Here is a 72089-nt window from a genome sequence, read left to right as displayed (position 1 = left end):
TAAGTAGTACAACTTGTAAATGTTAAAGTCAGAAATCAAATTCAGGGCTTAAAGTGCGTGATAACTTCTACACACACACACAAAATTAGTGTATTTATGAATTCATTTTAAAATAACAAAAATGAATTCATTACATGTTAATATAAAAACACTTGTAAGAACAAAACAAAATTATGCTCTATATAACATAAAATACTGAGAAGCACATCATTATGCATTTTTTTTTAATTTATTACTTATTTGACAGAGACCACAAGTAGGCTGAGAGGCAGGCAGAGAGAGAGAGGAAGTGAAGCAGGCTCCCCGCTGAGCAGAGAGCCCAATGCGGGGCTCGATCCCAGCACCCTGGGATCATGACCTGAGCTGAAGGCAGAGGCTTTAACCCACGGAGCTACCCAGGTGCCCTATCATTATGCATTTTTGCAAATCTCTTTATGGCTCAGTAGAAGGCAGCTCAACACATTTTTGGCATTTGGTCAGCAAGCCCCTGAAAAGGCCCAACTGAAGACTCGCTTGACTGAAAGTAAGAAGGAAATAAAACCTTAAAATTATTAAGAAATTAGTTTTGACCTCTCAGTATCCCTGAAAGAATCTCAGGGATAACCAGAGTTTGATTATATCTCTACAGCTCTGGATTTAGAAGGTCTGTATGGGTCTTTTCAATTCTGTAGTCCCAAATCTTAACTGGTGATTTACATCTCTGAAACTAGGATTTTGCTATGGGGTATGATCAGTCATTACTATTATTTTTAAAGGCATCTTGAATCAGCATTGAAGAAGACAGCATGAAAGGAATATAAGGAGAATTCAAAAAAACTACAGTAATAAGATATACACAATAGTGATAACAGGAGTGCAGAGTAGAATAGATTCCAAAGCCAATCTAAATAGAATCAGGTCCATGGTTGAAGCTGAACTGAATACAGATGGCATAAATGCATGATTGGATATTGATTAGCTCAAAGTCACCAACAAGAGACTGACAGATGATTAAATATTTGCCAATGAAAGTCCAGTCCTACGACATCCAGCTAAATGAGACCACAGATATTTGCTACTGCCTTGCTGTTAGAATACTCTACCTAGTTTTCTTAGAAGATAAGCTAAAATAATTGGAAATCAAGGGAGAGCAATGATTTTAAAAATGATATACCTGCCAAACATTTTTCACCCAGGATGAAATAATATGTTGTAAAACAGAAGTCCTTGAACAGGGGACAGAAGTTCCATACCCTCTACTAACTACCTGAGAGAGATAGAGGTAAGTATCTTAATCTCTCTAGCCTCAGTAATTCTAAATGAAGGAGATAAATAGAATGATATCTAACATTTTTTTAAGTCCAATACGCAATGTAACAATGGAGAAGAAGACATTAGGAAACATCTGATTAATGTCAATAAAATTAAATCATAAGATATATTTGATACCTTGATTTTGTTGGAAGAAGCTCTCATTATTTTATCATTATTTTTGGTATTCTTTAAAATCTTTTCAGAATATATATCGAAACATGTTTAAACTACTGTAAAAACAGTTTGATTTCCTTTTAGAAAGTGAAAGTGAGTGGGAAGTATCTAGTTTAAAAATAGTAGTCTCCCCTTATCTGTGGGGGATAAGTTCCAAGATCCCCAGGGGATGCCTGAAACCCCAGATAGCACTGAAACTTCTACTATATTTTTTTCCTATAAGTACATACCTATGAGAAGTTAATTTATAAATTAGGCCCAGTAAGAGAGCAGCAACAATAATAACAAAAAAGGACAATTTTAACAATATACAGTAATTAAAGTTTTATGAATGTGGTCCCTCTTTCTCAATCTCTTACTGCACTATAATCACCCTTTTGCGATGATGTGAGGAGATAAAACCCCTACATGATGAAATGAAGTGAGGTGAATGATGTGGGCACTATGACATGGCATTAAGCTACTAGGGACCTTCCAATGATACATGAGAAGGAGGATCATCTGCTTTTGAACCAAGGATGACCTCAGATACTGAAACCATGGAAAGTGAAACCACAGATAAGGGGAGAACTGTATACCAGTGGGGAATTAGGGGAGAATAAGATGAAACATATGTTCTGGGTCAGGAAAAGCAAAGTAGAACCATCTCAAGGAGTCAAAATCAATCCCTGTAATGAGACAGCAAGCACAAATCGCCAAAGAAAAAGAAAATAGATCCTATGAGGAATTGAAAAATTAAGTAGAGAGAAAATCACACAAAAATTTGCATCTTCTGTGCCTGGAGCAAGGAAAAGGGATAGGGAACATGGAAGATGTTTCCAAGAAGGAAATGAAATAAACTGAAGCAGAAGCAATAATCTGCATCATTTAAGTTCATCATAAAAACTCTTTAGAGGCGCCTGGGTGGCTCAGTGGGTTAAAGCCTCTGCCTTTGGCTCAGGTCATGATCTTAGGAATCGATCCCCGCATCAGGCTCTCTGCTCAGCGGGGAGCCTGCTCCCCCCCCCCCACCTCTCTGCCTACTTGTGATGCCTGTCTGTTAAATAAATAAACTCTAAAAAAAAAAAAAAAAAAAAAAACAAAAAAAAAAACAACTCTTTAGATTAAAAAGAACTGAGAATGCAGATGCGAACTATTACTACATTCTAAGGAAAAAAGATCAATATAAAAAGAGACTTACACCATACAGAACCTCGTAAATTTTTTATTTATAAAGATAGATAAATTTGAAATTTATAAATAGAAAAAGAAATAAATAACAAGTTAATTTCAGATTCCTCCTTTGCAGAAAACAATGAAGTAATCTGACAGGAGTTAAAAGAAAATGTTAAAAATCAGAAATTTTATACACCTGCAAGTGATTTCCCATTGATACAGAAAACTAACAGACATTCTCAGATATATATGGGCTCAGAATAATGGCCCTAAAAGTCTTTTTAAATGCAAAATAAAAATGTATTGAATCTAACTCCAAAAAAATCAGGAGGTAACAATTCAAAATTTAAAAATAAAAAAATAATCATGATATTAACAAATTAACAGTACTTTTATTCTATTTAGATCCTAGGGTCAAAAATTAATTGTGCAGCTTAAACTGTAAGGTTTAATCCTGTAATATTACCTTAAATTGTTTCTTTTTGCTTCTTTCCCTGTACAAGGAAATACCTCTTGAGCACACATCCTTCATCAAGGCTGCCGATGGAATCTTTCTCCTGATAGAAGCCTAAAACATGAAATAGTGTTTTTTTCTTTCTTCAGGCACTTGCTAATAATATCCAAACTACACAGTTAAGCTTCTAGGCTCAGTGAATTATTAAACAAAGTTTTGTTTTGTTTTGTTTGCCTCATTCATGTTATTAGTTTGCTTAGAGCAACATAAAAGCAATTGTAATAGCCAACAAACTTAACTAATGATTTTTCTTGATAATTAAAACTTATATTGAATTATTTTATCCATTATGTTGACTTTATTTTGATTGAAAATAAAAATAAATCACTAGGATGTGATATTATCTGTTATTTAGCATTTAGTCCCCTTTTCATGTGCTCCTGAATCTCAGTGATGTTCCTTCAATAACTATGTAACATATAAATATATCAACATATAAATATGTGTGCATGTACAAGAACAGTACAAAAGAAGTATACCAAAAATATTATTTATGACTAGCAAAATTCTAGAGGCTTTTTCACATTTTTAATGTACACTTTTTTTTAAAGTGAAAATTTTGTTTTCATACATACAAAACTAAAGGTCAATATTTTAAAATTTTGCACAAAGAAAATAATCACAACTAAATAAGACTGAAAAACTATAGCTAAAATATTAACAGTAGTTTTCTCTAGATGTCACTGTGAATATTTTTGTTTGTAAAATTTTAAATTTTACACCTTCCCGTATTTGTCAAATATCCCACAAAAAACATTTTTATAATGTCAGAAATGCATTAATGAGCATGCATACATGGTCATTTTAATCTATTTTCTTGTCATGACCGGGCCTACCTGGCATTTTGGAATATGCTGTTAGAGTCCTTCATGGGTACTTGCTTACGTCAGTTTTGCGTATCTTTCTCCTCAACTAAACTGTAATCTCCTACAAGAACAAATCTGGTCTGTCCTTAACATCAACAGGATACATGAGTGCAAATGCAGGCACACACTCATACATCTTAATATGTAAAACCATAAATTAAACAAACTGCAAAATAATATATATTCTATCCTCTTACTTAAGCAGGAATATCTTCCTAATGACAACAGCAAAAAAAATACACATCAAGAAATCATTTTCAGAGGATTAAGTTAGTATCATAGCAAAGATAAATAACTGTAGTTAGCACTACCCATGTCAGGATGCTGTGTGGATAAGCTACTAAGCTACTAATGTTAGGATGTATAAATACATATGTACACTCACACATAATATGTTTAGTATATGCATATACTAAAAATATGTATGTGTATATATTATATATAGTGTTACTATTTCATGAATAATTACATATCTATTTCATAAAACATATTTTTCTTGCCTTCATTTTCAGCAAAATAACTTATTGGTGATAATAATAAAGATTTTAACACAATGATCTAAAAAAATAAAAAATGTAATTATTCCCAAGTATGTGAAAATTCAATATACTTAAATGAAATATGTAATTCAAATTTAATGAAAAAAATAAAAATATGTTCACATATTTATTATTCAAAAATTTGCAAGATCTATATGTCTGTTTTTGTGCCGGTACCATAATGTCTGGCACAAAAACAGACATATAGATCAATGGAACAGAATAGAGAGCCCAGAAATAGACCCTCAACTCTATGGTCAACTAATCTTTGACAAAGCAGGAAGGAATGTCCAATGGAAAAAAGACAGCCTCTTCAACAAATGGTGCTGGGAAAATTGGACAGCCACATGCAGAAAAATGAAATTGGACTATTTCCTTACACCACACACGAAAATAGACTCAAAATGGATGAAGGACCTCAATGTGAGAAAGGAATCCATCAAAATCCTTGAGGAGAATGCAGGCAGCAACCTCTTTGACCTCAACCGCAGCAACTTCTTCCTAGAAACATCGCCAAAGGCAACAGAAGCAAGGGCAAAAATGAACTATTGGGATTTCATCAAGATGAAAAGCTTTTGCACAGCAAAGGAAACAGTTAACAAAACCAAAAGACAACTGACAGAATGGGAGAAGATATTTGCAAACGACATATCAGATAAAGGGCTAGTATCCAAAATCTATAAAGAGCTTAGCAAACTCAACACCCAAAGAACAAATAATCCAATCAAGAAATGGACAGAGGACATGAACAGACATTTCTGCAAAGAAGACATCCAGATGGCCAACAGATACATGAAAAAGTGCTCCACATCACTCGGCATCAGGGAAATACAAATCAAAACCACAATGAGATACCACCTCACACCAGTCAGAATGGCTAAAATTAACAAGTCAGGAAATGACAGATGCTGGTGAGGATGCAGAGAGGGGAACCCTCCTACACTGCTGGTGGGAATGCAAGCTGGTGCAACCACTCTGGAAAACAGTGTGGAGGTTCCTCAAAAAACTGAAAATAGAACTACCCTATGACCCAGCAATTGCACTACTGGGTATATATCCTAAAGATACAAACGTGGTGCTCCGAAGGGGCACATGCACCCGAATGTTTATAGCAGCAATGTCCACAATAGCCAAACTATGGAAAGAACCTAGATGTCCATCAACAGATGAATGGATAAAGAAGAGGTGGTATATATACACAATGGAATACTATGCAGCCATCAAAAGAAATGAAATCTTGCCATTTGCGACGACGTGGATGGAACTAGAGGGTATCATGCTTAGCTAAATAAGTCAATCGGAGAAAGACAACTATCATATGATCTCTTTGATATGAGGAAGTGGAGATGCAATGCGGGGGGGGTTGGGAGGAGGTAGGAAAAGAAAAAAATGAAAAGATGGGATTGGGAGGGAGACAAACCATAAAAGACTCAATCTCCAAAAACAGACTGAGGGTTGCTGGGGGGAGGGGTACGGGAGAGGGTGGTGGGGATATGGACATTGGGGAGGGTATGTGCTATGATGAGTGCCGTGAAATGTGTAAACCTGGCAATTCACAGACCTGTACCCCTGGGGATAAAAATACATTATATGTTTATTAAAATAAATTTTAAAAAATTGCAAGATATTCTAGTAAAATAAAAAGAAATATGTTATCATTAGTGAATATCAGACATTTTAAAATTTTAGTGTTTTATTTATGAAAATATTACTTAAATAATTATTTTTGTAAAAGTAGAACTATTCACAAGTCTATCATTTAGTGTCCACCTACTTATCATGTAAAGAATTGGTATCACACTTTATGGATATTACCTCTAGATTTACATTACTCAAATTAAGATTTATATGAAATTGTTAAACATTGAAAATTTTTTCAGCCAGAAAGTGCAATACTTGTAAAAAACCTGCTTATTTCTGGGGCACCTGGGTGGGTCAGTCCCGTTAAGTCTCTAACTCTTGGTCTCAGCTCAGGTCTTGATCTCACGGTCATGAGTTCAAGCCCTGCACTAGGCTCCACACTGGGCATGGAGCCTAGTTAAAAAAATAATAATAGGGGCGCCTGGGTAGCTCAGTGGGTTGGGCCTCTGCCTTCGGCTCAGGTCATGATCTCAGGGTCCTGGGATCGAGACCCACATTGGGCTCTCCGCTCAGCAGGGAGCCTGTCTCCCTATCACCCACTCTCTGCCTGCCTCTCTGCCTACTTGTGTTCTCTCTCTCTCTCTCTGCCAAATAAATAAATAAAATCTTTAAAAAAAAATTTCTGAGTATTTCTGAGTACCTTAAGGATTACAAATTGAATAACAAAAGGATGCAAGAATGTGGACGCTCAACATTCCTGGGAAACAGTACTTCATTATGAAGAAGCTAACACATTCATATTAGCTGAAAAAATGATGTTTTAAATTATTGTTTCTAAATGCTTTTACTCCTCACATTTCCTCTGCATTCTGAAGAAGTATGTCACTCTTTAACACTGGAAATATTTCCTACCTTCTTTGAAGTATATAGAGTATGCATTTGAAAGTTCATAGTCTTAAAAATAATGTCATTAAAATGATATTACAAAAAATAAATACTGACAGTCTTTTTCAAAAGCAAGTCCAACTTTACTTCTGCAAGGGAATATTTACACTATATATTCAAAACATACATCCTTTCATGAATCCAGAGTTTATATCTTTCTGTACTATAAATATACATATATATATTTTTTTAAGTAAACTTTATACCCAAGGTAGGGCTTGAACTCACAACCCCTAGATCAAAAGTCACATGTTTTACCAACTCAGCCATCCAGGTGTCCCACTGTGCTAGAAATGTCTTCATTTTCATAATCATGGAACATTATTTAGCAGAATTGTGCAACTAAGAGAGATTATGAATGCTAAAAGCTACTGATTAAAGAAAAAAGTATTTTTTTTTACTGTCAATTTGTTGACGCAAATATCAGGCAATGTCACTCTATCATGGTCATGTCTCAAAATATCTTTATTTTTATTCCAGCATAAGAAAGACTCTGTAAAGTATTTGTGTATTTCAAGATGATTTCACTGAAATCAGCACAGGGTTTCAATAAGGTAATCAAATCCTTCAGAGACTCTTCTAAATATAATTTGTAACTTGTAAGGTATTTTACATTCTCTTTAAAATAATACCTGACAGAAATAAAAAAAATAAAAATAAAATAAAATAACACCTGACAGAAATAAAATATGAAAGGATTTCCTTCTTAGTTCCCAGAGACATACAGTAGACCTTATTCTATTTTGGCCTGAGTCAACAAAAGTATTAATGTAAATGCTACAACTCAGCATGTTCCAAAGCTGACAAATACCATCTAAGGGTTTAAAAAAAAAAAAAAAGCTAGAAAAGTTTAAATTTTAGTACCTCATTGTGAATCTTGGAAATTAAAGAGTCATTACGTTTGAGATATATATATATATATATATATATATATATATATATATATGTGTGTGTGTGTGTGTATATACAATTATATTATGTATGCCTAATATATAAGCATATAATACAATTTATAATATATACATGTATTTAAGTAAACTATTCTCAATATATCTATGTTTATATGCCTACTCAAATGGTTCCAAAAAATATTTTCTTTAAGAATAAGGTTTTATTTTATACTCATAATTTTTAGTATGTATGATAAAATACCATTTTTCCCCTGCTGTATATACTCACTTTAAATTCCAGTTAAATGAATTGAAAAATGCCATTGTTAGTTTTTCTCAATAACTAATATAATTTTGCTTTCCTAAAAAATCCAAAACTGACAGGAACTTACAGTTTTAGAACCAGGTCAGAGTTTTCAGCTAATTTTATTTGAGTTATGGCTTATTCTGAAAGAGTCTTTCTGCTACAATGTATATTTTCTATAGAGTGGATTAGTCACATACAATTACTAAATAGGAGAATAATGTCAATATAATGTGGAAATTGCATTGATTCATACATGATATTCCCTCGCACTTGAGTGCTTTGTGCCCAATAACTGCTGAGTCCAGTAAGCCATGAAAGAATACGTTATTTTATGTAGTACCCACTGAACCCACAATCAACCTATTAGATCATGTTGGAAAATTCTTCTGGTTTGAAAAATATTATTATATAGTATGCCACCATACTTGTGTACCGGGTGAAATGGTAGCTACAAAAAGATACGTCCATTTACTACTTCTTGGAACCTATGACTATTGTCTTGTTTGGAAAAAGGGTCTTTGCAGATGTAATAAAATCTTGAGGGGCCCCTCTGTGGCTCAGTCCTTTAAACATCCAACTCATGATTTAGGCTCAGGTCATGATCTCAGGGCTGTGAGATCAGCCAGTCCAGTGTTGGGCCCCACACTCAGCAGGGAGCCTACTTAAGATTCTCTCTCTCCCTCTCCCTCTGACCTTCCCCCTCCCCTGTCACACACAGGCACACGCACTCTCTCTGGAAAAAAAAAAGAAAAAAAAAGAATTTTGAGATAAAGATATCATCCTGGATGGTCCCTACCTCCAATGATGTCCCTTATAAGAGGAAAGCACAGTGAGATTTCAGACAGAAGAGGATAGAGGACAAGGCCATCCAAAAGCAAAGGCAGGGCTGGAGTACTGCAACCACAAACTGAAAGAGGCAAGCAGCAGAATTCCCCCCTAGAGGTTCCTGGGAGGCAGACTTGCCTTGCTGACACCTTGATTTAGATTTATGACCACCAAAATTGTGAGAAAATAAATGTTGTTTTAAGCCACTCAGTTTGTGGTAATCTGTTATGGCATCCTCAGGAAACTAATACATCTTATAATTTTTATTTTTGTTTTTATAACAAAGCAACCTAAGTGAAACCTTTCTTATTCTTCCTTTCAGAGCTGACTTTTTACTTTCTTTTTGTAAGTAAAATCCTATAATGTACTGCAATATTCATACTTACTAGGAATTTCATATATCTTTTTACTGCAGCAGTATATTTATAAGGACTGTCATTTGTTTTTATGTTCCAATTACAAAGTTTTACCGATTTTGAGTGGCCTTGCCTAGCCTTAATTTTACTACAAAGGCATGTCATTTTTAATATGAGATTTTGCAAAAGAGCTCAAATTTTCTTAAGGAATGATTACTTTGTGAGGTAACAGAAATGCCCATATTTTCTGTGAATAGATAGCCCCATCAAAAAATTTAATTCTACATAAAAACTGACAACTTAAAATGTTACTAATTATTTAAAACTTTTTCATAATTTCTGGTAGACACAATGTCATAGAAACAAAGAACTGGATGTGATCTTAATGAAAATTTTGTATAACTTCCAGATCAATGGAGGAAACCTCTTTATGATATTTATATTAGCTTATCATTCAATAACTGATTGATGATTTCTATTGACAGAACACTCACAACTTCACCATATAGCCCACTCAAACTAGGGTCTTGTAACCATCTATGGTTTCTAAATTATAACTTCTTGAAATATATTTAAATTTTACTTTTTCATTTTTACTTTTATTTATACTTATATTTTTTCTCTAAGTTTACATATTTAAATAGATTTAAACAGTCTTCCTTTAGGTAAAATAAAACTTGATAGGGTGACTGAGAATTTGCTACAGTGAAAATATAAATATAGAGAAGTAATAAAATTCCCTAAGTAGAATTCAATTTGGATAAAACCACCCAAACGTTCCGGAGGCCTGGGTGGCTCAGTCATTAAGCGTCTGCCTTCAGCTCAGGTCATGATCCCAGGATCCCGGACTCAATCCCTGCATCTGGTGAGCCTGCTTTTCCCTCTCCTTCTGCCTGTCGCTCCCCCTGCTTGTGCTCTCTCTCTGTCAAACAAATAAATAAAATCTTAAAAAACAAAACAAAGCAAAACAAAACCCAAATGTTCATCTGATGAATGGATAAACAAAATGTGGTATATTCACATGATAGAATATTATTCAGCAATGTAAAATGGTACGATATGGATGAGCCTTGAAAATATTATGCTAAGTGAAAGAAACCAGATACAAACATACACACTTTTTTTTAATTCCATTTTTATGAAATATCCAAAATAGGCAAATCTATGGATCAGATAGATTTGTGATTGTCAAGGCCTAGCAGTAACGGGGAATGTGAAATGACTGCTAATGGGTTTTTTTTTTGAGGTGACGATAATTTTCTAATATTAGGTAATTGTAGATTTACAACTCCATGAATAATACATTAAAAACTACTGAAATAAACATTTTAAAATATGAATTTTATGTTAAATGGATTATACCTCAATAAAGTTGTTATAAATCATACAAACATAACATAAAACCAAAAATAAATAAATAAATAAAACAAGATCTACAAGGTACCAGCAATTATGAGAATGGAAGCAGGGGGATGGCAAAGGGAATATGGATAGAGCTGAGAGCTTAAGCACTTTACATCACCTACGAATTGATGATACTTCTTAAAAACTTGTGCAGCTAATCAGTACGCAACAGCCAAAAGTAGGTAAGGGTTGTGCACCTTCCAACTCAAAGGCATATGGAAGGACACTGTCTAAAGTCTGTGGCAGAAGAGGCTGGGCCTTATGGACCCCTGCAACCCATTAACCAGATGTCCTTTCCAGAAAAATCCTACATTGTGAGAAACTACAGGATATAGAATCTATATTGAGAAGATTCAGATACAACTGGGAAAGAAAAAGAGAGCTAACAGATTTCAAAAATGCATGGCTATATAATTTTTTAACATCCATAAAAGTAACAGAAGTCCTAGAGCTATAAAGTTAGGAAGGCTATCTTGATGTATCTCTTCTTAAGAGTATATAAAGAAAAACTAATTTCATCTGTACCTAAGCAATAAAAGAGAACTATACTAACCCCCATGCAAATATGTTATAAATGAAATAAAAATAAGAGCAAAGTGACTTACTTATAGCAAATAAGACACATCCAAAAATTTTAACTTTGTATTTCAAAACAAACTATAGAAACTTAATAAAATGACAGAAAACAAACTTTAGAATTAAGAAAAAACATGATGTGATTGGAGAGACAAAATTGCAGATCTTACATAATTTAAGAAATAATTAGAAGAAAAAAGAGACATCATTTTAGAAATAGAAACTAAATTAGAAGTTTTACACCTCCTCTTAAGAGAAGTAGGAGATGGAAAGGAGGAAATTGTTTTAATCAAAAAGAAGAGAATAAATAAATACAAACTACTTAAAAGATATTCAGAAACAGAGGCAAATAAAATCAAAACAATGGAATGTAACAAACACCAAAACTATAATTTCAGAAACATTTTTCTGAAATAAAAGAAGACTTGAAACAATGTATTAAAATAGCAGACCACTTACTTGAGAAAGTTGACCCAGAAGAGCCAAAATAAGATATACACTGGTAAAGCCAAAGGACTCAAAGATAAGCACTTTTTTTTTCTTATAGACATAAATACCAAGTGATTGGGTGCCTGGGTGGCTCAGTGGGTTAAAGCCTCTGCCTTCAGCTCAGGTCATGATCTCAGGGTCCTGGGATCGAACCCCGCATCGGGCTCTCTGCTCAGCGGGGAGCCTGCTTCCTCCTCTCTCTCTGCCTACTTGTGATCTCTGTCTGTCAAATAAATAAATAAAAATCTTAAAAAAAAAAAAAAAACAAGTGATTTAAAGAGAATCCGGTTGCTATCAGATTTTTCAAATTTAACATGCCAGAAAACAATAGAATAATACATTTATGGAATTCAAGGAAAGAAAATGTGAGCTAAAAATTTTATTTGCAACCAAAGTGACTTTTAGGTCAATAAGCTACAAGCTGTTATGAATGGAATGCTGATCTTAATGAGCCCTTCCATGAGAGCAAGCTTCCTACAAGAAAAATGATTGAATAAACCTGCATATGATATTTGTAGTAAATATTAAGTATAAACTATACCTAAAATTAAATGATGGCATTTATTTTGAAATTACATGTGAATTCTGCCAACTCTGAATTTATCATTGAATAGACTGACGTTCTTCTATTAGGATAAATAATGATTCAGTTTGCATACTCACTTATTTTATAATCCCAATATAATTATGCCACATTAATTTTTAAAATATTTCATTTATCTGTTTATTTCAAGGAGAGAGAGTGAGAGGGAGAGTGCACAGGAGGATGTGGGAGGAGGGGAGAGGCACAGGGGAATGGAGACAGACAGACGGACTTGGCTGAGCATGGAGCCTGCCGGGGTCAGGATACCACCATCCTGAGATCACAACCTGGGCGGAAACCTAGAGTCCGATGCTTAACCAACGGAGCCACCCAAGTACCCCATGCCACACTGACATTAAATCAACATTTGCTGCTGTCATTATGAGTAGTTAAATATTGTTATTCTTCAGACAGTGCACTCTACTTAAATTTTGTTTTTCTTTTTGGACAAAGTCTCTTTTTCGTGGAGTTTGTAAGTATTATTTTTTTACATGCTTTAAGTTCTCATTAGTCCTTTATAAATTACCTTCTCACATCATGTAATAGTCCCTCAACTATATTTTCTCTCTATATCTTTCTTTAATTCAAATAAAATAGTGGATTCAGTAATCTGTGAAATCAAACATCATATATTCTATCATTTTCTCCTCTAGCTCCCAATGGACCTAGAGAGGCATATAGCTTTCAAAATCTTCACAGTCTAGCTGTGGCCTCAAACATCCCATCACCATAATTCTGAGAATTTTCTTCCAAAACTGCATAGAGAGAGGTTGCATATTGTAGGCTTTACAAACACCAACTTTGAAGTCAATTGTAACTGAGTTCAAATTCTACTTCTCAGGGGTATTTTGAGGATCAGGGATTTAATATGCATAAAATAGTGAGAGTTGTTAATTTATAAAGTTAAATGACATATAATATTTTTAAGTAAAACTTTGCTCCCTGCATCACATTTACAGCTTCCTCTTTTTGGCTTCATCTACTGTTTTGGTAGAACAGATGTTTCAGAAACTTCTTGAGGAAAGATGGAAAATAAATTGTTGAGATGTTGCATGTTGAAAATGCACTTCTTCTTCCTTTACACTTGCTCAAAATTCTAGTTTAAAAAATTAAATCATATGAATGGGACGCCTGGGTGGCTCAGTTGGTTAAGCAGCTGCCTTCGGCTCAGGTCATGATCCCAGCGTCATGGGATCGAGTCCCACATCGGGCTCCTTGCTCCGCAGGGAGCCTGCTTCTCCCTCTGCCTCTGCCTACCACTCTGTCTGCCTGTGCTCGCTCGCTCTCTCTCTAACAAATAAATAAATTAAAAAAAAAAAAAAAAAAAAAATTAAATCATATGATTAAGTCAACGGGGAAAAATTCAATCATGTGATTAAATCAATTTTAATGAGCAATTGAAATGCTTTTTAAAGTCTTAGAGAAAGCAGAATAAGGGTTTCCTGAATTACAAAGCCAAAGTTAAAATAATAAGTTCTGATGCTGAATATTTTCAGTGATTAATGAGGAGATACAGGACAGTGGCCCCAAGTATTCCAGGGGATGTGGACTCTTATTTATAGGAAATGAGCTACTTAGATTCCCTTAAACTTAACCTTTAGTTTAACTATTCCTCAACCACTGCAACTAAGTCTCTAGGAATCATAACCTATATTCATCCGTAGGGATTCTCCCTGTTCATAATAGTTTGTAGATTATATACTTGAAAGTCAGTCTGTTTGTAAATAAAGTTTTTGGTTTCCACTACGCTTAAAATATATGTATATATATATATATACTCTAGCTATCAGCTACCAATATGGTTCAAATTAAACCCTTATCTTTAAAAGGAATGGAAAATCTTGAGACATCAAACATTTCAGGAAAAAAACAAACAAGCACTTAAAACGAGTTTTTGCCAAAATAGAAACAAACATCACCATCAGCCATAAAAAGGAAGAATTATGGGGTGCCTGGGTAGCTCAGCTGTGTATGCTTTTCGGCTCAGGTCATGATCCCAGGGTCCTGAAATTGAGCCCTGCCTTGGGCTCCCTGCTCAGCGGAAAGCCTGCTTATCCCTCTCACACTCCCCTTACTTGTGTTCCCTCTCTTGCTGTCTCTCTCTCTCTCTCTCAAATAAATAAATAAAACATTAAAAAATAAGTAAATAAAAACATAAATAAATTAAAAAAAATAAAAAGGAAGAACTAACCAGGTCCAAGGAAATAAAGTTAATGAAAGAAATAAAGTTAATAGAAGAAAAAGACTAAAATATTAAAATAAGAAAATAAGTAAATACATTTAGAGTGAATAAATGAAATAAGTAAACAAGTAAAAATATTAAAAAGAATTTTTATTTTAGATTAACTTTGTATTTCAATATTAAAATAAGTTTAACATGAACATAAACTTTAATATAAAATAAATAAATCATTAAATGAATAAGATATTAAATGAGTAAAACTTAAGAAATATGATAAAACTTTATAATAGAAAATAAAAAAGAAAAGTGAGGTATTTTTAAAAATCCAGTGCTGGAACTCAAAATGGTTAATTGATCTTCCTGCATGCAAAACAAAACAAAACAAAACAAAATAACAAAACAAAATAACAAAACTTGATTCACAATATACACACTAAATAGAAAATGGGACAGAGTTATGCATAAAATAAATGGAGTGGAAGAACAAGCAAGAGTATTATTCTAAAAAAGAAATTAGGGATGCCTGGGTGGCTCAGGGTTAAGCGTCTACCTTTAGCTCAAGTCATGATCCCAGAATGCTGGGATCGAGTCCCACATCAGACTCTTTGCTCAGCGGGGAACCTGCTTCTCCCTCTGTCTGCTGTTTCCTCTGCTTGTGCTCTCTCTCTCTCTCTGACAAATGAATAAACAAAATCTTAAAAAAAAAAAAAGAATTACTAAATGATGTGATGTATATATCCAAATCTCCATAACATTCATTGATAAGGTACTCAAGAACATAAAAACAGATAGGATGGAGGGGGAAAATAATCACAAAAATAATGTAAAAAAAAACACCTATGAATTGAAGAAAGATAAGTCTTTAAATTGAAAAGTACCATCAAATGGCAAAAGAAAATAGAGAGAATGACCCAAAAAACACAAATGTGAAAATGCTGAATACTGAATTGAAAGATAAAAAAGAAAATTGCAAATTTTTAGGAAAAAATACATATAAATATAGAAGTAATAATCATACCAATGTTTGATTGCTTATCTGCAATCTTGACCTGTAATGTACTAAATGGGCTAGATTCTCAATTTTGTCTCTGTAATCTCACTTTAGGCCACTATTTCTCCTTGTTCCCCTATGCTGAAAAAATACAAGCTTTCTTTATGCACCTCAAACACACCAAGTTCATTCATGCATTAGGACTTTTGAATATGATGATTCCTGCACTTGGGATGCCCTTAAACCTTAGATATTTTCAAGCTGCCTCTTTATTCAAGTTTCAATCTTAAAGTCATTTCCTCAGTGTAACCTGATTTCTTTTTCTGACTTCCATTCCCAGTCAATTCCCAGTCACTTTCCATTACATGAATTATCACTTACTGAAAATATGCTTTCTAATCCAATTACCTTTTTTTATTAGTCTCCTCTCATCAGAATATAAAATATATAAGACAGAAAATGTATTTTTCACCTCCTATTTTTATTGTTGTAATTATTATTATCATCATAATTATTATTATCATTATCATTATTATTTACTATCTCCCCAGCAATAGGAATTATGTCTAATACATATTAGGTGTTCATTAAGTATCTGCTAAATGTATTAAATTAAAGAGCAACATGCTACTTTTCTATGGAAAATTCACTTAACTACTTAGACTCAATTTTCTTATAGGAAAAGAAAAAAGGCAGCTAAATTACATGGTTTCTGTAGTTACTTATAGCTTAAATTTTTATGAACCAATGTTGACTACTTAAACTCCTCAAAATCAACAGATCTTAACTCACCAATCCCTTTAATCTCTTCTGTACAATAGGGCATATTTGTCTTTTTCTTGTTATTATCCCTTTTGTTACCTTGAATATGAACTATCTATCTTTTTATATCACAACATAATTAACTCTGTGTTTTAGTTGCAGTAAAAGCCTGATCTCTAGCTCTAGAAGCCCAAGAGCCCAGATAAAGACAAAGAAATTCCTTCCAGGCTTTCTTTATTTTTAGGGCATGAGCAAGTGATCTAAGTACAAGACTCAGATGTTCTTATGCAGAGAGTGGAGGTTTCACTGTGGTGGCAAAAGATGGCAGTGGTTTCCAGGGACAGAAGTAGCAGTGACATCACAGGCCACATCCAGAGTCTAGTATAGCTAGTAGCAGTAGTGCAAGCTATAGCATCTGATGATGTATTGGCAGTAGGAAACACTTTGCTGAAATAATTTTGTTACAGGGCTAGGTACTACCTAACTTTCTTTATTTCTCCTCATTTTCTGTTAGGTGATTTCTTTCTTTCTTTCTTTCTTTCTTTTTTTTTTTTTTTGAGCTATTCCATACACTTTCAATAAATTTATTTTGTTTTAGAATACCTACATTCTGTTTTTATTTTTAATGCTTTCAGCCAAGATTGCTGACTAATAGCTAACAATATAGTTATAAGACATTCCTCAAACAGTTTCAGCAAATTCTTAGAAATATGTTTACTAAAATTATTATTCACAATTGTTAGAAATAGTGGCATCAAAATAATTTTTTTGTGAAGACATATGTGATGAATACTCTGCAAAAAAATTAAGAGTAGATTGCAAGCTTTTTCAGGTAGAAAGTCCTCTGTATTTCAAATATTTTGTGTATGTATATATGTGCATACATGTATTAGGAACTAATGTTTGTTGAACTGAAAAACATAAAGAATGGTGATTGGTGAGATACTGTATATAAGTATTTAAATTAGAGTGCTAAAAAAATACAATTACAAATATACTAAAAAAATAAAATTCAAAGTAAAACCATTCAATAGAAAGAATTAGCTTATTTTAATGAAAGGTAGACATTACCAAAAATATATAACAGGTAACATTCATACACTTTTGTCATAAGACACATCTGAAAATATATTTTCAATGTGTATAATTTTATGAAGGAAAAAATATCCTTAAATCAAATTTTATTTTTAAACTATATTGGAAGCTAATACATAGATGACTTTCAGAACAAAACAGTTATATAAAAATTTGAGTGTTAAAAAAAAGCTTGATTTGTGTGCATATTATATATTATACCTTAATATGAGGAAATATAGATGTTTTTCAAACAGTTATGCTAACTTTACCCAAAAAAGAGCATGTATTAAGCTGTAAAGATAATCTCAAACTATTCCACAGACAAAAAAACAGAAATGATACTGGAACTGTAACTGAACTAGAATAAAACACAACTCAAAATGAAGAAATGTATGATAGTGTATTAATAAATTTAACCAAACCCCCCCAAAGAATAATAAGCTTGCAAAATTTTAGAATATTTTTAATGGTTAAAGAAGAAATTGGAACATAAATTACAAACTATTTAGAACTAAAAGACAATAAAAATAATACAGCTCAAAAATCTATGAATCTAGTCAAGGATAGTCCTAAATATTTGTCATGAAAATATAGGTTGAAATCGATAAGATATAATTTTTACCTCAGAAAACTAGAGAGAAAAACAGCTTAGAGAAAGTGAAAAGAATAAATTAATAAAGACAAAGAACAGTGGCCTTAATTTGACAATAATAATAAATTCAAGCAATAAAATCAAATGTGGACTTTAAGAAATATCAGGAGGAAAGAACAATTTTTTTAGTTTTATTAAAATTAAAAAATACTACTATAAACTACACTAGGGATAAAGAAAGAATATAATTCTAAGTATGTATTTTTAAATGTTAGGAAAGGCTCTATATAACTTTAGTAATAATCTTGAAATTTTACATTATCAATTTCTTATTATATTTTAGGCACCAAATTTGACAAAAATGTAAAAACACCTGAATAAGATAAAAAGTTCAGATAAATTGAAAAAGCAGTCAAAGATCTCCTGCCTCCAAATAAGTACTTGATCAAATTTAGCACCTATTCCTGATATTACATGTAATATTATACTGTCATATTGTATCATCCACAGATGATAAATAAATAAAAATAATATGAAATTCTAGGATAATTGGCCAAGTTTAAAATAAACATGTTTCAACTGGCATATTGGCAATCTTTTTTTAAATTGAAATCCTAGAGAAATGGGACTAGTATTTTAGTATATATTGGAATACATTTTTTTTTTAAGATTTTATTTATTTATTTGACAGACAGAGATCACAAGTAGGCAGAGAGGCAGGCAGAGAAGGGGGGAAGCAGGGTCCCTGCTGAGCAGAGAGCCCGATGCGGGGCTCGATCTCAGGACCCTGAGATCATGACCTGAGCTGAAGGAGAGGCTTAACCCACTGAGCCACCCAGGCGCCCCAGAATACATTTTTTGAGGGACAATTTTAAATTTGCATGTTCTTTGTCCCTGAAGGGAATCTTAGAAAAATATTTCATATATATATTGACAATGTATGTCAGTCAAGGCATACTTGGTAATAACCAAAACTGAAATATACTAAATGTCCATCAATGAAAAATGGCGAAATAAAATATGGTGTGTTTATCATAAGGAACATTTAAGATTTTTTTTTAAAAAGTATGATCTCATTTATATAAAATGAAAACCACAAAATACATTTTAATTATAAATTTATGTGATGCTTATTTAAATTTTGGTGTATTACATGACATCTTGCTTTTTTCTTCTTGAATTCAAATTAAGTCTGATTCTGAGCCCACATGGTAAAAAAGCTGGAAGGATACAAATCAGACTATTAAATATAGGAATGGGAGAGATACATCAAATGGAGACGTCTACATTTTATTCTATAATTCTTTTATTTATGTACCCAAATTTGTTTATTTTTTTAATACTAAGTATATACTTGCTTTTTTACTTTAGTCTTAAAATCTTTTAAAAATGTGTCAGAAATATGGTAATTTTTTTCCATTACTATATGATAAATAGTTTTCAATTTCTTATCATTTTTGGTGCTTTTTCTTGTAGTAGTTATTACCCTGTTTTAGTGTCTATTAGCTGCACTACTACCAATTACTTTGTCACTGCCTTAGTAGGTATACAAAATGAAATAAAGTTCAGTAATGGTTAGTAAAATGATGCAAAAAATTTAGAAGTGATGAAATGAGCAATATCACTAAGCTGCTGAAAATGTGCTGAGATTCATGAAGTGCTTTACAAAAGAAAGCAAACAAACAAGACTTCATTACACAGTTGACTAAGCTCTGCAACTGATGGGCAATCCTCATTGCCTTATGACATTCAGGCTCTCATTAGTGATATCAGGCCATCAGAGGACACAATAAAATTGGATGCATGCTGCATCCAAGGTGAAGTTTTAAGAATTGTTTCTGAATTTATTGTTAAAGAATCATATAAGATTAACAGATGGCAAACATATATAGAAATGTCTTTACATATGAATTTAGGGGGCTCTACTCCTAAATCCAAAATATTTACATATTTAAAAAAGGGGGGCTAGGAAACACAGAAGAAGGGAATTATGAAAGCCAACTTACATTTTCAGTCTTTCATATAAAACAGAATGATAATGAATAAAGGCTATTACCATAGTTCTCCATTATTTTCTTATAAATCTGACTTTATGGAAATCATGTTAATGCTTCCTGAGGATGATAAACACAAACAGAACCTACACATTTACCTGCATGCAAGATCAAATTTTAGTAACATCTCTGACTGCCTGAAATGCAATTGAAACCCAAATCTGTATATTATTAAAGTAATAACACCCTTGGCCAGAAAGGCAAGTTGTAGGTTGTATTTCCCATCTTTTGGGAAAGGGAGCTTGGGTGCCTGGGTGGCTCAGTTGCTTAAGCATCTGCCTTCAGCTCAGGTCATGATCCCAGAGTCCTGGGATTGAGCCCCGCATCAGGCTCTCCGCTTGGTGGGGAGCCTGCTTCTCCCTCTCCCACTCCACCTGCTTGTGTTCCCTCTCTCGCTGTGTCTCTCTCTGTCAAATAAATAAATAAAATCTTTGGGAGAAAAAAAAAAAGAGAGAGAAAGAGAGAGAGCCTTGCAAAACCAAAGAGATTGCCTGCAAAGCCTTCTAAACTTGATTTTTTTTTTTAATCGCAGAGAAACAACAGCTATCAATAGAAAATCTCAACCAAAGGATTCATAAAGCTTAATCTACTAGATTAAACTGAAAAGCAATTCACAAGGCTCTCAATCTAAATAAGAGAGGTATAATAATACTTTAGAGGCATTAGTGGGATTTCTAAAACCCAGTATCAGCTTTGGTAATGGTTAATATTTCAGTTTCTATCCATATTTTAATCATGACCACATTTAAAGCTTTCACTCTGAAAAATGAAATTTATGACTATGTGATGCATAAAGTTCTTTGACAGCCTCTTGTATAAACCTAAACTGACTTTTCATTGACTTTTCTTTAACTTTTAAAAATTCTAACTAAACTGTATCTTTTCCTTGGGGATTTTAGTTTTTTTATGGATTGTAAATATTATAATAGTACACTATATGAAAATAAAGAGAAAAAAGTAATTTTAGCAACTAAACATTTTAATAAAAATAAAACTAATATCCTCCAATAACTAAATGATCAAAAATTATGTCAAAATATGTGTATTTAAACTATATAACATTAAATTTAGAATATTTTTCACATATACATGTGTTTATGAACCATGTGGTTTAAAATATGCTATTTTTCAATTTACTTTGGTATGCCAAGTGATCTAACTTTAAGTAAAAATCATTTGAAAAAATTAAAAATAAGGAAGCTAGAAGGGCATAGAAGTTGAACCTTATAATTTAAAATTATAAGACTGAAGCCCAGTGAGATTAATTTTTATAAATTCACAACTGCTAGAAGAAGAGAAGCCACCTCTAGAACCTAGGATCTCCTGACTACCAATCTATTTTTACTTTTCATTTTGGGGGCTGTCATTTTAATGAAAAGTTAACTATGTTAAAAGTTTATATAAGTTAGAGGAATTAGAAACTATTGAATATCTCATAAACTAAGTTGTGTATTAATAATTGTTAGTAATCTCATAAGTATTCAGTAAAGAGGAAACTTAAAATTACCAGTTATCTGATATTCTCAATTATCACGAACTATATCATCAACAGAAAAGCATAAATAAGGCATACATATACAGAAAACTCAACCTTTTGAGTTTAAAAGTAAATTTCATACTATGGAAGCATCACATTTTAATTTTTACCTACCATTGCTAAATATTCTTTTTTATTCACACACTTCGTCGTCTTCAGATTAGTGGCACTATTTATCAGTCCTAAAATCCAATACTATATTAAACCAATTTAAATCTACACATTTTAATAAAATAAGTAATTAACTCTGACATTCCAATGAAAATTTATCTTTATCTTTAAAGATAAATATACACTAAGGCAGAAGGACTATTTTTTACTTTTCTTATGAAACATAATTTATAGCTTATTTGAATTAGGACTGAGCACCCTCAAACTCATTTGATAAGGAACTGTTCACATCACTTAGCAAATCTCATCACATCGTACAGGTCATATCTTCTCAAGTCCAGCTCCTATCCACCTTCCACTTAGTCACAAAGGCCTTTGTGGGTACAGTCCTTTGTATTATGTGATTTTCTCTCCAAATTCAAAGCAACATAAGCAGTTCAGCTCAGTGAAAATACTAACTCAGAGCAATAAATGTTGAGCACTAGGCTTTTCACCAGCAGTAAACTTGTGCTTCTGTCTGCTACATACCAAAAAGGTCAGTGATTCTCAAGCAAACAGCTCCCTCCACTGGCCCAACCATCATTATATGCTCTGAAGTCTAAAGACACTTGAGTTCACCTACTACCAAGTTTGTATATGGACCACAGAATGCTAGGACTGCTTGAGAATTTAGAAACACTGCATTAAAAGGTGGGTCAGCCAGTAGCTAAGAGATGAAAACCCCTGTAGAGTACTAAGATCTCAATGAAAATATTAGAAGATGAAGAAATACATATTAATACATATAAATATGAGAGCTCCTTTCGTGAAAAGCAAGACCTGAAGTTGGGAAACTAAAAAGTAGCTGGCAGTTCTGAGAGGATATGATTGATAACAAAGGGAGGAACTATGATCTCTAAACTACCATCCAAGGGTAGTAGGTCTGGCTGGGCTTTTGTTTTACTGGCTAGGTATTAAAATTTAGGATTGACCTGAACTGCTTGGGTCAGAGTAAAGGTATAATATTCTGCTAGACTTCTTTGCCCTTTTCTCATAGACACTCATTCTCTTTTAAAGAATATTTTCAATTTGAAAGGATTCTCATCATTAGCCTATCTGCGGTGCCTGTATTTCTTTGTCATTGACTTTGTGCAGTCCAACTTTTTTATTTTACAAGTGGAGAGGTTCAAAAAGATGAAATTGTTTACTAAAAATGTCTTCACCTAAGCTCTGACCAGATCACCTGAAAATTTATTCTTTATAGGAAAACAGTGTTTTACAAAGTGTTTTCCCTGAATCCCTACCAGCAGCAGCATTACCTGGTTCTTGTTCAAAATGCAAATTATTGGGCCCACCCTAGACCTATCAAATCAGAAACGGAGTGAGGGGGCAGCAAATCTGTGTTTTAACAAGCCTTCCAGGTGATTATGATGTACATTAAAGTCTGAAAACTACTCTCACAAGTGTAACAAAAATTTTAAAATAAATTATTTGATAACATTAATGAAAACAAAAATCTCAACAGTGTTTATTGTACTAAATTTTAGTGAGTAAAATCAACCTTTGATTATGTTCAGACTAACAGTCTTCAATTGATCTAAGGTGGACAAATGGTTCTCACATGTTGACTCTATCCCTTCCAATATCCCACTCTATTTTGGCTGAAAATATCTATTCATTGTTCAGGTTCACTCTAGAGATAATTCCTGTGTAATATCTTTTTTTCTCCTAAAACTGAATCAAGTTCTAGATCAAGTTGGCTTTTTTCCTTTTACAAAGGCATATTTCTAGCAAAGCAATTTTAAACACTTCATTTACCCATTTAGGGTAACTTCCATGATTGGATGCCATATAGTTGAGGGGCAAAAAATGTTTCATTTATCTTTGCATATCACGCCTCGCCTCAAGCAAGGTATTTAGTACGTGTAAGCTCTTAATACATGTTTGTTAAATAAATGATTGGATTAATCAACCTTATCTGGTCCTCATGGTTTTTCAGATTCTTATAACCACTGCCTTAATGAAGAGTTCTAGTCAATATCATTTAGATAGTTCTCTCTAATCCACTAAAGAGCTAAAAAATTAATGATGTCTGTATCCTTCCCATACCACCCACCTTCACTGACCTAGAATGATCTCCAGTTTAGTATCAAGAATTATATTACAGTAATAGGAATCAAGCTGTACCACCAACTCTACAGCAAACCTATTATATAAATGTCCAGTTTAGGTCTATGGAATTGGCTTACTAACTGGTAAGTTTATCTGCCATCTCCATGCAAAAAGTAGAAAAATCCGTTTAGAAATTTAGAGAGTTCAGTACTCAGAAAATAGCAATGAAGGGCCAACATTTCTACATACTAATTGCCTCAAATATCTTACCTAAATCCTTCCCCAAGTCCGTAGCTGACATATTGAAATACAATTTCTATAGATTAAAAATCTCACAATTCTCTGCCTCAGTCTACAATACTATTTTGGGACTCTATGCAAGATTTCTTTGCTTGGCTTGACAGTTTCTTAGAACCACATTCCTGTTCTTTAGTAAAAATCCTATTTTGGGCATACAACCCAAGTACCAACTATTTAAATACATTTCTCATAGAGTTCTAATATAATGTTAATATATTCTTAGTACCCTTTTTGAGAAATATGGAATAGTTGACATCTGGGCCAGAAGTTTCTAACTGGTATTCCCTGATTTGTATGATGTACTATATTCAAAAAGAAAACAGGAAAAGAAAAGAACAAAAAAAGAGAGAGACAGACTGACAGAGACAGAGACGGAGAGAGAAGGAGAAAGAGAGAAAGAAAGATTTTAATTTGAGAGGTTTCATTTAAAATGTGAATTTCTTGGGGTCCCTGAATGGCTCAGTTGTTTAAGCATCTGACTCTTGATTTCAGCTCAGCTCATGATCTTAGGCTTGAAATGGAGCCCTATATCAGGGTCCAGGCTGAGCATGAAGTCTGCTTAAGATTCTCTCTCTCTCCACCTCTACCCCTAACCCTCCCCCAAGTCCACTTGTTCCCTCACTTGGTATCCCTCCAAAAAAATAAATAAATAATAAATAAATAATAAAGTAAAAAAAAAAAAAGAATAAAATGTGAGTTTCTTTTTATTTTCCTCCTCTCCTTCCCCTCTTCTTCTCCTCCTCCTCCTTCTTCTTCATAAAAACAGGAATATTTAGCAACAGTAGGAAGCAACCCTTCATGATACATGAGAATTAAAGCCAGAGTTACAAAATCCAATATTCATTCCTTATGGGTCTCAAACTTGAATTTTCCACAGTCCCCATAAAGATTTCTGTACTCGTTTATTAACTTACTAGGTCTGTAATTCTGTGTTTAGGTAGACCTCAGGTTTCACAGATGGGGTATTAATGCTAAGTGGGAAGATGGGTATAGAATGAAGTAGATTTAAAGTTAAATTTAGTGGGGAATGGTAAAGTGATTTCTCTTTATTAAGTCAATCTAATAACCTTATCTTTGTTAAAACCAGTTATACAAAAAGTTGAAGTCCCATGAAAGGATGAATCTTACAGTAACTGTACACCGTCCAAATATTTGTAAAAAGTGTTAAGCACAATATGGCTGGGAGGGGGAAAAAAGAAAAGAAAAAAAAAACAGAAATAAAAAAATATGTGGCGGAAGGAAATTTTAATTTAGAAAAAACTGCCTGGATGCAGAGATGCTCTATGAATTTCAAATGTCAATATGTCTTATAAATTATAATTCAGAAAGAACTAAATAAATCAACATGTATATATGCACACATAGTAGCAATTATTTCCTCATATTGTCATCTTTTCTCTTTGTTCTTGCTTAAGTCTCAGATAATTGACAACATCCAGTAGCTTTGCTTTGCTTGTTTTGTCTTTACAAATGCTCTGATGTGGGTGACTACAACTTTTGAAATTTCTCCTGCTATAATCCAAAATATGTCAGATATTGGAATCTAACCACTCTAATTTTTCTTTCAGCTGCCTCCAACTTCACTGACTACATTTTTTTTCACTTCCCTTCTTTGATCACTTCCTATGGTAGGTATTTAGTATCACCCCCATTCCCCGATTTATGTTGGAATGTTCCCTTCAGGTAGTTACATGTCTATGTCTATGAATCTCTAAGTTAAGAAAGAGAAGAAAAAACCCTCTCTCACTCAAATGTGCCAAGGGAAAAAATAATTCTGAGAAATATTTTAAAGACATAACTTTCAAAGTACATTTTTCTTTTCTTTGAGTCCTTCAAAACTGACAGAGGGTCAAAGACTCAAACGTAATAATGTTCTAGAATTTTAGGATTTAACTTTGTACTGTGTCATCTTTTTTCTATCATCACTTTTTGTTGTTATTTGGGACTGAGGATCCAAGAGCAGAATAAAAGTCATTTCTTTGTCTATTCTAGTTACAACTAGGGAATATTTACTTCATTAGAGAATAATTGGCAAACAATATGATAACTTTTTTAGCCAGTAAAAGGAAGGAAAGTAAAGAAAATTTTCCAGAGAATCACAAATAAACACATTGATACACACATCTAGGTATCTACACTCATGAGCACATATTCATTCCATCCATATAAAACTTAGTCCAAAGGTTCACAACCTTTGGACCAAATAACTATTTACTGATATATTGGACCAAATAACTATTTATGTTGAGAGGCTGCTCTGTATATTGCAAGATACTTAGCAGCATCTCTAGTCTCTACCCACTAGATGCCAGTAGCATCCCCAAGTTGTATAGGAACAATCAAGAATGTTTCCAGATATTGCCAAATGCCCCCTGGAGAGCAAAATTGCCCCCTGTTAAGAACCATTGATTTAGTCCTTTCTAAGTGCATATGTCTACCCATCCCTAAGAAAAAATTTCAGATATTAATTTGAAATGCAATTCGAAAGAATATAAATATCTAGTAATATTATTTGAGTTAAATTGTAAATCATTATAGTCACTATTCACAAATAGTTATGGAGCACCAACCGTATGCAAATGCTATTCTCCCTTTTGGTCCTATTTTTTTTTAAAGATTTTATTTATTTATTTGACAGAGAGATCACAAGGAGGCAGAAAGTCAGGCAGAGAGAGAGGGGGAAGCAGGCTCCCTGCTGAGCAGAGAGCCCGATGCGGGGCTTGATCCCAGGACCCTGAGATCATGACCCGAGCCGAAGGCAGAGGCTTTAACCCACTGAGCCACCCAGGCACCCCCCTTTTGGTCCTATTAAACACAATATCAGACACAGGGTCAGACTTACTTAATGCCTTAATTAGGCAAGGCTTGATTTCAGAGGATTGCAAGAGTTAATTTTGAATCAAAAAATGCTCACCATATTATTATAATTATTCACTGTTTTAAACTACCTAATAGCCTAAAATTAAAGACTTATTTTTGTTTAACAAGATTTTATATTCTAAAATATAAAGTCTCATAGTTACAGTAGATGTTTTGATTCATTCTCAACTTTATCTGGATTTGTGTATTCTGATTTGTCTTCCTAATAATGCTTTAACTGAAATGTGTATACCAGTAACATATATTTTGACAGAGTTGGAAAAAAAAATTAGGTTAAATCTTACTCATGTGGGTCCTTCAAAGAAAATAAAATTGTGGTGACAATGTTGACCTTTGCCTGAGACCTATGCTTGGAAAACAGAAAAGGTTAAGACATCCTCCCGAACATTTGTGTTCAGAGAAACTGCAAAAAACCACCCTTCCCACACATAACTCTAAGATAAACCCACCTCCACCCTTCCTCAGTCACATCATTGTTTTATGAAACCCCTAGTTGTCTTCTTCTTTGAGACCCTCCTCATTGAGAAGCATTCTCCCTTTTTTAAGAGCCAGAATAAAATCATATCCTTAATTGTTTGGTGAGATTTTTTTTTCTTTTACAGTGGCTTTTTAAGTTCATTTTTTGTTTGGTTGCATGGTTTTTTGCTTGTTTGTTCATTTTGGTTTATCTATATTCAGGTGGGGTGAGTGGAAGAGTCCAGGAATCTCCAAAGATCATGAAACAATCTCACAAACTATGCTTGAGCAATCTCTTACCATTTAACAAAATTCCCAGATTACTTATATGCACATTCAATTTTGAGTTTCATTATCTAAAATGTTTCCAAGAACGTCCTTCTAGTAATGTGTAAGTTGGTGCATTTTCTTATCTTTCCAGGCTGTATTTACTACCAGAGATCTTCTTCTGTTATTAGAATAAGTCAAAGTGGGTAAAGCCATGCTTAAAACACATTGAATGTCATCATTTCTACAACAAAACAGGTTCTTTCATACCAGCTGTTGTACATGTTTCTCAGTCTATGATGGCCTCCTCTCCTATAAAAATCTATTCATGTTATAATATGTAATTATACATGTCTTTCTTCTCTAGATCATGAATGTCTTGGAAGCTGAGACTGAATTTCATCTTTATAACTAGCACTTATGTAAATGATTCAAACACAATATGTGCTTAGTATATGTTTAGTTAATTACTGACTGAATAAAAAGAACATATAGAAATGGGATTTATTCATTTATTTATTTAGCAAATGATTACAAAGGACTTAATTCCATAACAAATACTATTTGGGGTGATGGAAATCAGAGGTGAGATATTAGCTATGAATTTGATAAAGTTGATACTTAAAGAGTTCCTAGTTTACATAGAAGGACACTGATAGTGCAGGGTATTAGAGCTGAGATAGGACAAGGGCTTGATTTGACACATGCAGAGGCAGGTGACAAGGTATTCTAAGCAGAGAGAAGAGGACAGCCAAAGGCCCAGAGACAAGAAAATCTGGTGTTTTTAACTGTGAAAAGGAGGCCAGTATGACTGAACCATTGCAAGTAATGAGGAGTAAGATGTACTGAGACTGGGAATTTTAAATATCATGCTAGTATGGAGAAAGGGTGGGGAACAAGAGTAAAAACAATAAAAACACAAACTATACCTAATTTGAAATTTTGCCTGAATCGGTAGTGCTTAAAGGATGAAATGATATTCTAAACACAGAAGAAATTCACTGGACATAAGTGGAAAAGGAGAAAGTCACAAGAAAGTGTAACATCTTACATGTCACTGAAGGAATTTGTTTCCCAGAGACTAAGGTTATGGCTTTTAAACTAGGGCTTCTCACACTTTAATGTGCACAGGAATCATCTGGTGATTTTGTTAAAATGCAGATTTTAATTCAAGAATTCTGAAGTAGGGCCCAAGATTCTACATTCTTTTTTTGAGTAGTCCCTGTGCCCGAAGTAAGGTGTGAACTCACAACCCCAAGATGAAGAGTTGTATGCTGTGCTGACTGAGCCAGCCGGGGACTTGAGATTCTCCCCCTCCACCGTACCACCCCCCAAGCCCAATTCTACATTTTAAACAAGCTCTCTGTTGTTACTAATGCTGGTGGTTTGCAGGTACATTTTGAATAGCAAGTCTTTAGATGATGGCCTAACCAAGGTAAAGGTAGAGCATGTTAAGAAAAGGAGCAGAACAATTAAGGTAATTTGGAAAAAAATAAAATAAAATCAAGGGCTGCTATTCATTTCAAGAATTCTCTACTGAAATATCAAGTTAGACAAAAGGCATGAATAAGCTCGATTCTGTTTTATGTCGGCTACTGTTAGAAACTGGCCATTTTTTCCCCTACAATTGTTATGATCAGTAAGTCTGAAAACTTTTGAGACAAAGAGTCTCAAAACCACATTGAAGACCCATTGGTGGCTCAGTTCCTTCAGGTAGCCTAATTTGATGTAATCACCTTATAAAACATTACTGCTGGCATTTCTTTTCAACTCTTATGTGAGTCAAAGTCACATGTATTATGTTGTCTAGCACATTGTGGTGGGGTTCCTGGAGCATGCTGTAGGATTCCTTGACTCATAAGATCACTTCTTATTTTAGAAAAAAAAAAAAATTGATTTACCAACATTTTTGTTGTTGTTAGAACACTGACAAAATTAGGAAAATATTCTGGAACAAGTAAAAGATAGACACTAATTTTTTTTTTAATCTCAGTTTTATTTGACATATTTTTGCAATGAGTAAAGTGATAAAATGAATCCCAGAAGAATTAAAAATCGATATTCTGACTTTACAATTTAATTTGCTGATTTGGACCTTCATAAGGTATCTCAATATTAAAGTATGGACAGTCAGGTCAAGGGAGTAATCACATGAAATTTTACCTTTTACTTCCCAGTAGTTGAAGATAATTGTTAAATGAATGGCTTCTAATTTTCTCCTACAGTGTTTTGAGTTTTATGATATACATTTCAGAGATCACCTTAATATGAATATTATTTTTATCATTAACATACTTTCATACTACAGATATTATTTGAATGTTTTAAACATTACACACTCCTGGGTTTCTGTGGGTAAAAAATTCTAAACAGTATTTTGGAAATACACAGATTAACAGATTTTCTATGTTTTTCTAAGACATTTGAGAAAGAATGCATTTAAAAATAACAACCCCTATTTTTAGTATTACACAGGCATGCTATTACAAAAATCACAATTCAGAACAAATTGCAATGAATACCATGATGATTTAGGGATATACAACTCTGACAACACTGTTACCAGCTACACCCCAAGACCTAACCTTTACTGTCCACCTGCTTGTACTGACAGAATTTGTCCTATATTTTCTCTTAAGCTCTTCTTTTTGACATTTTTTTAATTTTAAATTTTAATTTTTTTAAAGATTCTATTTATTTATTTGACAGAGAGACGGAGAGATCACAAGTAGGCAGAGAGGTAGGCAGAGAGAGAGGGGGAAGCAGACTCCCTGCTGAGCAGAGAGTCCAATGAGGGGCTTGATCCCAGGACCCTGAGATCATGTCGGGGCTGAAGGCAGAGGCTTAACCCACTGAGCCACCCAGACACCCCTGACTTACTTCTTAATGCAGGCAAATGAAACCTGAAGTCACCCCTCACAGAATAGCGACTCCCCTGACTTCCAGCCATCCCAGACCACCCAGACCAGCTTTTTTTTTTTTTTTAAGACTTTTTATTTGTTCATTTGAGATAAAGGGTAGGAGAGCACAAAGGGAGAAGGAGAAGGAGAAGCAGACTTCCCGCTGAGCAGAGAGCATGACATGGGGCTCTATCCCAGGACCCCGAGGTCATGACCTAAGCCCAAGGCAGATGCTTAACTGACTGAGCCGCCCAGGTGCCCCAACCCATCCAGACAGTTTAGCTTAAACCCTAACTGGCCCCTGCACAGACAGTGGAATGACCTCTGGAATGACCAACAATTACCTTTACCTCATTATAATACTAAAATCTCCCCCCAAGGAGGAGCACCAGCCTCATTTATATGACAATGTACATAGGCATGTTTTCTTAAGGCACATGCATGACTTATGCCCACCTCTATATAGGATGACAAGGCTTCCCTATCTAAATATTCATCCTAACCCTAAACAAAAGGTACTCATTCACCCTTCCATGGGAAGTCAAGACTTTGAAAGTTATTCTCCGTGATCTCCTTATTTGCCCCAAAGAAAATTTATATAGTGGGACAACTCTAGAAACATATTTTCCAGGGCACAATACTTTGCATGCTAAATTTCAACTCAGAACTTTCATTCAATTTAGTATGTAGGTAAACCAGAAAGACCTCCAGTTGACCTGAAAACTTTTCAGAGACTGTCAAATGATTAAAAAAAGAGAGAGAGAGAAAGTTGATTTTAAGTACAATAATGTGGACTATCCCATGATATCAGTGCCCTACACTAACATACACTCATCAAATTCATCTCAGGCCCTATGAACCAAGGGGATCTAGCCTCTCACTTTTCTCATAATTTGTTGATGAGTTGAATGAATAAAAGTAGGTTAATCTTATGACTGACAGGGATAAAGTGGATTTCTTTCAAAATGGTCTCTTTAGAAATAGATGTAAATCTTGGATTTGAATATGGGGGAAATCAACAAAGTGTGAAGAAGACTCAACAAATGAAAAGAAATGGCTTGAGAAGTAGGAGAAATTCAGGACGAATAGGCAGTCTTATAACAAATTGAAATTTGGAAATGCCATTTGAAATCAGCAATTGGATGTTTATCATTATATATTTTCAAAGGAGTAAATGTCAATATTTTCAAAAAAGTAAATATTAGAACATGTTTCCAGTTTCCCCAGTGTTGGCATGAGTAGCTAGAAGAATTCTTGAGACAAAGAGGGATTTTTAAGATTTCCACTACTTATGAGAATCATGATGGGAAACATCTCCTTATTTTCAAGTATTAATTAATCATTACCTCAAGTATCAACAGGTTGTAAAAGTATGTAAACAATAAGTGATCTAGTTTTAAATATTACATTACTCCTACACGTAACACAGAGGATTGAGGGCACATATTTACATCATCTTCCACTACCTCATTAAATTTCTTTAGTGGGATGTTCCTTCTCCTATCTTTGAATGAAAACTCTTGCAGGTTCTCAAAGTTTTCAGCTCACTTTTAAATACAGAAAGTCACCCTAAGTCACAAAATGCAGTTTATGTTCATTAACTAAAAGTGAACTTCATGACAGTTGCTTCTGGCCAAGATGGAGTTAATAGAATAAAAATTTACCTTTCTACTTGAAACAAACAAACAACTGGGAAAAATATATAAAATGATGGCTTTTAAGATACTGAGCATCAGGCAATGAAGGACAGTAATATCTGAGAGATAGGAACAAATGAGATGAGAGAAAAAATCAGCTTCAATTCATATTAATACCATATACAAAGATTAACTCAAAGTGGATCATGATTTAAATGTAAAAGTAAGACTGTAGAACTTTTAGAAAAAAAAAACAAAAATCATTGTGACTTTGAGTTAGGCAAAGATTTCTTAGATATAATATGAAAACCAGGATCAATGAAATATCAAAATGATAATTTGAACTCTATCACAATTAAAAAATGGCTGCTCTCCAAGAGACACTGTTAAAAGAGTGAAAAGATGAGCTATAGAGAGAGACAATATTTTTAAATCATATATCTGAAAAAGGTTTAGTGTCTAGAAAACATAAAGAACTCTCAAAACCCAGAAAGAAAACAAGTAACTCAATTCAAAAAGAAATGGGCAAGAGATTGCACAGATATCTTACCAAAACAAGATATGCTGATGGCTAATAAAGTCATGAAAAACACTATGACAAAGAAGATATATGAATAGAGGCTACATTCATGAGAAGATGCTCAAGAACATTTGTCATTAGGGAAATGAAAGCTAAAACAATAAGATACTACTATAAGCTTATTAGAATAACATATACTTATTTATATATTTATTTTAAAATTTATTTCCTTATTTAAGATTTTATTTATTTATTTGAGAGAGACACACACAGAGAAAGAGAGAGAGAGAGAGCACAAGCAAGGGGAGGGACAGAGGGTCAAGGAGACTCCCTGATAAGTGCAGAGCCCTACGCAGGGTTCTATGTGGGGCTCCATCCCAGGACCCTGAGATCAGGACCTAAACCAAAGTCAGGTGCTTAACCTAATGAGCCACCAAGGTGCCCCTATAATAGATAACATTTTAAAGACTGATAATGGGAAGGGCACATGTTGTGATGAGCACTGGATGTTATACACAAATAATGAATCATTAAATACTACATTAAAAACTAATGATGTATTCAGTGGCTAACTGAACATTAAAAAAAAGAAAAAGAAAAAGATCAATAATAACTGGTGTTATGAAAGAGGTGGAGCAACTAGAATTTGCACACTCTATTGGTGGGAATGTAAATTGGCACAAATACTTTAGAAAAGAGTTTGGTGATTTCCTAAAATGTCAAACATGCAATTTCCATATGATTGAGCCCTTCCATTCTTAGATATTTTCCCAAGAGAAAGTAAATATGTTAAGGCAGTGCTTTGTATATGGATGTTCAGAGCATCTTTATTTGTAATAGCCCTAAAATGGAAACAATCCAAATATCTCTGAATAGGTGAATGAGTAAACAAAATGTGGTATATCCCCACAATGGAATACTTACTTATCAATAAAAAGGAATAAATTGTTAATAAATGCAACATGGAAAAATTTCAAAATGGTCATATTAATTGAAAAAGACTAGTCTAAAACAGTGTGTGACACTATTTATATAAAACTCTAGAAAATGCAAACTAATTTAAAGTGACAAAAAGCAAAAGAGTAGTTACCTGGGACCAATAAGGAAGGGAGAGGTAGAAAAGAGAGACACCAAAGAAACATGAGACAACTTTTAAGAGTGATGGATATTTTTATCATTTTGATTGCAGTGATAGTTTCATGGGTATGTGCTTATGTTAAAACTTAATGAATTGTATACTTTACATAAGTGTGTAGTTGATTGAAAGTTTCTGGTTTCAATTCACAATGTTCTAAACATTCCATTTCTTTCAGCCATTTTGACCACCTTTTTTTTTTTTTTAAGATTTATTTTTATTGACAGAGAGGGAGCACAAGCAGGCAGAGCAGCAGACAGAGGGTGAGGGAGAAGCAGGCTCCTATATATATATATATATATATATATATATATATATGATAACATGAAATAAATATATGTTTCATATATATATATTTTTATTTAAACCCCAGTTAATTAACATTTGATGTAATATTAGTTTCAGGTGTAGAATTTAGTGATTCATCACTTACATACAACATAATGCTCATCACAAATGCCCTCATCCATTTAACCCATTCCCCTGTCACCTACCCGCCAGAAAACCTCAGTTTGTTATCTATAGTTAGAAGTCTCTCTTACGGTTTGCCTCTCTCTTTTTTGTCCGCTATGCTCATTTGTTTTGTTTATTAAATTCTACATATGAATGAAATCACATGGTATTTATCTTTCTCTGACTGAGTTAATTTGCTTGGCATAATACTCTCTAGCGCTGTCCATGCCATTGCAAATGGCAAGATTTCATTCTTTTTAATGGCTAAGTAATATTCCATTACATATATACCACATCTTCTTATCTATTCATCAGTCAATGGACATCTGGGCTATTTTCATAATTAGGCTGTCATTGATAAAGCTGCTATAAACACTGGGATACAACATGTTCCTTTGAATCAGTATTTTTGTACCCTTTAAGTAAATATACAGTAGTCCAATTGCTGGTATGTAGGGTATTTAGTTCTATTTTTAACTTTTTGAAGATCCTTCATACTGTTTTTCAGATTGTCTGTAACCAGTTTGCATTCCCACTAACAGTTTCAGAGGGGTCCCCTTTCTCTGCATCCTCACCAACATCTGCTGTTTCCTGTGTTGTTAATTTTAGCCATTCTGACAGGCATCAGGTGGCATCTCATTGTAGTTTTGATTTATATCTCCTTGATGGTGTTGAACATCTTCTCATGTGTCTGCTAGCCATGTTTATGTCTTCCTTAGAAAAATGTCTATTCAAGTCTTCTGTCCATTTATTCACTAGACTATTTGTTTTTTGGGTGTTGAGTTTGATAAGTTCTTTATAGATTTAGAATACTAATCTTTTATCAGATATGTAATTTGCAAATACCTTTTCCCATTCCACTGGTTGGCTTTTAGTTTTGCTGACTGTTTCCTTTGCTGTGCAGAAGCTTTTTATTTCAATGAAGTCCCAATAGTTCATTTTTATTTTTGTTTCCCTTGCCTCTGGAGATGTCTCTAGTAAGAGCTGCTACCACCGACGTCAAAGAGGTTACTACTTATGCTCTTCTCTAGGATTTTGATGGTTTCCTTTATCACATATAGGTCTTTCATCCATTTTGAAATTATTTTTGTGTATGGTGTAAGAGAGTAGCCAAATTTCATTCTTTTGCATGTTGCTGTCCAGTATTCCCAACACCATTTGTTGAAGAGACTGTCTCTTTTCCATTGGGTATTCTTTCTTGCTTTGTTGAAGATTAGTTGACTGTAGAGTTGAGGGTCCATTCCTGGGTTTTCTCTTTTGTTTCACTGATCTATGTGTCTGCTTTTATGTCAGTACCAAACTGTCTTGATGATTACAGCTTTGTAATACAGCTTGAAGTCCAGAATTGTAATGCCTCCAGCTTTGCTTTTCTTCTTCAAGATTCCTTTGGCTATTTGGGGTCTTTTGTTATTGCATACAAATTTTAGGTTTGTGCTAGCTCTGTGAAAAACACTACTGGTTTATTAATAGGGATTGCATTAAATGTGTAGATTGCTTTGGGTGGTACAGACATTTTAACAATATTTATTCTTCCAACCCATAAGCATGGAACATTTTTCCATTTCCTTGTGTCATCTTCAATTCCTTTCATAAGTGGTTTATGGTTTTTAGAGTACAGATATTTTACCTTTTTGGTTTGGTTTATTCCTAGGTATCTTATGGGTTTTTGTGCAGTTGTAAATGGAATCAGTTCCTTGATTTCTCTTTCTGCTGCTTCATTATTGGTATATAGAAATGCAACAGATTTCCATATGTTGATTTGGTATCCTGTGACTTTACTGAATTTGTGTAAAAGTTTTAGCAATTTTTTGGTGGAATCCTCTAAGTTTCCTACATAGAGTATTATGTTGTCTTCAAATTGTGAAGGTTTAAACTTTTCCTTGATGATTTAGATGCCTTTTACTTCTTTTTGTTGTTGACTGCTGAAGCTAAGACTTCAGTACTATGTTAAATAACAGTGGTGAGAGTGGTCATCCCTATCTTGTTCCTGACCCTAATTAGAGGAAAAGCTCTCAGTTTTTCCCCATTGAGGATGATATTAGTTGTGGAATTTTCTTATATGGCCTTTATGATGTTGATATATGTCCCCTCTATCCCTACCTTGTTGAGGGTTTTTAATCAAGAATGGATGTGTACTGCTTCTTCTGCATATACTGAGAGGATCATATGGTTCTTATCCTTTCTTTTATTAATGTGGTTTATCACTTTGATTGATTTGTGAATATTAAACCACCCTTGCAACCCAGGAATAAATCCCACTTGATCATAGTGAATGATTCTTTTAATGTACTGTTTAATGAATGTATTATGAATTAATAAATATATTAAATAATACATTAAATAAGTACATGTGTACATTTATTATCACATAATCATATGAAAGCATTTATAAGTGATATGATGGGAGAAGCAAAAATAAAACCAACTTAAAATCTATCTCTTCATTAATTTAATAAACACATTTTACATTGTAAGTGCACAAGATCTATATCTTATCAAGATATTTTGGTCTCTGTCCTCATGAAGATTATAATCTATATGGCAAGTTGGCAAATAAAAAACTATAACATAAAATATTATAAGCACACTTGGTTATTGAATCTAGCTTGTCCTATAGGCTCAGAAATTACATTTTCATACAAAGGAAATGCCTTATTGGAAAGCAAAAGAAAACACAGATGTTGATAGTATATTAACTATATGGGGAAATAGCACATGTGAAAAGCTGATATTGTAAAAGGGAGTGGAGTGCATTTGAGGAAATGAAAGAAAATTATCATGGCTGGCATATATGGACAAAAGGAAAGTTTGATTCATGATAAACCTGGAGACATAGATGGCAATGAGAATATTCAGGGTTATGATGTTTTTGTTTTTGTTTTTTTTAATTTAAGGATTTTTGAATTTAAGGGATAATCACATTGAACTTAAGGGACAATCACATGGTATTAAGCTAAGAATCTAAGTTTTCCACTTTATTTATGTATTTATTTAGAGAGCCCACACATGTGCAAGTAGGGGGAGGGGCAGAGGGAGAGGAAGAGAATCTTAAGTAGGCTCCACACTCAGCGCTAAGTGTGGAGTCTGAAGTGGAGATTGATCTCAGGGCCTGGAGATCATGACCTGAGCTGAAATTGAGTCAAATACCCAACTCACTGAGTCACCTAGGCACTCCTTAAGTTTTCTGCTTCAAAACATTTTTTCTTAATTTAAAAAATAAATTTAAAGGAGGCAAAATGGATGTGGGGTCTCTGATTAAGTCACTTTTGTGACAGACTGGACTAGAGAGAATAATAAGGGACTGGTTTTTCAGTGTCAATGTTTGGTCTCTGCATTCAAATAAGAAAATATGTATTATTTATATTATAGTATATATTCAAACATATCTTATTTTATTTTATTTTATTTTATTTTATTTTTAATTTGACACAGAGAGAGAGAGAGCACAAAGAGGGGGAGCTTCAGAGAGAGAGGGAGAAGCAGGCTCCCTACTGAGAAGGAGGGAGCCTGACGTAGAGCTCGATCCCAGGATCCTGGGTTGATGACCTAAGCTGAAGGTAAACACTTAAACATCTGAGCTACCCAGGTGCCCCAGATATATTTTACATAGTGAGGTAGATTGATGAGATATAATACCAAATATATATAGGTGAATATTTAATATATCAAAACACATTTATGTAGAAAGTATATTTAAAAATATTTTCACATATATTTTTACTTAAAAAATAGATATATATTTATTTATTTAAAGATTTTATTCATCTATTTGTCAAAGAGAGTACACAGCCAGGGGGAAAGACAGGTAGAGGGAGAAGCAGGCTCCCTGCTGAGTAAGAAGCCTGATGTGGGACTGGATCCCAGGACCCTGGTAATAACATGACCTGAGCCCAAAGCAGATGCTTAACTGACTGAGCCACCCAGGCGTCCCTTTTACTTGAATATATATAACAAAATATACTGTTGGATTCAATTTGCTAGTACTTTGTTGAGAATTTTTCCATTCATATTCATCAGGGATATTGGCCTTTAGTTCTCATTTTTTAGTGGGGTCTTTGTCTGGTTTTGGAATCAAGGTAATGCTGGTTTCATAGAAAGAGTTTGGAAGTTTCCCTTCCATTTCTATTTTTTGGACCATTTTAAGAAGAATAGGTATCAACTATTCTTTAAATGGCTGGTAGAAATCCCCTAGGAAGCCATCTGGCCCTGGACTTTTCATTGTTGGGAGATTTTTGATTACTGATTCAATTTCTTTACTGGTTATCCACCTGTTCAAGTTTTCTATTTCTTCCTGTTTCAGTCTTCGTAATTTATATGTATCTAGGAATTTATCCATCTATTTCAAGTTTTGCAATTTGTTGGCATATAATGTTTCATAATATTCTATTACAACTGTTTGTATTTCTGTGTTGTTGGTTGTGATCCCTCCTCTCTCATTCATGATTTTATTTATCTGGGTCCTTTTTCTTTTCTTTTAGATAAGTTGGGGTAGGGGTTTCTCAGTTTTATTAATTCTTTCAAAGACCAGCTCCTGGTTTCATTGATCTGTTCTATGGTTTTTTGTTTGTTTGTTTTATAACATCTATTTCTGCTCTAATCTTCATTATTTCCCTTCTTCTGCTATCTTTAGTTTCCGTTCGTTGTTCTTTTTCTAGCTTCTTTAGGTGTAAGGTTAGGCTGTGTATTTGGGATTGTTCTTGCTTCTTGAGGTAGGCCTCTTAGGACTGCCCTTGCCTCATTCCAAAGGTTTTGGACCATAGTCTTTTCATTTTAATTTGCTTCTATGTACTTTTATTTCTCTTCTAATTTCCTGATTGACCTATTCATTCTTTAGTAGGATGTTCTTTATCTCTATGTATTTGTGGTCTTTCCAATTTTTTTCTTATGGTTGACTTTAAGTTTCATGGTGTTGTGGTCCAAAGGTATGAATAGTATGATCTCAGTACTTTTGTACTTGTTGAGCCTGATTTATGACCTAGTATGTGATCTATTGTGGAGAATGTCCCATGTGCTCATGAAAAGAATGTGTATTCTGCCGCTTGTGGATGACATATTCTGAATATATCTGTTAAGTCTATCTGGTTCAGTGTATCATTCAAAGTCATTGTTTGCTTTTTGCTTTTCTGCTTAGATGATCTATGAAGTAAGTAGGATGTTAAAGTCCTGTACTATTATTAATTAGTTCCTTTATGTTTGTTATTAATTCTTAATATATGGGTGTTCCCATGTTGGGGGTGCTAATTTTCTGATACTTTCAGCATAGGAGTGGGGAGAGGTAAGAGATATAAAATCATTCTGATTTGATTGTCACTATCATGTAATGGATTGGCAATCTCTAGGTCTGGCAGAAATTTAAAACTGATTTTTTCTTTCAAGGGGTATTTCTGTAGGTTCTCTAGAGTTGAACTGTCCAATATGGTATTGGTGCAATTTGAAGCTACTGAGCACTTGGAATGTGGTTAATATAAGAGTAAAATACACTCTGATTTCTGAGGCTTGGTATAAAAAAGAATGCAAAGAATCTCATTGGGGTGCCTGGTGGGCTGAGTTGGTAGAGTATGCAACTCCTGATCTCTAGGTTGTTAATCAAGCACCACATTGGGTGTGGAACCTACTAAAAAAGAAGAATCTCATTGACTTTTTTTTTCCCCATTTTGACTATGATGCTGAATAAAAATATATTAAATATCACATTATATCTTATATTAGGAAAATGGGAAATAATTTAAATTATTAAATGTTAAAAATAATTTCCCTTCTTTCTTTTCCATTTCCTAAAATATGGCTATAGAAAGTTTAAAATTACATATGTGGTTCATATGGTATTTCTTTTTTTTTTTTTAAGATTTTATTGATTTATTTGACAGAGAGAGATCAGTAGGCAGAGAAGCAGGCAGAGAGAGATGGAGAAGCAGGCTCCCTGCTTGCGGAGCAGAGAGCCCGATGCGGGGCTTGATCCCAGGACCCTGAGATCATGACCTGAGCCGAAGGCAGAGGCTTAACCCACTGAGCCACCCAGGCACCCCTCATATTGTATTTCTAATATACAGTGTTGCTTAAGAAAATCCCTTTTTATAATTTCCTTGGCCGAGGCAGTGCTCTTCCTTCAGCTGGTTACTTCAAATACAATCTTGGCTTGTGCCCCAGTGACACACCCCACTACACTTACTGCCAGAGTCTCTTTACATTGGAAGACAGAAGATTCTGGGCTTAAATTCACTCTGTGGGTTCCTCATGTGGAACTTGGGATTTGTAATGGACGCTGTGATGCACTGACCAGATTCTCCCTGAGGAAAGAAGGGCTTAATCTCCCACTTAGGAGGAGGGCTAATCTCAGCTATCATCCCTCTTTGGGAATATCTCACTTGTGGTCACACTTACTTCCTTGGGCATTTAGTGTCCACAGGCTGAATAACATATGGATATAAAAGACCTCCCTATTTGTACCAACTCAGGTAAACTCTAAAGAGCCATTCAGCTTTGCAGCTCAACTTCTCACTTAGCCCTCCCTTCCACAGTGATGATCCCCACTGTAGTCACTAAAACATTTCTCATAAACTAGTTAATCCGTGTCCCAGAGGCTGCTTCCCGGGAGGACATTGTACAACATTACAGCACATTAACTCATGAAAAACAAGTACAGGTTCTTTCCACACAAAATAAATAGATAAATAAAATAAGACAAAATGGTTTATTCCATTGACACTAGTATATTTCTTGGTCCTGCATAAAATACCAGACCACTAAGCCAACTTCTCAATTACCAAGGACACACATCAAGCTCTCAAAGAAATCTCACTGAAATCCTTATCATTTCGCTTATGGTTAAACAGGATTTTTTTCTCTTTCCAACTTAATAAGAAGGTGAATTCATAACCCCAATTCTCTCCAAAGGAATCGTCTTCAAAAGTTCTCTCCTTATATCACTTTCTTGTCTCTTCCTTATCCTTCTCAAGAGTTTGTCACAAGTTTTTGGCCATAACATTGCAGCACTATTTTTGTTTGTTTGTTTGTTTCTTTATGCCTCAACATGAACTGAGGCAAGAAAGAAAGAGTGGAGTGTTTAATTGAGCATTCAGTTGCTTATATAAGGTCTGAAATCCCCATGTCTCCCCTGCTTTAAAAACACTAGAATAGGCCAGGGTCAAGATGGTGGACAAGTAGCAGGCTGAGACTACATCAGGTAGCAGGAGATCAGCTAGATAGCTTATCAAACCATTGCAAACACCTACAAATCCAACAGGAGATTGAAGAGAAGAAGAACAGCAATTCTAGAAACAGAAAATCTACCTCTTTCTGAAAGGCAGGACCAGCAGAGAAGTGAATCCAAGGCAACAGGAAGATAGACCGCAGGGGGAGGGGCCGGCTCCCAGCAAGCGGTGGAGCAATGGAGCACTAAATCAGGACTTTTAAAATCTGCTCCGCTGAGGGACATCGCTCCAGAGGCTAAACCAGGGTGAAGCCCACGCAGGACCAGCGTGGCCCTAGGTCCCGCAGGGTCACAAAAGGATCGGGGGTGTCTGAGTGTCGCAGAGCTCACAGGTATTAGACAGGGGAAGCCAACTACAGAGACAGAGCCAAGGAGTGAGCTCTCAGCTCGGGGTTACCTTGAACCCGTTGCAGCCTGGGTGAGCTTGGAGTGTGTCCAGAGGCCAGGGAGATGGGAATGATTGGGCTCTTTTCTCTAAGGGCGCACTGAGGAGTAGGGCCCCAAGCTCTCTGCTCATCCGGGCCGGAGACTGGGAGGCCGCCATTTTCATTCCCATCCCCCAGAACTCTACGGAAAGTGTTCAGGGGACAAAAGCTCCCAAAAGCGAATCCGAGCAGATTACTTAGTCTGGCCCCTGGTAAGGGTGATGCAATTCTGCCTCAGGCAAAGACACTTGAGAATCACTACAACAGGCCCCTCCCCCAGAAGATCAACAAGATATCCAGCCAAGACCAAGTTCACCTATAAGGAGAGAAGCAGAATTCCAGAGGAGGAGAAAGCAAAGCACAGAACTCATGGCTTTCTCCCCATGATTCTTTAGTCTTGCAGTTAATTTAATTTTTTTAATTTAATTTTTTTTTTCTGCTAATTTTTTTTAACTTTTACCCTTTTCTTTTTTAACCTTTTTTAACTACTTTATCTAATATATATATATTTTTTTCTTTTTTATATTTTTTCTTAATTTGTTTTCTTTTTTTAATTTTTTCTTTTTCTGAACTTCTTTTTATCCCCTTTCTCCCCCCCCCCCCACGATTTGGGGTCTCTTCTGATTTGGTTAACACACATTTTCCTGGGGTCTTTACCACCCTTTCAGTATTTTATTTGCTCCTTCATATACTCTTATCTGGACAAAATGACAAGGCAGAAAAACTCACCACAAAAAAAAAGAACAAGAGGCAGTACCGAAGGCTAGGGACCTAATCAATACAGACATTGGTAATATGTCAGATCTAGAGTTCAGAATGACAATTCTCAAGGTTCTAGCTGGGCTTGAAAAAGGCATGGAAGATATTAGAAAAACCCTCTCTGGAGAGATAAAAGCCCTTTCTGGAGAAATAAAAGAACTAAAATCTAACCAAGTTGAAATCAAAAAAGCTATTAATGAGGTAGAATAAAAAATGGAAGCTCTTACTGCTAGGATAAATGAAGCAGAAGAAATAATTAGTGATATAGAAAACCAAATGACAGAGAATAAAGAAGCTGAGCAAAAGAGGGACAAACAGCTACTGGACCACGAGGGGAGAATTCGAGAGATAAGTGACACCATAAGACAAAACAACATTAGAATTGGGATTCCAGAAGAAGAAGAAACAGAGAGGGGAGCAGAAGGTATATTGGAGAGAATTATTGGAGAGAATTTCCCTAATATGGCAAAGGGAACAAACATCAAAATCCAGGAGGTGCAGAGAACCCCCCTCAAAATCAACAAGAATAGGTCCACACCCCGTCACCTAATAGTAAAATTTACAAGTCTTAGCGACAAAGAGAAAATCCTGAAAGCAGCCCGGGAAAAGAAGTCTGTAACATACAATGGTAAAAATATTAGATTGGCAGCAGACTTATCCACAGAGACCTGGCAGGCCAGAAAGAACTGGCATGATATATTCAGAGCACTAAATGAGAAAAACATGCAGCCAAGAATACTATATCCAGCTAGGCTATTATTGAAAATAGAAGGAGAGATAAAGAGCTTCCAGGACAAACAAAAGCTGAAAGAATTTGCAAACACCAAACCAGCTCTACAGGAAATATTGAAAGGGGTCCTCTGAGAGAGAGAGTATAAAAGTAGTAGATCAGAAAGGAACAGAGACAATATACAGTAACAGTCACCTTACAGGCAATACAATGGCACTAAATTCATATCTCTCAATAGTTACCCTGAATGTTAATGGGCTAAATGCCCCAATCAAAAGACACAGGGTATCAGAATGGATAAAAAAAACAAAACCCATCAATATGCTGCCTACAAGAAACTCATTTTAGACCCGAAGACACCTCCAGATTTAAAGTGAGGGTGTGGAAAACAGTATACCATGCTAATGAACATCAGAAGAAAGCTGGGGTGGCAATCCTTATATCAGATCAATTAGATTTTAAGGTAAGACTATAATAAGAGATGACGAAGGACACTATATCATACTCAAAGGGTCTGTCCAACAAGACCTAACAATCTTAAATATTTATGCCCCTAACGTGGGAGCAGCCAACTATATAAGCCAATTAATAACAAAATCAAAGAAAAACATCAACAAGAATACAATAATAGTAGGGGACTTTAATACTCCCCTCACTGAAATGGACAGATCATCCAAGCAAAAGATCAACAAGGAAATAAAGGCCTTAAATGACACACTGGACCAGATGGACATCACAGATATATTCAGAACACTTCATCCCTAAGCAACATAATACACATTCTTCTCTAGTGCACATGGAACATTCTCCAGAATAGATCATATTCTAGGTCATAAATCAGGTCTCAACAGGTATCAAAAGATTGGGATCATTCCCTGCATATTTTCAGACCACAACGCTCTGAAGCTAGAACTCAATCACAAGAGGAAATTTGGAAAGAACGGAAATACATGGAGACTAAACAGCATCCTTCTAAAGAATGAATGGGTCAACAAGGAAATTAAAGAAGAATTGAAAAAAATTCATGGAAACAAATGATAATGAAAACTCAACTGTTCAAAATCTGTGGGACACAGCAAAGGCAGTCCTGAGAGGAAAATATAGATCAGTACAAGCCTTTCTCAAGAAACAAGAAAGGTCTCAAAAACACAACCTAACCCTACACCTAAAGGAGCTGGAGAAAGAACAACAAAGAAAGCCTAAACCCAGCAGGAGAAGAGAAATCATAAAGATCAGAGCAGAAATCAATGAAATATAAACAAACAAACAAACAAACAAAAAAATAGAACAAATCAATGAAACTAGGAGCTGGTTCTTTGAAAGAATTAATGAGATTGATAAACCCCTGACCAGACTTATCAAAAAGAAAAGAGAAAGGACCCAAATAAATAAAATCATGAATGAAAGAGGAGAAATCACAACTAACACCAAAGAAATACAAACAACTATAAGAACATACTATGAGCAACTCTACACCAACAAATTTGACAATCTGGAAGAAATGGATGCATTCTTAGACACATATAAACTACCACAACTGAACCAGGAAGAAATAGAAAGCCTGAGCAGACCCATAACCAGTAAGGAGATTGAAACAGTCATCAAAAATCTCCAAACAAACAAAAGCCCAGGGCCAGATGGCTTCCCAGGGGAATTCTGCCAAACACTTAAAGAAGAACTAATTCCTATTCTCCTGAAACTGTTCCAAAAAATAGAAATGGGAGGAAAACTTCCTAACTCATTTTATGAGGCCAACATCACCTTGATCCCAAAACCAGACAAGGATCCCATCAAAACAGAGAATTACAGACCAATATCCTTGATGAACACAGATGCCAAAATTCTCACCAAAATACTAGCCAATAGGATCCAACGGTACATGAAAAGGATTATTCACCACGACCAGTGGGATTTATTCCAGGGCTGCAAGGTTGGTTCAACATCCACAAATCAATCGATGTGATACAACACATTAAAAAAAGAAAGAACAAGAACCATATGATACTCTCAGTAGATGCTGAAAAAGCATTTGACAAAGTACAGCATCCCTTCCTGATCAAAACTCTTCAAAGTGTCGGGATAGAGGGCACATACTTCAATATTATCAAAGCCATCTATGAAAAACCCACTACAAATATCATTCTCAATGGAGAAAAACTGAAAGCTTTTCTGCTAAGGTCAGGAACATGGCAGGGATGTCCGTTATCACCACTGCTGTTCAACATAGTACTAGAAGTCCTAGCCTCAGCAATCAGACAACAAAAAGAAATTAAAGGAATCCAAATTGGCAAAGAAGAAGTCAAACTATCACTCTTTGCAGATGATATGATACTATATGTGGAAAACCCAAAAGACTCCACCCCAAAACGGCTAGAACTTGTACAGGAATTTAGTAAAGTGTCAGGATATAAAATCAATGCACAGAAATCAGTTGCATTTCTGTACACCAACAACAAGACAGAAGAAAGAGACATTAAGGAGTCAATCCTATTTACAATTGCACCCAAAACTATAAGATACCTAGGAATAGGGGCACCTGGGTGGCTCAGTGGGTTAAGCCGCTGCCTTCGGCTCAGGTCATGATCTCAGGGTCCTGGGATCGAGCCCCGCATCGGGCTCTCTGCTCAGCAGGGAGCCTGCTTTCCCTCTCTCTCTGCCTGCCCCTCTGCCGAGGTGTCATCTCTCTCTCTCTGTCAGATAAATTAATAAATAAAATCTTTAAAAAAAAAAGATACTTAGGAATAAACCTAACCAAAGAGGCCAAGAATCTATACTCAGAAAACTATAAAGTACATGAAAGAAATTGAGGAAGACACAAAGAAATGGAAAAATGTTCCAGGCTCCTGGATTGGAAGAACAAATATTGTGAAAATGTCTATGGTACCTAAAGCAATCTACACATTTAATGCAATCCCTATCAAAATCCCACCCATTTTTTCAAAGAAATGAAACAAATCTTCCTAAAATTTATATGGAACCAGAAAAGACCTCGAATAGCCAAAGGAAATTGAAAAAGAAAGCCAAATTTGGTGGCAGCACAATTCCGGACTTCAAGCTCCATTACAAAGCTGTCATCATCAAGACAGCATGGTACTGGCACAAAAACAGACACATAGGTCAATGGAACAGAATAGAGAGTCCAGAAATAGACCCTCAACTCTTTGGTCAACTAATCTTCGACAAAGCAGGAAGGAATGTCCAATGGAAAAAAGACAGCCTCTTCAACAAATGGTGTTGGGAAAATTGGACAGCCACATGCAGAAAAATGAAATTGAACCATTTCCTTACACCACACATGAAAATAGACTCAAAATGGATGATGGTCCTCAATGTGAAAGAGGAATCCATCAAAATCCTTGAGGAGAACACAGGCAGCAACGTCTTCGACCTCAGTCACAGCAATTTCTTCCTAGGAACATTGCCAAAGGCAAGGGAAGCAAGGACAAAAATGAACTATTGGGATTTCATCAAGATGAAAAGCTTTTGCACAGCAAAGGAAACAGTTAACAAAACCAAAAGACAACTGACAGAATGGGAGAAGATACTTGCAAACGACATATCAGATAAAGGGTTAGTGTCCAAAATCTATAAAGAACTTATCAAACTCAACACCCAAAGAACAAATAATCCATTCAAGAAATGGGCAGAAGACATGAACAGACATTTCTGCAAAGAAGACATCCAGTTGGCCAACAGACACATGAAAAAGTGCTCCACATCACTCGGCATCAGGGAAATACAAATCAAAACCACAATGAGATACCACCTCACACCAATCAGAATGGCTAAAATTAACAAGTCAGGAAATGACAGATGCTGGCAAGGATGTGGAGAAAGGGGAACCCTCCTACACTGTTGGTGGGAATGCAAACTGGTGCAACCACTCTGGAAAACAGCATGGAGGTTCCTCAAAAAACTGAAAATAGAACTACCCTATGACCCAGCAATTGAACTACTGGGTATTTACCCTAAAGATACAAACGTAGTGATCTGAAGGGGCACGTGCACCTGAGTGTTTATAGCAGCAATGTCTACAATAGCCAAACTATGGAAAGAACCTAGATGTCCATCAACAGATGAATGGATAAAGAAGAGGTGGTATATATACACAATGGAATACTATGCAGCCATCAAAAGAAATGAAATCTTGCCATTTGCGATGACGTGGATGGAACTAGAGGGTATCATGCTTAGTGAAATAAGTCAGTCGGAGAAAGACAACTATCATATGATCTCCCTGATATGAGGAAGTGGAGATACAACATGGGGGGTTAAGGGGGTAGGATAAGAATAAATGAAACAGGATGGGATCGGGAGGGAGACAAACCTAAGTGACTCTGAATCTCACAAAACAAACTGAAGGTTGCTGGGGGGAGGGGGGTCGGGAGAGGGGAGTGGGGTTATAGACATTGGGGAGGGTATGTGCTATGGTGAGTGCTGTGAAGTGTGTAAACCAGGCGATTCACAGACCTGTACCCCTGGGGATAAAAATACATTATATGTTTATAAAAAAATTTAAAAATTAAAAAAAAAAAACACCAGAATAAAACAAATTCAATAAAAATATCACAAGACTCTAAGAGCTAGTCGAAGTCAACAAAATTTATGCTAATTCAAATGACCATTTCAAATGATTTTTCAATATCACAAATAAACATACTTTTCAAAAATATTTCAAAATTTCTCTTTATGATTGAAGTATCCCTATATTTCTAAATTTATAACATTGATATTGAGACAAATTATAAATAACTCCTTATAAGATTAGAAAACAAGACAAATATGAATTCTAAATCTTTTTTTTTTATATGGGAGTAAAGTGTTAATGTGACAAATTAACCTACAGATTTTTCTGAAATTCAAGTAAAAAGAGTAGTTATAATTAATTATAAGCAAATTCTAAATGTCAATGTAGTATAAAAGTTAAAAGTACTCCCTTCCATTTTCATACCATATTCTATTTGCAAATAAGCCTTTTATATTATTTCTATTATAATTTTTTCACAAAATTATGCAAAGTATATAGAATAAGTGTTATCTCCATTAGTGGCCTAAGAAAGTTAAGTAATTTGTTCAAGGTCACATAACATGTTAAGTAGAGGATGAACTTAGAATTCAGGTCTTCTCATTTATATGTTATCATCCATTTCATCCCTTATCTGTGAGTAAGCCAATTTTTCCTATAAGCATTATCTCTCCCTCTCTCAATTTTGGCCACAAGTAATTTTTATCACACCATTTAGTATTTGATTTTATATATATATAAACAGTAATTATTTTCTAATCATTTAATATTGTTTAAATTCCTATCCTAAACAGGTTTGCTATCTATTTTCTTTATTGTGAGAAAGCTTAGCAAATTTCATAACATCTTTAGAATATTTTGTATACTCTCTATTTCTACATAATTATACACCACAATAATAAGTGTTAAAGAGCTAATCTGCATGTCCCATTGTTCAATACCTACTCTATAAAATTAGTATTATAAGTCATTATAAGGAATAGAATGTACTTATTAAAACATATCTTGTATCTACATTAAAATGGAAAATACTTTTAGAAATTGAGATTTTATACTGAATGACATTTTCAAAATTAGGATTAAGCCTGGTCCTTCAATTCTAATACTACTACACAATTTTTGTGGCATATTATTGGTACATCTCTCTGGTCTTTCCCCAGTATACCAAAACACAAGTCTAGTTTTTATGTTTGGATTTTTTTATTTTGGCTTGAAATCACTTGAAAGACCATAGTAATTAAAATTTTCCTCATGTTCTATATAAATAAATCACTGTATATAAAATAACGGGTTCCTTGTCTAGTGTTTCAAGGTAAAAAGCAGAAGATAAGCCTTACTGCTAGTAAGAAGATTTAAAACAAAGAAACCTTCTTAATATTCCTTGGTATATGTTTTGGTATTTATATCATTATTTCTTTTTAAAAGATTTTATTTATTTATTTGACAGACAGAGATCACAAGAAGGCAGAGGAGGCAGGCAGAGAGAGGGGGGAGCAGGCTCCCTGCTGAGCAGAGAGCCCAATGCAGGGCCCAGTGCAGGGCTCAGTCCCATGACCCTGGGATCATGACCTGAGCCAAAGGCAGAGGCTTTAACCCACTGAGCCACCCAGGCGCCCCTTTGTATTTATATTAAAAGCTATTTCCTTATACGGTAGGACAAGAAAGAATAATAAAGTTACAACAAAAGTTGAATTTATATGTAACATAATTTGTGAGGTCAACCATAAAAATACTGCTGACTTTCCAATGCAAAGATGACACTTTCTGAACCCCTACCAGGAAAGCATGTACTTTATTTTCTTTTAAGAATGTTGATGGATTTGCAGTAACTGATCCATTTTCTTTCATAGGGTCCTTGTTGAAAGTGTAAAAATGGTTTGGGTCAATGTCTGTATCCATGAAAGAAAGAAAAAGCTGACAAGATTAAATCCCCACTATTGGCCTCATTAGCATATTTCAAAGGAGTAAATCATCAGTCTCAGAAACCATATTAGCATTTTTATAATAGTAGTAGTAGTAATATTATTTTTATTATTTGGTGGACAGCTAGATCAAACAATTTCTTAGTTCTATAATCCAGTCAACTTTTTTATTTAATAAATCTTTACTAGGTTATTATACTAAAACCCATGATAGAAATAAATAACTTGGACTTTGTTTTCCAAAAACTTATAGTTCCATTATGAAACAATGTATGCACACATAATTTCCAATAATATTACAGAATGGTGATTTTTTTTCAATAAGAATATATAACTATTATAAATATTCAGGCACCAATATAGGATCATTCGAATACATAGAGCAAAAATTAATAGCCATAAAGAATGAAATTGATAGTAACAGAGTAACAATAGGGGGCTTTAATACTCTACCTGCATCAATGGATAGATCCTCCAGACAGAAAATCAATAAGGAAACAGTGGATTTGAATGATACATGAGACCAGGTGGATCTAACAGATATATTCAGAACATTCCATTCCAAAATAGAAAATTATGCACTTTTTAAGTATTACACATAGAATATTCTCTAGAAAAATCATATCGGGCATCTTTTCTGACCACAGTGGCATGAAACTAGAGATCAACCACAAGAAAAAATCTGGAAAGAACACTTTTAACATGGAGGTTAAATAAATAATGCTACTAAACAATGAATGGGTCAACCAAGAAATCAAAAAAGAAATAAAAAATACATGGATACAAATGAAAATGAAAATATAATGGTCCAAAATCTTTTGGATGCAGCAAAAGCTATTCTAAGAGAAAAAGTATAGCAATACAGGGCTACCTCAGAAACAAGAAAAACCTCAAATAGCACCTAATCTCACACCTAAAGGAGCTAGGGAAAGAAGAAAAAACAAAGGTCAAAACCAGTAAAGGGAAGGAAATAATAAAAGGTAGAAATTAGTGAAATAGACATTAAAATGACAGTAGAACAGATCAATAATACCAGGAGCTGGTTCTTTTAAAAGAGCAACAAAACTGGTTAACATCTAGCCAAACTCATCAAAGAGAAAGAGAAAAAGAGAGACACAGAGGGAGAGAGAAATAAAAAGGAGAAATAACAATCCTCACCATAGTTATACAAAGATTATGAGAAAATTATATGCCAACAAATTGGACAACCTAGAGGAAATACATAAATTGCTAGAAACATATAACCTCCCAAAACTAATTCAGGAAGAAACAGCAAATTTGAACAGATCAATTACTAACAATGAAACTGAATCAGTAATTTAAACAACAACAACAAAAACAACACTGAACTAACAAAAGTCCAGAACCAGACAGTTTCACAGGTGAATTAAACCAAGCATTAAAAGACAATTAGTATCTATCCTTCTCAAGCTCTTCCAAAAAAAAAAAAAGAAGAAGAAGAGTAAAGAAAGCTTTCAAATTCAATCTATGAGGCCAGCATTACCCTGATATCAAAACCAGGTAAAGACACCAAAAACAACAACAAAAAAGAAAACTACAGTTCAAAATTTCTGATGAACATAGATGCAGAAATTCTCAACAAAATATTGGTAAACCAAATCCAACAATGTATTAACAAAATCATTCACTATAATCAAGTGAGATTTATTCCAGGGGTGTATGCGTGGTTCAACATTTACAAATCAATTAACGTCACACATCACTTTAACAAAAGAAAGGGTAAAAACCATATAATCATTTCAGTAGAGGCAAAAAAAAATTTTTTTTTGAGAAAGTACAACATCCATTCATGATAAAAACTCTCAACAAAGTAAGTTTAAAGGGGACATACCTCAACATAGTAAAGGCCATATATAAAAAACCCATAGCTAACATCACATTCAATGGTGAAAAACTGAGAGCTTTCCCTCTGAGATCAGAAACAAGACAAAAATGTCCACTTTCACCACTTGTATTCAATTTGGTACTGGAAGCCCTAACCATAGCAATCAGACAAGTAAAAGAAATAAGAGGCATCCAAATAGGAAAGGAAGAATTAAAACTATCGCTATTTGTAGATGACATAATACTATGTATAGAAAACCCTAAAGACTCAACCAAAAAGAAAATACTAGAACAGACAAATGAATTAAGTAAAATCACATTATATAAAGTCAATGTGCAGAAATCTGTTGCATTTCTATACAGAAATAATGAAGTAATAGAGAAATTACAAAAGCAATGTCATTTACAATTACACCAAAAATCATTAAAAAAACCTAGAAATAAACTTAACCAAGAAGATGAAAGACCTGCACTCTGAAGGATATAAGATATTGTTGAAAGCAATAGAAGATGACACAAACAAATGGAAAGATACTCCATGCTCATGGAGCAGGAAAACAAATAATGTTAAAATATTTGTATTACCTAAAACAATCTACAGATTTAATTCAATCTCCATCAAAATGCCAACACCATTTTTCACAAAACTAGAACAAATAATTCTAATACTTGTATGGAACCACCAAAGATCCCAAGTAGCTAAGGCTACCTTGAAGAAAGAAGAACAAAACTGAAGGTATCACAATTCCAGATTTCAATATGTACTACAAAGCTGTAGTAATCAAAATAGTATGGTGCTGGCACAAAATAGACACATAGATCATATGTCACATAGATTGGAAGAGCACAGAAATAAACCCATGATTATATGGTCAACTACAACATTATATGGTCAATATGGTCAATATGACAAAGGAGGAAAGACTATACAATGGGAAGACCATCTCTTCAACAAATAGTATTGTGAAAACGGGACAGCTACATGCAAAAGAATGAAACTAAACTACTGTCTTACACCATACACAAAAAATAAACTCAAAATGTTTTAAAGACCTAAATGTGAGACCTGACACCATAAAATTTCTAGAAGAAAACAGGCAGTAATCTCTTTGACATCAGCCATAAAAACATTTTTCTATATTTGTCTCCTTTGGCAAGGATCACAAAAGCAAATTTAAAAAAATTAACTATTGGGATTACACCAAAATAAGAACTTTTGCACAGTGAAAGAAACCATCAACAAAACAAAAAGACATCCCACCAAATAGGAGAAGATATTTGCAAATGACATATCTGATAAGGGGTGAAGTGTCCAAAATATATAAAAAAACTCACACAACTTAACACCACAAACCCAAATACAATTAAAAAGTGGGCAGAGGACATGAATAGGTATTTTTCCAAAGAAGACATACAGATGGCCAACAGACATATGAAAAGATGTTCACCATCACTATCATCAGGAAAATGAATATCAAAGCCACAATGAGATATCACTCTCACATGTCAGAATGGTTAAAATCAAAGACACAAGAAATAACAAGTGCTGGCAAGGATATGGAAAAAAAAAAAGGAACTTCTGTGAACTGCTGGTAGAAATGTTAAGTTTATGTAGCCTCTGTGGAAAATGGTATGGAGGTTACTCAAAAAATTAAAAATAGAACTACCAAATGATCCAGTAACTCCACTAGTGGGTGTTTATCTAAAGAAAACAAAAACATTAATTTGAAAAGATATACATACTTCTGTGTTTACTTATTCTTTATAATAACCAAGTTAAGGAAACTATCCAAGTGTCCATTGATAGATGAAGGTATAAAGAAGATTTGGTATATATATACAATAAAATATTATCCATCCATAAAAAAGACTGAAATCTTACCATCTGCGACAATATGAATGGGTCTAGAGGGTATAATCCTAAATGAAATAAATCAGAGAGGACAAATACCCCATGATTTCACTCATACAGAATTCTGGAATCATTATATTGCACATCTGAAACTAATATAATACTACATGTCACTATACTTGAATTTAAAATGTAAATTCATTTTTAAAAAAGAATTTTTTTCCCCTTTGGAAAAAGGGAAATTTTGTGAATTCCAAGTCCATTGATCTATTTCCATTGACTATAGTAATATAAGACCCAAATCCTTGGGTAACATATATTACACAAGTCCCTGAAGCTACTGACCAATAAAATCTTACACCATAGGCTTTATATCTTTGTTGGGTTGAAATACACATTCTTACTTCCAGAATTCTTACCTAGCTTTCAGACCTAGTTGACATATGACCTCTACGGAAATCATCCCCAAATACTCCAAGCAAAATTAATTAAAATCTGAGATTTGCTTCAACAACACCAGAGACATGCCATGATGAAACAGAAAAAAAACAAAGGATTTTGGATTTCTCTTGTCAATTCTCATCTCTGCTGCTTACCTGCTATGCAAACATAGGTGATCACTTAACTGCATGAGCCTCAGCTTCCTCTCATATCAAATGGAACTAGGTATTCCTTTCTGACAGGACTTACTGAAATAGCATACATAAAACACAGTTGTGGGTACGTGATAAAGTACACGACAATATAAAACATCATTATATAATTATATATAAAATGCTTAGTATATAATAGGTGGACAGTAGTACTATTTTATATTAATAGTATCAAAATAATGTTTAGGATTCTATTTTCTTAATTAGCCTTAATTATTATATTTATTTATGATTCTTTGTCAATGGAATTTAAAGACAAGAATTGTGCCTTTCTCATTTTATGTCCTTGATTCAGGTAATTCTCTCAGTTATAATAGATATTCAGTGAATGTTTGTAGAATTAATAGACCAATAAATGGATGGGACGAAATTTGAAATGATTATATGACATTTTGGTATACTGGGTTGATTTGGCAGTATGTAATTCAGTAAGAGTGTGTTGAAGAATAATGGATGAGGACTATAGTCACAAAGGTTGAATTTGTAGTACTAGATTATGGGGAATCAGGTGGCAATACAGAAAAAATAACGCTTTTTTTTTGTGGGAGAGTAGTGGTTGTACTTTTCCCTTTGCTCTTAATATTTTGGTAATTATGTGTTTTGTTCACCACTGTATAATGAACTCCAGCATACAGTGACACTTAATATTTATTTTAAATGAAAATGTACATGCACTGTACAAGAGGCATGAATTAGGTGCTGTTAAGATAATAAGACAGTATGGGAGAACAGAAACATCCTGAGGCTACAGAACACACATCTGATCCCTGCAAAGACAGAGGCACACACTAGGATTCAGTCAGGCCAGTACTGTTGATCCTTTTCTTTCTCCTTCCTATCCCTGAGCAGATAAGGAATAACTCAGTGTCTTGGCCTTCCACAGGCAGCCTTTATCCAAGAAGACTAGATGTGTTTTTTTTTTCTTATTAATATTTATATAGTTTCTCTAAGTCTATGACTCTGTCATATTAGTCAAGTTATTTATTATATGACCCATTTCCCCATCTGTAAAATGGGAATAGTAACACCCTGACCTCATAGGATTGCTGTGAGGATTAAATGAGGGCAACTATGAAAGACAATTAATATTCAGCAAACACTTGGTACATAATAAGCATTGAAATGTTAACTTATCCCCAGCATTACCAAAGACTCATTCCTGTACAGGAAAAAGATCCTCTTTTTTTACCTCAAGAACTAAACATTTGGATCTTAATCATATAACTTCATTGAATTAGGAATTAGGGTACAGGAGTTCTACTTTGTCACAGTCACTAACTTGTTAAGAGACCTTGATTAGGTCACTTAGCCTCTCTAGATTTGGGGTTCCTCATCTGTAAAATAAATGCTTCCACTAAATGGTCTCTGCGGTCCTTTCTCACACTGTTTATAACCCAATGTGCTGTGTTAAAGGCAAGTGATATATGAAGATCAGTCCTGACTGTGCAAGGTGCTGACCTTTCATGAGAGCAGTGGTCTACAGAGGAGTGGGAAGGAAATGAGAATGCATGAAATTAAGAAAAGTGAAGATGAAAAGTAGAAGTAGAAACCATCAAACAACCTGACCATAAAGCAATGAGCTATAAAGACTTAACAGAATGTGATAGCAAGTAAATTAAAAAATCTAAGAAGACACGTATCTATGTTTAAAGACAAAAGGAAGAAAGCAAAGTTTAAAAAAGATTAAAATGCATGCCTTTCATTATCTATTAATTTTCTAAAATTAGTCTACTACTTTTAATTTCATCAACTAAAAATTTTTTATTGTCCCTATTAGTCACTCTTTTCAGAATTTTCTTCACTTTGTTTTATCATTTCAGAAAGCCCAATCAACAAGCTGTGAATTTTGTTCCCAGCCTAAGAAAGTTAACTTAAAACTAAGATGGGTTTTAATTCATTTTCAGTGCCATTTCCTTTGTTCCACAGAACCATAATGCAACCAGAAGAATTTGTACCAAAGTATAAACAACCCATGATCTTCTTGGTTTCTGTACTGCTTTGCACTTTGAACATAATGATACACTTGCCCATTTTGGCAGAACTAAAGATGCTATAATTACTGAGGCATAAGATAAGAAAAGAATTAGAGAATGAGTCAAATGAAGGAAAAAGGAGGTAACAGCTTAAAAATGAGGATGCACATAGGCACTATGTAGCTGAGAGACAATGGTGTTTTAAGCAAGGGGAAGCATCTAAAAAAGAATTGGTAAGATGGGAACCCAGTGAGAAAATTGAGACTAGATGACTAGAATATAACATAGTCCAAATCTCCAGTTCCTGGAATCTGGGATTTCCACTAAATGTGGTAAAAGTCTAGAAAAATCCCAAAGGTAACTCTTTAATGGAATGGTTACAATCATGTACCACACTAATTTCTGCTTTGGAGAAACATATTATTATATAGTTTTTCATTTGCAACAATAAGATACCAAATGGTTAGCATTATCTATCTTCCTCATCTCCCAAATTAAAAAAAAAAAAGTCTTTGGTAATTCCATTTATTATTTAAGAAGAAAATATGCTTTTACATTTAATATGCTATTCAGCCTAATTTTTTCTTTTAAACAATTAGAAATGCATACATAAATGGTTCAACAGTATTAGCACTTTGGGATTTTAAAGATAGTAATTTGGATTCAAATATTTATATCCCTAAATTCTATCTGAAAGTCTACAGGCTTCATTACAAAGAACAAAAACAAAACATTCTTCTGTCAACATTTTCTTTGGGCATACCTAATAATGGAAAAACCATTTTCATATCCACAAACTGCTTTTTTTCCCTTTAAATGTGACATGTGACCTGAAATTAGTGTCTTTGGATCAAGTGCAAAACTATTTCCTGCTAATCTGCTGTATCATAACCTTCTTTATAACTTGGCATTAAGTTTTTTTCACCCAACTTTGACCAGATTAAATCTTCTCTATTCAACCTGCCCTTGAGTCACCATTTCTCAATAAGCCACCCAACATACTGCTCTGAATAGACGTTTTCAGCAACACTTCTCTAAAAAAGAGCATCCTTTCCCTCTTCCTAGACTATCTTTAAGATTTCCTTATTCCATTAAATGTTTCTAATCTCATCTCACTTTATTCAATATTTCTATTTAATGAAAGTCAAGAAAGGCAGTAAGAAGGTAAAATAAATGGAAGGCAGACTTAACTGGCTTTCCTTAGTGCCATCCTGAGCAGAACCATAGACAAACAAGCCAAGGCTTGCAGCCATTTCACACCATTCAAAAGATTCCCTGACACTACCTGAGGATTGAAGCTCAGTTCTCTCTTTATTCTTCACGGTGGGTATGGGTCTTCCATTTTGTGCCTAAGATTTGAAATCTCAATCCCAGTTTCCAGATGTGAACACCCATTTCCTGCTTTCAGTATGTATAATACTCAAGGGGTATTATATAGAAAAGGAAGTCAAACATCAGTTTCGGGTGGAACAACAGAATAATGATATGCAACATACTACACAAAGTTAAAAGCCTAGATTATCTTAAAGAAATAAATTAATATTTTCCCCAAGCCTGTTCCTCTCAAATGATATTAATGGGACTTTAATAATATAATTAAAATCAGCAGGTAAAAGAATAGTCAACTAAAGGATTTGAACTGAGGAGAAATAAGAGTTATTCTCATTTGACAGCTGGAAGAGGGTATTGTGATGGTCAAATAATTGATGACAAAGACCTGGACTTGGTCTTAGAACTAAATAAGAAAGAAGATGGATTCTAGAGATATCACTAAAAATGAAATCATCAAGATTTGAAATATTTTTGCTTATGATGAAGATAAAGGACAGAGAAAGGGGACCAGAGAGAATACACATTCTAGCATAGGTAACTGGAAAGATTAATGTCCTTAAAAGACACCTAAAGGAATGAGTATATTGTATATGTATTTTGGAACGTGGAGGATCAGTGCAGGACTGTGGATCTGGTATGCTGAATCTGAGTAGGTAAACAGATAACCAGAAGAGATGGTTGGCCAAGGGTCAGTAATGTAGAACTGGAAAAAGTCAAGGCTGATTGAAGAGTCATCAGTGCAGAGAAGACACATTAGAGCACATAAATGGATACAATAAAAATGATAAAGATATAAAGAGAGAATAGGACCAAGCATAAAATCTCAGTGAGTGCCTAAAATTAGGGAGCAAAGAGGAGGAAGTCAAATGGTATATATCACTCAGCAATAATATTGATGGGTCATCTTCTTCACCAAGATGGCAGAATAACAGGGTTAGTACTCAATAATTTACAATAATACTATTATTCTGTTTCTCTTAATTAAAAACAATCATTACTATCTTGCAAATATTGCCAGCATGCAATTTATTCTCTATCCATGTGTAAGGTGTAAGGTAATGTGTTAGGTGTTAGAAGATACGTAGATTAATAGGACGTGGTCCCTGACTTCAAGGAACTTACCCTGAAGAATAGTCAAACAGTCTCACTATGTATTTATAATGCATGATACTCACTCAAATTAAAGTAACTACAACTGAAAGTCTTTCAATCAATAACTTACCCTTGAATAGGACTTCTAACCTTACTTTGTACAAATTTTCTCACTTATCATCTCATTTAATCTTTATAACAACTCTGTTAAGAAAGACAAGCAGGTAAGTTTCTGCATCTAACAGCTTCTCCTGAGGTATCCAACCACACCTGTCATTTCTTAAGGGATCTGTCAGCAGCGGCAGAGTTGGATGAGGCAACTGGGTGATGGACATTGGGGAGGGTATGGGTTGTAATGATTACTGGGTATTATATAAGACTGATGAATCACAAACGTGTACCCCTGAAACAAATAATATATTATATGTTAATTAAATGAATTTAAATAAAAAAAGAAAACGGTTTCTCCTATCACGAAAGATAAGGTCTTTTGGGACACCTGGGTGTCTCAGTCGATTAAGTGTCTGCTTTCGGCTCTGGTCATGATCTCAGGGTCTTGGGATTGAGCCCGACTCTGGGCTCCTCACTCAGCGGGGAGCCTGTTTCTCTCTCTGCCTGCCACTCCCCCTGCTTGTGTGCACTCTTTCTCTCTCTCTAACAGATAAATAAATCTTAAAAAAAAAAAAAAGGTAAGGTCTTTGTCTCAAAGTCTGGTCGTCAGAGATACATGTATTTTCTTCCAGATTCTGTTTTTATTTTTGTTAATTCATATTTATAAAATATAGAAGTATATTTTAATATTTACTTCCTACATATAAAGGTGATAAAATCATTATATATAACATTTGAGACTATAAAATAGTAATAAAAACACCAATCATAATTACCACTTTAAAGGCAACTATCATTAAGATTCTGGTATTCTCTACATCCACACCTAGAACTAGGTCTATATTTATATCCACAACTATTTATAAATAGTGATGTCACATTTTGCATTTAAATTTGTATTCTGCCTCTATCATTTAACATTGTTTTATCAATTAATAAAATCATTTCCCCCATAACAATATCCCATCTCATTCTATAAATGGAATATAATCTACCTTACCATTTCTTGTAGAAAAATTATGTTTGGAAGTTTTGTCTGGAAAAGATTGAACATAATGTCTATCAATATGAGTCTCATTTCTATAGTACTCCATGAAAATAAAAAGACCTTTAAGTAGGGGCACCTGGATGGCTCATTGGGTTAAGCCTCTACCTTCTGCTCACGTCATGATCTCAGGGTCCTAGGGTCGAGCCCTGAATCAGGCTATCTGCTCAGCAAGGAGCCAGCTTCCCCCTCTCTCTCTGCCTACCTCTCTGCCTACTTGTGATATCTCTCTCTGTCAAATAAATAAAATCTTTAAAAAAAAAAAGACCTTTAAGTAAAAAATAGCTATAAAAGCACTGAAGAGAAAACCCATAGTACTATGTAATCCCATTAACTCTGGACTTAACCTACTCACATTTTTATTAATGACTTAGATCACTGTGTCTGTAGGGTATGCTGATCAACTGTGCAGCTGGCATAAAACTGCGAGAAACAATAAACATGTTGAAGGATGAAATCATAATCCAAAAGGATCAGACAGGTTGAAATGATGGGCTAAATGAAAGAAGAGTGTATTTTTGAAAGGATGGATATAAATTTTCATGCTTGAGTTAGAAACAAAAAAACATCAGTGGTATATGATATGAAATCTGATTTAACAGAAAGTGCATACAAAACAAAAACAAAAGAAACAATGGTATAAAGTAGCTGACAAAAAAGAGCTAATATAATTTTGAGATATTTTAATAAAATATGACAAAAATCAGGAAACTGACAGTTTTTTCTCAAAATTGGACAGGTCAAACATGGAGTTTGTTCAGTTCTATGCTCTATAGCTTAAGGAGGTTATTCAAATGGTTGCCATTTAATAGAGAGTGCTCATGTTGCAAAAAGTCTCAAAATATTGCATATAAAATAAAGTAAAAAATATTAAAGGCTCTTTAGCCAGGAGATAATAGTGAATTCTAGAAATTAATTCAATAACTGTATTAAAATATGTAGAGGGACTGAGGAAAAATAATTTGTTCCAATAGACTTAGTGTCCCTTAGGTTCTGGTATCAATTCCAATGTGTAGAGGACTCCCCTACACTAGTAAGCAGTTCTGGAGACATCAGTTGGTTGTTCTACAATTCAACTCAATTTTGACATCATCTACCCGGTGAGAGCATCAGATTCCACAGGTTAAGAGCTCAGTTCTATAAGACCACCCACCACTTCAGATGCCAATCACAAGCCCAGGTCACCTGTGCTTCTGACCAACCAGCTACAAACTGAAGGTTCCAAAAACCCTCTCCAATTCAGGATCTGAATCACAAGTACAGGTTGTTACCCACACTTCTGACAGACTGGCTATAAGTGAGAGGATCCTACCACCCCGACCTTGGGTTCCATTAATTTACCAGAACAGCTCATAGAACTCACTAGATTACTCATTTATTACAAAAACTATTAAAGGATATGACTCAGCATCCAGATGAAGAGATACACAAGGTGAGGTTCTGAACAAAGAGAATTCTGTCTTTGTGGAGCTTGGGGACTGGCATGGTGGTATTGGAAGTGTTCTGGTTCCTCAACCTAGAAGCTCTCCAAACCTCCTCCTTTTGGATTTTATGGAGTCTCCATTATATAGGCATAATTGATTAACTTACTGGCCCCTGGTAATTAAGTCATCCTCTAGCCCCTCTCCTCTCTCACAGAATCAGGGCCTGGGATTCAAAGTTCTAACATTCTGTTCCCGGCTGGTTCTACTGGCAACCAGCCCTCATTCTCAGGTGCTTTCCAAAAGTCACCTCACTATTGTAAACCCAGTTGTGATGGAAAGGGCTTGTTATGAACAATAAGACACCCATTTCACCTCATGGTTCTAAAGTGTTTCTCATGAATGGAGGACAAGAAACCAAATATTATAGCAAAAAATGCCTCATTGCTCTTATGCTGAGGAAATTCCAAGGGTTTTGGGAACTGTGACCCAAGAACTGTAGATGAAGACCAAGTATATATGAGAAATCTTATATATCACAATATCACAATATCAATTATAGTTACACAAAGATTAATTTTGTCCCAATACAAGGAATTTGGCTCAATATGTGACAACATATAACAACAATAATAATATAAAACATTTGAAAGTATTCAAAAATAGAATCTACCTCATGAGTTTAGGAATTTTCAGTCTTTGGGGCTGTTCATGGAAAAATGAGGTAAGTATATAATCATCTATGATCTTCTGCACAATCTCATCTATGCACATTACTTAAATTGCCACCATTGATGATTTTACATACTGATTTCAAGTCTCATATGTATCTTAAATTCTAGACACACAATTGTATCACCTTCCTTGTATCAGTGGTTCTCAACTGGGGCGATTTTGTCCCTACCTCAGAAAACACTTGGAAGAGTCTGGAGATATTTTTGTTTAACACAACTGAGATGGGTACTATTTGCATCCAGTGGGTAGAGGCCAGAGATATTGCTAGGCATCCTATTATGTACAAGGCATCCCTGCCACAACAAAGAATTATGCAGCCCAAAATGTCTACAGTACTGAGGTTAACAAATATGGCTCCACATTTACACCCAATAGGTAACAAACAGCATGACCAACTCCAAATTCATTATCTCCACTTCACTATTCTGCTTTCCCCTTAAAATCCAAAGTCTCCTCTCAATAAAGCTTAGTTGCAATTCCCTATTATGATTAATGGTATCATTAGCTACCCAATCACATGAGCTAGAAATCTTGGACTCATCTTTAACTTCTCACTTTCCTTTGCCTATTAGACTACTTCTAAAATGCCTTTCTAGGGGCACCTGGGTGGCTCAGTTGGTTAAGCATCTGCCTTTGGCTCAGGTCATGATCCCAGGGCCCTGGGATGGAGCCCTACATTGGGCTTCTTGCTTCACTGGAAGCCTGCTTCTCCCTCTCCCACTCTCCCTGCTTGTATTTTCTCTTGCTGTGTCTCTCTCTGTCAAATTAAAAAAAAAAAAAAAATCTTTAAAAAAAATGCCTTTCTAAATCTCCCCCCAATCCTTCCACCACTACTGCCTTAGTTCAGCCTCAGCCACATTTTCTTCCCACAAGATTTTATTTATTTATTTATTTATTTATTTATTTATTTCCAATTCATCTTTAACATTGTTACCAGGATTACCATTCTAAAACATAAAAACAATTTAGTCTTATTATCCCATGTGAAAACCACACATAAGCCTCCAGTGTCCAGTGAATAAAAGTTCAAACTCTGAATTGATGTGAAAGATGGTAAACGATCTGTCCCCAAAATCTCTCAACAGTTTCATCCCATTCACTATCACCTCCCCTTGGATGCTGGATTGTAATACTTTCAATGTCCTTTTAAATATTGAGATTCCACATCTCTAATGCTTTTCACTTATAAATGAAAGAGATAGCAGTGTTCTTGTTAAATATAGTCCATTATATTGCCATCTTTACATGAACATCTATTAACTTGTTTCTGGTGAGACTTTAATCTGAGTCAAAATTCCTCGAGAGAATGTAACAAGTACAAGAAATGTAAAATGATCTCTTCTCAATCATAGTAATTATGGCTGTTTTATATTTATTATATTATATTTATATTTTGGTAGCCAAAAGAAAGACATTAGCAGCTATTTATGGTTTGCTTTGTGATTTTTTTAAATATGTAGATTTTACAAATAAATACTTGCAAAGATTGGAAATCCAAAATGCCAGTACGTTACATTCTCCCCCGGATGAATGAGAGTATCATTAGGTATGTTGCATTTTCTTTTTATGCAGTATTAAAACTTCAGGGAAGGTTAAAAATGTAACAGTTTTTTGAGGTGGTACTAAAAGGAAAACAAATATTTGACTGCATGTAAATTTATGCAGCCAGGGTGAAATGATTGGACATACGGATGGTTAAATGTTAAATATGAAGCTAAGGCAGAGACCTCATGAAATATATTTGAGTATGCACTGCACTGAAATACGTTAAAGGTACACAAATCTCAAAATCTCCTTATTAACAAGGTAGAAGAAGATGCATGTTTTGGGGCATACCCAAACCCTTTATCTTCGCCTTTGGAATTTGGACTCATTCATACTGTCAACACATGTACTCAAACAGTCTCCTCCTCCGTGTTGAAGTTGAACCCTTCCTGAGGAGACCATGCTGCTGACAGCCAAGAGCAAAGTTAGGTGTTCCAGGGAAGCAAGTCTGGGGTGACAGCCAAGTCTCCACAAAGCAGAGAGCTCTCTAAATAATAAAGAGTTGACTGTGATGGCAAAAGTCTTCTTGCAGGTGCAGATGCATGTATTTTGGAATACAAGCAAACCCTTTCAGCTGCTTCCTCTATCCCACCACCACCGCCTTATTTTTACAGTGTTCTCATCCTTCTGGAGTTCTTATTTCAGGAATCTCATTACTCCAAAATGTTCCAGGTGTGGGATGGAGCAAGAAAGCAGAGAAGACAGGGGAGGGTGTAGTATAGAAATAAAAACAAAACAAAACAAAATAAAAATAGGGCAGGGAGTTAAAGACCCTTCTATTTCCTGGGCCTTATTCTTGCTCTTAGCAATATAACTTGATATATTCTATTCAAATTTAATACCTGAAAATGAGCCTTCATGCATACATTGCTGACATTTTCAGTTGTAAGTAAATAGACTACTTTATCAAATTAAAACCCCAGACATCAATTAAGATAACTGTGTCATCACTGCAGTTTTTTGAAAGAAAGCATATTCCCTGGAGTTTTATTGGCTGAAATTCTTTTATTTCTATTAGTCTCCTGCATTTCACATTTATATTTGTAATACATTAGTTTTGATATAGTTTGTTATCAGATCCTAAAAAACCATTGCACAACAACAATTATGGAATACTTCATTCCCTACCGGTAATACAGGATATTTCCTCTACAGCAATACTTTTTATAATAAAATGCAAATTAGTAATTGATTTGTTTAAGTAGAGCTTTAGACAAAATTAAAGAGAGTAATTTCTCAAGCTCTGTAGTTTGCTTATCAGCAGTAAATGAAAGCTAAAAATATAGCAGAGTAATTTGTAAAGCATCATTTTCTGATGTCTATTCTAATAATTATACAAACCTAGATTTTTCATATTCTTCTCAATGTTGTGTAGATTAAAACAGAAAAACAGTATCCTTTTCTTACTGATAAAATTTCTCATGTGTCTCAAACTCAATACATTACATCCTTGGCCACTGTAATTTGTCCAATCTTGCAATATTAACAAAGGCTAAAGTGACTCTCCACTTTTATTTTTCAGAAACATTTCAAGATGGCATGGTGAAGCCATCTGAAAATACATCAGCAAAGCTAAAAAAGATGTATTCTAAAAAATGTAATGGTAGATATGAAAAATGTCTCTGAAATTGACTTATGAAATCATAAGCCTATGTCAGGATAATTCATTGCAATGAATTGTAGTCAATCTTTTTTTTTTTTAAGATTTTATTTATTTATTTCTCAGAGAGAGAGGGCGCACACAAGCAGTGGGAGTGGCAGGCAGAGGGAGAGGGAGAAGCAGGCTCTCCACTGAGCAAGAAGCCTGACACAGGACTTGGATCCCAGGACCCCGGGGATCATGACCAGAGCCAAAGGCAGCTGCTGCTAACCGACTGAGCCACACAGGCATCCCGAATTATACTCAAATTTTTTAAGATTTATTTATTTGTTTGTTTGTTTGTTTGACAGAGAGAGACATAGTGAGAGAGGGAACACAAGCAGGGAGAAGGGGAGAGGGAGAAGCTGGCCTCCCGCTAAGCAGAGAGCCTGATGAGGGACTAGATTCCAGGGCCCTGGGATCATGACCTGAGCCAAAAGCAGACGCCCAATGACTGAGCCACCCAGATGCCCCCGAATTGTACTCAATTTTAATAAATGGGTTTAAATTTGACAAAGTTAGTCTGTAGTGCATCTAATTTCCTTTATGTGAGATATCCATATAATAAGCTCCGTTTGACAGTGGGAGGTAGACAGACATTAGAAGATTCTGTGTAAAAAGTGGCAATCACTGAGATCCTACCAAACTTATCAAACTGAAAAATTCATAAACATACCAGAATAGAGGGTTACAAAATGAGAAGAATGGCGGGGGGGGGGGATGGAAATTTTGGGTGGTACAAAACTATGGTGAAATGACTGAAAATGACATCAAAGCAATGAAGATATCAGGTTAAGTTTCTAAGCTAAAGGACAGACCAGGCCTTTATTTAGACAAAAAGTCATTACTTAGGAACCAAATGAAACAATCAGTGTGATTATGAAGGAGAACAGAATATGCCACCCCAAAATAAGGTACTTTGTCATGTGGATTATTTTGAACTGAAGGTAATCAAGACCAAGCTGACTTAAAACTCTTACCTGTCCCTTAACTACCTAAAATAATTTAGATGGGGGTCTGGCCCAGAAAGAGAACTATTACCAGAGATCATTCTTTCATCTGAAAGATTTATTTGCATGCCAGGGCAAACATCTGATTATCAAACACCTGCTCTTCTCACCTCCCTAAGAATTGCCCTCCTCCCCTTTGGAACCCCAGTCCCTATCCCATTCGTTAGCTCAGGATGACATATAAGCCCCAACTGCCTGACTGCCTTCAGGTCTCGTATTTTTTATGGGGTTTCTGTGCCTACAAAATTAAGTTTGTTTTTCTCCAACCAATCTGATTTTTGTCAATTTAATATTAGACCACCCAAAGAACTTAGAAGAGTAGAAGAAAAATTTTTCTGCCCAACAATCATTTAATTAGACAATTCTGTCCCCGCTCCCACCACCATTGGGATTGTTATCAGGATTCAATACACAGCAAATGGGTAGTAATGTTATTGTTACTGTTACATAACGTGCCTCAAAGGCAAGGTTTACTCTTTTGCATTATTTATAAACCCACTTAATGTTGGCACAAAGCTCTGCATATGAATACTACACTCCTCAAGAGCAGTGATGACAGGCGTCTCTGAAATTTACATACAAAATCATGAATCTGTGAAGTCAAACCCTAAAGTGCTCTTTTTAGGATTCAGCCACCATTTGTTTCTCAGTGTGGCTAGTCAAGAGCAGAAGATGAGAAGGCAAGTGGAGAAACTCAAGAAATGATAGCTAAGAAATAATTTAGATAAAACCAAAACCAAGGAAAATGATTCTCTAGCTTTCAAAGCGGCCTGGAAAAGCAGTTCTTATATCTTCCTGAATCTAAAGCATGCAACGTTCTACTCCAGAACCTCCGCAGAAGGAAATCATTAGGCTTAAATCTACGTAGGTGACTTGTGGGCAGTATTTGCTGAGGAAGATTTCGATTATATCCTTCCGATACCATAATGACTTGTGTTAAAAGGACAGTGACTAGATGCTCCATCTTCACTACGATCAAGGGAGAAGATGTGGGCTTATATAGCAGGAGAGATTTCGGAAAGGATTTAACTAAGAATTTCACGATACAGGTAACTCCTTACGGCAACAGATTCGCCAGGGAAGGTATGAAGTGGCTTCTCTGAAAGTGCTTTGAATTTGTAAAGATTCTCATCTCATCCAGGAGAAGATCACTTCTCAAGCTCTTCTTCAGCCTTCTAAGATTTTAAGATTGTAGTTTAGGGCCAAGTAAAATTACAATTATAGAGAACTTATAGGTTATATTTAACCAGAAAAAGCCTATCAATAAACTAGGAATGCCACATTTCCTATCAGTCATGTATCTAACTTCCTTTAAGTTTATTACTCAGGGAGTGCCTGGGTGGTTCAGTGGGTTAAAGCCTCTGCCTTCGGCTCAGGTCATGATCCCAGGGTCCTGGGATCAAGCCCCACATTGGGCTCTCTGCTCAGCAGGACACTGCTTCCTCCTCTCTCTCTGCCTGCTTCTCTGCCTGCTTGTGATCTCTGTCTGTCAAATAAATAAATAAAATCTTTAAAAAAAATAAAGTTTATTACTCAGTAACAGATTGATAAAATTAGGCGACACAACTGAAAAATTTTCCGTAGCTGAAGGTACAGCAAGGGATTTCATAAACTTCAATAATAATTTAAAATACCTTCAATAATAATTTCAAAGAAATTAATTTCAGGGGGCTTACTAAGTCCTGACCAAAAAGAAAAAAACACATAGCTTTAGAGAACATTGGTGTGAAATACTAGAAATATTTTCTTTAGAAAATCACATCAAATACCCATAATACAAAAACAACAACAGCAACAAACCCCCACACGTCCTAAAACCTTTGGTACCATTTTAAAGTGCTAGTGGTAAATGTTTTTCATAGAGAACTTTTTTAAAGTTACAAAATGTTTCTGTCAAGTATCAAAAATAATGAATACATGAATTGAAAAGTAATTAACTCAAAAAGTACTTCTTAAGAATTCTCTTTGAATGAGGCTCCTACGTTGTAGTCAAAATCAATTTAATCAACTGTTATCCTGTATAAAAGGCTGGAAAATTTCAATAGAAATACAGAGAAGGTACGAACTAATCCTAAAATATCACACTTAAAAAAAGTTAAATCAAAACCTCAAATGAGATTTCTTAGTTTAGGTAGTGGACTTGTGATTATGATATACAGGCATCAAGGTTCCAGTGCATTTACTTTCATAAACAACTTACTTCAAAGCACATTTTAGCTATGTCAGTAAACCTTTACTGTCTGCCATTTCTGTTGCAGTCAACTCAGTATTATTTTTGCTTTTGATTTCAGGGGCCCCTCATGGATTTCATATTTCAAATGACTTGGGGGAAAGGAAGGCTTCATGCCCCAAGGTGTTTTTACATTCTGACAGTTTCCAACCAAGCTCTCTCCCCGGGGAGGTCTCAGTCTATTCTCAACCAGTATCTACTGACTGACAAATTCCTATGTCTCATCTTAAACTTTTCATCCTCCCTTCAGCCTATTTTTTTCTAGTTGCCTATATCTTCGGTTGCCATTTAATATATCATCAAAATCACCAAGGGAACTTGTTAAAAGCAAAGACAGTGACCCTCCTCAGATTCTGAATCTGAATCTCCTAGATTTGTGTCTGGGACTTTGGACTAACAAGCCTTCTGCCAGTACCGAAACTCCTAAGGGACTCCCAAGGTTTATCAGCTTGAGATTGTACTTTATGACATAGCTATCTAAAATTGAGTCCTAGGGTATATTTCTTAGGATCTCAGTCTCCCTATAGTATTTAAATTAATTGTCACAAAAACCCCAAGCAGCGAGAATTACTGTTTCTATTTTTCACAAGATGATACTGAGGCTCAAAGAAATTAAGTATTAGGTAGAGCTATGAGCACCGCCAGCATACTGTGTAGACTATATGGTGGGATGAAAAGACAAAGGACCCAGAAGTGAAACTTACATTTGAATCCCAGGAGGACCACCAATGCAGCCTGATCTTGCCATTCAACCTCTCTGAGCCCCAGTTAATTACAGAAAAATGGTGATTCTAATGCTGACCTTTGTAGGTCATAGCATATCATTGTCACTCAACAGATATTAATCCATTTCCATCTGCAATTCTATTTTTTCCTTATTATTTCCTTAAGACTGAATCTATTTTAAAATGCTTCTTTTGGCCTGTTTACTTCTGAGTAGAAACACAGTCCTACCTTTTAACAACCTTACTATTAGATGTTAATCATTTATCTAAATATGATCATTCAGGAGGTTGATCTGTAGTGTAAAGGACCATATCAAACCTGTTTAAAATGGAAATAAGAGAAGAATTCCCAAAATCAGGAGAATATTAAACAAAAGCAAAATTATTAAATAAAATTATGATATAGCCACACAGTATAATATGCAAGCACTAAAAATTGTATTTTTTTTAAAAACTGCTAATAACATAATAAAATAAAAGACACACAATAGGACATGAAATTATATTTATTACATAATTCCATGATCAAACGTGTATACAGAGGCCTATGTATGAATGTACATACGTGCAATTATGTCCAAAGAGAGAAGTAAATATGACAAAGTATAAATAACAGTCCTACCTGGCTTGAATAATTATATGTTACTTTTGTTTTTTTCTTTGTAGTTAGTTTGGATTTTACCCATTTGCTATAAAATTATGTGTACTTTTTATAATGAGAAAGGTAAACATCATATAAATGAAATATATACATAAAATGAAACAAAACAGGCTGTAAAGTGAGCAAAATGAGGAAATGCTATCATCCGCTTCTTTTTGCCTTGAGGTTGTAATGAGAATATGTTTCTTACAAGGGTTTCTTTAATTTCTGTTACACCCAACACTGTAAAATGCTCAAAGAAAAAGATCCTCTCAGATTATACACATTTTAGATTTCTCTCTGACCATATTTGCCTTCCATGAGAATTCTACAAATACAGTATCTGCAGCAGAAGGCTCTAAAATCAGGGAACAAACTGTTCTTAACTGTGTGGGGTAGTTTCTCACTTACACAGACATCAGCCTTTCCCAAAGAAAACTGCAGTGTCCCTATCCCGACATTTAGTACGAGTCTACTCTCTCCTGGGCGCTATTCTAGGTCTTCCATTTTAATTATTCTTCCCTCTGTGGCCTTGGGCAAATAACTTGACCTTTCTGTGCCTCTAGTTCCTGTATATATAATAGAATGATAATAGTACTGATTGGATAAAGCATTTTTATTTTTGAAGATTAACTCAGTTGACCTTTAGAAAATCTCTAAGATAATCATAGTACAATAGTAATAATAATAACAATAGGTATTATTTTTAACCTTAACAACCATGTTTAAGGAACAAGTATATAATCGGCTCCGACAGTTGGTGAGAACACTGAGACCTCAGAGTTTAAGCGTGCCAAGATGTGTGCCAAGAGTTAAATGCAACTTTCACTGACACCAAAGCCACTACGTATCCTTGAAATCATGCAACAGACAATATTCATATACAGTCGCAAACCTATTGTAAGCCAGACACAGAAACAGATCAGTATTGGACAAGACTCAGCTGTTGCCTTCAGTCTAGTGAAGGAGCAGGCAGGTCATCTTCAAGCGGTAAGTACAGCGGCAAGGATGAGAATATGAGATTGTAATAGCAGAGAAAAAGGTGCTAAGTGTATCTGGAGGGGTCAAGCAAAGCTACCTGGAGGAAGCAACACTTCGGCAGAGATCTGAAGAATGAGTCAGACTTAGCCAGTAAGCTGGTGAGGAACAGCAATCAGTTGGCATTTGCTCGCTGGTGTTCTGTGCTGGAACTCTGGACCTGCCAACACTAACTTCATGCCAGGTGACAAATGATCTGAGAGCCCACAGCTGCAGCTGCCGCTTTATACCCTCTCCCTCCTACTTCCATCGTTAATGAGCCTGAGACCAGAGAAGAATACATCTTAGTAACCAAGAGCTCTTCTGTTAGCCTTTGGTCCAGAGATACAAGAAACGTTCTTCACTCCTGTTAACAATACAGCTACACATCCTTTATTTCCTCTAGCACTTGCTAAAATCGGAGTTTGCTGCTACGAACTCTCATTTTTATTCATCTTGGTAGCAGGTTATTGTATGCTTATAAATGTACTCATTATAAAAAATGATTTTTTTTTCCAGGAACAACTTTAAAGCATATCAGTGCCCTAAGGTTCCTTAAGGTTAATTCTTGCTGCTAGGAACACTTCTGATTTGCCCTAACTTTCAGCAGTTCTGACTTTGGAACATTCTACCTGCAGTTACACAACACCCTAGAGACACAGGTATGCCAGAAGGTATCTTTTCCAGATGTAAATAGCTTTGCCAAGTGAAAGCGAGGTTTGTGCCTTCATAGATATCTCTGTATTTCAAATATGATTTTTAAAAAATCTCATCAAACACTTGATTTAAAGAGAAGAAACTTTCCCTTTCTGCTGTGGCATGTCCTTTTCAGTACACAGAGCTTTTAGAAAGACTTCCATTTTGCCCCTTAGAAGTCACTGCTGTATGTCTGAATCTACTTATTTGAATTTGTGAGAGGGAAAAAAAATAAGAATTTAATCTTTATTCAATTGTCAGAAACCAAACTTCAGTGGTGTTTGTGGCTGGCAGTACGTTTACTTTAATAGGGAGATTCAAAAGAAGCATGGAAATGGTCTCTTTCCTTTAAGGAGTTTACAGTTTGGCTGGAAAGGCAAAATAAATCATGTTAAACTGACTCAGTGACACTGACTATAGCAAGTAGTGACATGATGCATCAGAGGAAGGAAACTTTTCTCTATGCTAAGAAAAAGCAGTATAATATGGAATCCAGTAGTAGAATATTTTCATTA

Source organism: Martes martes (assembly GCF_963455335.1).
Source record: "Martes martes genome assembly, chromosome: 1".
NCBI lineage: Eukaryota > Metazoa > Chordata > Mammalia > Carnivora > Mustelidae > Martes > Martes martes.
This window is presented reverse-complemented; position numbering follows the sequence as displayed.